At 41.6% G+C, this 72,089-nt stretch overlaps 1 pseudogene; it reads left to right on the forward strand.

Moving 5' to 3' along the window:
* Positions 1-3,595: 3,595 nt before the first annotated feature.
* Positions 3,596-55,181, forward strand: LOC123575682 (annotated as a pseudogene).
* Positions 55,182-72,089: the final 16,908 nt, after the last annotated feature.

Genomic DNA, 72,089 nt, shown 5'->3' on the forward strand with positions numbered 1-72,089 from the left:
AAAGAGCTGATCTTTCACATTTTTAATGATGTGTTGGTAAAATATCCTTTGAATTAGGTCCAAATTTCCTTCTTTGTTAAGTTGAAAACAATAGTTTTACAGAAAACGTTCTCATATATATTAATTTAGGATTTCTCTGAACATCCTGTTTTAGGCATATAATGTTTTAGTGCTAAACCAAGGAGTTTTTCCTTCTGTTGTTTTTCTTTATACTAATTTTTTCCCTCTTCCATAAAGGGCTCTTTTTTGAAATATTTTAAAGATTTTTTTTTTTTTTTACTTTCATCCTAGAGTGCTACCCTAACCCATATCTTTCACTATTGGTACATCAATAGGTAATTGACAAGGTATTGTATTTTGATTATGCAAAATGACATACAGTGTAATTTGCTCTTAGGTGACAAATAGAAAAGTCACCTATTCCACACACACACACACACCCCACCAACGGCACTGCTCACAGCGTCTCTTCGCAATGCTCACCAGGAATTTGACGACTGTGGTCTATTTTCAGGCTGCAGCTTCTGGGCTCACAGCTCACACAAGCTGTTCTGTTCTGAGCTACGCATGACAACCAGCAGCAACCGTTCAGGACTTCCCATTGAACACCTGCTGCAGACAGGGAGACAGATAGTTACGATGCAGCGGCCCATGGCTTTTCTTCCCCAACTACCCAGAATCATTGTTAGTAGTTTTCCGAGCACTTACATGGTTAAGGTAAATTATGCAGAGATGTGGAATTTCGAACAGTTCTTTTATGCCCATCCTATTTTCTTTGTTTTAGCTGTTAACTAAAAATTAAAAAGTGATGGTAATAACTATCTCATAACTGACCCAAGCTCCTTGGGTCTTGATTCTACCCCCTTCTTGTTCCTCTTTCCTCTCTTTTCCTATGATCTCAGTGCTCTTTTCTTTTTATGTTTATTTATTCTTGAGAGAGACAGAGAGGGAGAGAGAGAGAGAGAAAGCAGGGGAGGAGCAGAGAGAGAGGGAGACAGAATCCAAAGCAGGCTCCAGGCTCCGAGCTGTCAGCACAGAGCCTGATGTGGGGCTCGAACCCATGAACTGCGAGATCATGACCTGAGTCAATGTCGGACTGACAGACTGAGCCACCCAGGAACTCCTCGGTGCTCTTTTAGAGACTATTTTTCAGCCTATAAAAATGAATCTGGACCACTTTCTGACACCATACACAAAAATAAGCTCAAATGGATGAAAGACCTAAATGTAAGATAAGAAACCATCAAAATCCTGGAGGAGAAAACAGGCAACAACCTCTTTGACCTCGGCCTCAACAACTTCTTACTAGGAACGATTCTGGAGGCAAGAGAAACAAAAGCAAAAATGAACTATTGGGACCTCATCAAGACAAAAAGCTTCTGCACGACAAGGGAAACAATCAGCAAATCTAAAAGGCAACCAACTGAATGGGCGATGATATTTGCAAATGACATATCAGATAACGATTTTATATAGATACAAAATCTATAAGGAACTTATCAAACTCAACACCCAAAAACCAAATAATCCAGTGAAGAATCGGGCAAAAGACATGAATCGACAACTTTTCCAAAGAAGACATCCAGATGGCTAACAGACACATGAAAAGATGCTCAAAATCACTCCCCATCAGGGAAATGCAAATCAAAACCACAATGAGATACCACCTCACACTGGTCAGAGTGGCTAAAATTAACAACTCAGGAAACAACAAATGTTGGTGAGGATACGGAGAAAGAGGAACCCTTTTGCACTGTTGATGGGAATGCAAACTGGTGCAGCTACTCTGGAAAAAAAGTATGAAAGTTCCTCAAAAAATTAAAAATAGAACTACCTTATGACAGCAATTACACTACTAGGTATTTATCTAAAGGATACAAAAATGCTGATTCGAAGGGGCACATGCACCCCAATGTCTAGAGCAGTGCTTTCAACAATGACCAAATTTTGGAAAGAGCCCAAATGTCCATTGACTGATGAATGGATAAAGAAGATGTGATATATATAGACACACACACACACACACACACACACACACACACACAATGGAATACTACTTGGCGGTGAAGAAGAATGAAACTTTTGCAACAACGTGGATGGAATTAGAGTATATTATGCTAAATGAAATATGTCAGAGAAAGATAAATATATGATTTCACTCATATGTGAAATTTAAGAAGCAAAACAAATGAACATAGGGGAAAGGAAAGAAAAATAAGATAAAGCAGAAAGGGAGAGAAACCATAAGAGACTCTTCAATACAGAGAACAAACTGAGAGTTGCTGGAAGGGAGGTGGGTGGGAATATGGGCTAAATGGATGATGGGCACTAAGGAGGGTACCTCTTGGGAAGAGCACTGGGCATCATATGTAAGTGACGAATCACTAAATTCTATGCCTGAAATCATTATTACACTATATGTTAACTAACTTGGATTTAAATATAATTTAAAAATTAAAAAAAATAGAACTCAGAGCATACATTATTACTTTTCTCTCTATCTTCCAAAACGTGATGTCCCATATTTTCATTTTTAGCACCTTGACACAGGGCTTCCCTTATAGAGATTTCATGTGCCATCTAGGACTTTCATAGGTAGAGAGGAGTCTTGCTGTCTTCAAAGCCTCAAAGGACGGGCTGATTCTCTTGTTAGGGGCTAACACAGCGGTGACTAGGTAAAGCCAGTGCTCACTGGCCATTCCCAAAACCCTAGGGCCCGTAAGAATTATGTTCAATTACTCTGCCTGTGTTCAAAAAGAGGAGCAAGAAAGCCTGGATCACGGCACATCTGTTTACAGCAAGGTTTACTGAATATTTTAAACCCACTTTTGACACCTACCGCCAAGAAACAAAGGATTCCTTTCAAAATATGTTTGCTCATTGACAACGCACTTGGTCAGCCAGGAGCCCTGACGGAGATGAACAATGAAATTAATGTTGTTCTTATGCCTGCGGACACAACATCCGTTCTGCAGCCTGTGGGTCAAGGGGGCAATTTTAACTTTCAAGTCTTAGTTTTTAAGTAATGCATTCATATGGCCATACCTCTGATGGATCTGAGGAAAGTAAATTGAATTTCTTCTGGAAAGGATTCACCATTCGAAAAAAAATTTTTTTGAGTTTATTTACTTTGAGAGAGAGCAGACACAAGTGGGGGAGGAACAGAGAGAAGGAGAGACAGAATCCCAAGCAGGCTCCATGCCAGGAGCGCACAGCTCGATGCGGGTTCTAACGCACAAACCATGAGATCATGACCCGAGCTGAAACCAAGGGTCAGATGCTGAACCGACTGAGCCATCCACGCACCCAGGATTCACCATTCTAGAAGCCATTCAAAAATCTTTGATTCACAGGAAGAGGTCAAAATATCAACGCTCACATGAGTTTGGAAGATGTTGATTTCAAAAACTCACAGATGACTTTAAAGGGTTCGGGGCGTCAGTGGAGGCAGTCGCTGCGGATGTGGTGGGAACAGCGAGAGAACCAGGACTAGAAGTGGGGCCTGAAGGTGGACGGCGTTGCCGCGATCTCGTGATAGGACGCGATGGGGTGAGGACTGCTTCTCACGGCTGAGCAGAGAACGTGATTTCTCGAGATGGAATCTGCTCCTGCTGACGATGCTGTGAAGCTAGTTGAAGTGATAACGAAGGATTTAGAATATTACATACACTTAGTAGACAAATCAGTGGTAGGCTATGAAAGCATTGATTCCCATCTTGAAGAAGTTCTACTGTGGGTAAGATGTTATCAAATGGCACCGCAAGGTACAGAAAAATCATCCATAAAATGAACAGTCACTCGCAACAAACTTCACTGCTGTCTAGTTTTAAGAAATTGCTACAGCCACTCCAGCCTTCACCAACCACTACCCTGGCCAGTCAGCTGCCCTCCGCCAGCAAAAAAGAGGAAACTCACTGAAAGCTCAGATAATGGTTAGCACTTTTTAGCAATGAAGTATTTTTTTTTAATTTTTTAAAATTTATTTTGAAAGAGACAGAGACAGTGCAAGTGGGGGAGGGACAGAGAGAGAGAGAGAGAGAGAGAGAGAGAGAGAGAGAGAATCCCAAGCAGAGATCTGCCAGCCCAGAGCCTGATGTGGGGCTTGAACCCACAAAGCTGTGAGATCATGACCTGAGCTGAAACCAAGAGTCAGACGCTCAACTGACTGAGCCACCCAGGCACCCCTTCGATGAAGTATTTTTTAATTAAGGTATCCAGGTAATTTTCTTAGAAATAGTACTATTGCAACGTAATAGACTGCATCATGATATAAACACAACTTTAATATGCACTGGGAAATCAAAAACTTTATTTCACTCACTTGATTGTGATATTTGCTTTATTGCAGTGGTCTGGAACCAGACTGCCGGTATCTCCAAGGTATGCCTGAATATACATACAGTGGAATATTATTGGGTCACAAAAAAATTTAAATAATGATACATGCTCCCGTGTGGATGAGGTTTGGAAACAATTTGCTAAGTGAAAGAAGGCAATAGTAGAACACATGTTATATGGTTCAATCGATATGAAATTTCCAGAAAAGGAAAATATAGAGACAGAAAATCGTTGCCTAGGGCTGCAGTGGAGAAGGAGGATTGGGCTGGAAGCTGAAGGCTAACAAGTTTGTGTTTGTGAATGAAAACACTCAAAAGTTGGGTTGACGGTTGACACCTGGGATTGTACATTTTGAAAGCATTGGATTACATATTTGAAAGGGTAACTTGTATGGCATGTGAATATATTTCAATAAAGCTGTTGCCAAAAAAATCAGGTGGATGTCTAAAAATCTTGTTAATGGAAAATGTGTGTTTTCTTGAGTTTGACATTTTCTTTTTGTCTTTGTTTTTCTGGAGTTTTGTTATGATGTACCAAGACGTGACGCATTTTGTACTTAACACACTGTTTGTACACCTTTTTTAGTCCATGGCTGGTTGGCCTTCAGTTTTATACAATTCTCAGACATAATAGCTTCAAATATCATTTCTTTTTTTTAATTTTTTTAATGTTTATTTATTTTTGACAGAGAGAGAGACAGAGCATGAGCAGGAGAGGGGCAGAGAGAGAGGGCGACACAAAATCCGAAGCAGGCTCCAGGCTCTGAGCTGTGAGCACAGAGCTCGACGCAGGGCTCGAACTCACAGGCCGTGAGATCATGACCTGAGCCGAAGTCGGATGCTCAACTGACCGAGCCACCCAGGCGCCCCTATTGTCTCTATTCAATTATTTCTTTCACTTCTGGACATATTTTGAACTTCCTCACTGTATTCTACAGATCATTTACTCTGCCCTAGGTATTTCCCTATCTATCTATCTATCTATCATCTATATCACTTATCAACCTATCTACATTTCTCATCTATCTAAACTACTCTTAACTGTCAAATGAGTTCTTAATTTATTTTATCCTTCAAAGTTTACACTCTAATTCGTATTTTACTTTTTAGAATTTACAGTTCTCTGAGAGAATTGACCTGGGCCTCTTCCAGGGACTGGAGTTGTGGCGACGTAGGATCCCTTGTCAGACGTGGTGACCCACGTGAAGCAGGGGTGCAGCTCCCATGAGGACTGCTTTACCCTGTTACTTTTATTTGTAAGGTGCAATTCTCAGCATCTCCATTCAAAAGCCTGGAGGTTTCGGCAGGGTCCCCGGTCATCATATTGGCGGACTCGGGCCTCCAGTTTCAGCCTCCCACCCCAGCCCCGAGAAGCACTGGAGGTCTTTCATCTGTATATTTCCGTAATTGGCAATCAGCAAATAACCCCTGAGAGACAGGGACCCCTTTTCTGAACGTCTTTCTTCTCTCAAACTTTGGCAGGTAGTTTTTTGATATAGGTTAAGCTATCTTGTGCCTTCAAATAAGCTGCCCTCCACCCCTTCCACGCACACACAGCTTGTCTGCTTCTCTCAACAGACTCAGGTATTCTGAATCTCATTGTGTACCGTTATGGATTCCCTTTCTACTTACTAAAGAACAGGTTGTGCCCACAACTTCTAGATAAATTTTTGATATCTTTCTGGTATTTCCTTAATGTCGCTCTACCAGCATGATAGGATTTCCTCTTTCTGTGGCCTGACAATTGCCTCATCAAAGATTAAGTTCTTTCTAGGTGATTTGAGAGACCCTGAGTTGATTTTTAGCTAGAACTGGTGAATGAAAGTGTAGCCCACGTGGTTTCCCGCAACCAGTGCTCCCCGCCATGGTCATCCCCACCTAGTGTCCATTGTCCATCTCAGGACTCGTGATGCCGCTCTTTGCCTCGTTGGACACTTAAATGTGCTGCTTTCCTGGGAGTTGTCCTGCACGGATCCAGAGGACCGCTTGATGTTCCCAGTGCTATTGGACCCCCGCATCCCTTACCTGGTTCCATGGGTGTTTCTATGGGAAAAATAAATGCATCGAAGCCACCAAGCTAAAAGCACAATCTAAAATCCCGGTCTTCGGGACGCCTGGGTGGCTCAGTCGGTTAAGCGTCCGACTTCGGCTCAGGTCATGATCTCACGGCTCCTGAGTTTGAGTCCCGCGTCGGGCTCTGTGCTGACAGCTCAGAGCCGGGAGCCTGTTTCAGATTCTGTGTCTCCCTCTCTCTCTCTCTGACCCTCCCCCGTTCATCCTCTGTCTCTCTCTCTGTCTCAAAAATAAATAAACGTTAAAAAAAAAATTTACAAAAAATAAAAGCCCGGTCTTCGTTATTATAAATTTACTCTTCTATCTAACAAATATTGAATGTGGAAAAGCAAAGTTTGCTGTGGTATAATTAGAATATGTAATCGTATACCGGGGCAGCTGAAATAATTCGTTAGCCATCTGTTATTATGCATGTCTCACACTTACTGTCATGCAATAATTAAATATAAATATTGGTGGCCATGTAGACTCATTCGATCCAAACTCGGTGATTTAATAGGTTTGGATGGTGGTAGTTACACATGCATCTATCCACCTGGCTACTATTTTTTTTTTATTTTCAGTCCTCCCGTAGGCAGCAAATATACCAGATGTCATAATAATAGTTCAATGAATGCTTGCTGAATGAATAAGAGAAAAATTAAATCATTTAATTTATTAATCAATAAAATCAACCCATTTATGGCACTTTCTGATTATTGGTTCCTTTTCAGAAGTCAATTCAAATTAGGCCATGTGATTACCGCTTATCTACGCAGACACGAGGTCCAGAGGAAGGATATGCAGCAAGGTGTTTCAAAATGTTTAGAAGTTCTAGTAACACCGAACTTCTGGGGGAACCGATCTCAGTTTAAAGATCATAACGGGGGATCTCCTGGGTGGCTCAGTCAGTTAAGCACCTGACTCTTGATTTTGGCTCAGGTCGTCATCTCATGGTTTGTGGGTTCGAGGCCCAAGTCGGACTCAGAGCTGAGAGTGCAGAACCTGTTTGGGACTCTCTCTCTATCTCTCTCTCCCTCTTTCCCTGCCCCTTCCCCACTCACGCTTTTTCTTTCAGAATAAATAAATAAGCTTAAAAACATCAAAAAGGACACTCGAATGAAAATCATGCTATAAACCTTAATGAAATCGAATAAACCACACTACTCGTTAACTTTTGTTAGGTTTTTCCAATGCAAGGCAAAACAGTGACTTGTTACCTCCAAATTCCTTCATTTTCTTCATCTGTTGATAGTCAACGGTGGGAATTACTGGACAGTAAAACAGACATCGATAAACATCTCTGAGCTTTATATTTGCAAAACCGCAAAATCTTTCATTCACGTGTCAGCTATTACAAATAGACCGAAACAATAAAATTAAACTCAGTTACTTCCTAGCTTTTTTCTTGCAAAATGCTGTGTTAGGTAGGCATATCCCCTCTGACCAAGAATTCAGCGTGGGTGAGACTAAATGCATGAAGGATTATTCCTCAAAATACACGTCCTAGGATAATTAAAACAGGAAAGAATGACTTGTTTTTAATTTAGCATCCTTTGGGGGATAATTGGTCTATTTTAGGAACGAAGTTATTTAATGTAGCCAGGAGAAAGAGGTGAGGCAGGTTCCGGGATTCTGCAGCAGCCAGAGTTAACTATAATACTGTGTTTAATTAAGTTTTATTTCCTTTCAGTTACATGGACAGAAATGATGTGTACGAAATCCTCAGTCATTTGGAGATTATCTGTGTTGTCCAATTACATATTGTCTATGCAGCTGACCCCTTTCCGTCAGCTCCCCCTGCCCTCAAGTTGTGCAAAGACTTAAGATTAGGCCCAAATTCGAGGTGATGCTGAAACTCATTTGCTCCCGAGAAAAGTTCAGGAGAAATAAAGGATCAGTAAGAAGACAGAAGTCAGAGTTTGGAAACCAGATTGAGACCCAGAAGAACGTCTCAGCCAAAACCGGAGTAAAGAGGGTGCTCTACTCAGCCCAGTCACCAGATGGCAGCACTGGGCTTTCATCCCCACCCAGTCAGCCATAGCAAAGCTTCAGCTTGGAAGGACTTGGAGGCACTGAGCCGCTTCTTACAGGGACAGGCGTCTCGTCCCCATGGACAAATCAAGAGTAGGTCAGTGCTGGAAGGAGAAGTCCAGAAGACACTTACCCCGTAAGACATCAAGACTCATAAACTATGGTGGGGACCAGAAAAGATGGACCACAGACTGGAAAAGGACGTTTGCCAAACACAGAGCCAACATAGAAATATCATACAGAATACATGTATTTTATTAACCTCCTACAAATGAGGGCAAGAAAAGATAGCCCAAATTATATATATATTTTAGAAGGACACAACTGGTAATCCACAGAATATGAAAACCAAATTGTCAACAAATAGATGAAAAGATGTTCAACCCTGTTCTAATCAAAGACCAAAGAGATACTACCGTATAATCGTCTGATTGATAAAGCCAGTCTGAGAGTACCAAGTGTTGACAAGAATGGAACTGGGAACTGTCATACAATTCTGGTGAGACTATAACTTGGGACATCTAGTTCGGAAAGCAAGTGAGTAATACCCATAAAGTTAAAGATGTGACTACCTAATACTTCAGCAACTGCAGGTCTAGAAACAATCACACTTATTAAAATGCAGAAAGTATTAGGATGTTTGCTACAGAATCAACAGGAAGAGCAGGAAGAAAAGGAACAATCCAATCGTCCCTCAGTAGGGAACCCATAGGTCAATGTGGTTTTCCTGCAAGGGAGACCAGTGAAGCTCTTGAAATAAAAGGTCCTAATTAACTTGCAATAAAAAAAGCTGAGAAGTATACGTATGGAACTATCCGTATACATTTAAAAATCAATTTCTATTTTAAAAAATGTACACATAGGTTACATAAATTTTATATATTATTACATTGTGGTCTATGGTTAATATCACCCCTGGAGTACCATGACTTGGTGACCTACATAATAAGCGCCCTCTTCATATTCATATTAAGAAATGGAAGGAAAGGGATCTGATGGGAGCGCGGTGTTAAATGGCACACGTAGGGACACGTAGGTGGCTCAGGCGGCCAAGCATGGGACTCTTGATTTCTGCTCACAGTTCTTGGGATCAAGCCCCAAGTCGGGCTCTGCACTGACAACGCAGAGCCTGCTTGATATTCTCCCTCTCCCTCCCTCTCTGCCCCTCCCCCACTCGCACTCTCTCTGTCTCTCTCAAAATAAATAAAATCGATTTAAAAGAGAGAGAAGATGCAGAGGACACAAACACACAGGAAAGAATGCCAGAGGAAGACAGAGGCAGAGATCAGCATGATGCAGCTACAAGCCAAGGACAAGTCAAAGATAGCCGGGAGCCCCAGGAAGCTGGGAAGAGGCAAGGAAGGACCCATTCCTAGAGCCATCGGAGGGAGCACAGCCTGCCGATGCCTTGTTTAGTCCCCAGAACTGAGAGAAAGTGAAATTCCTGTTGTTTGAGCACCTCATCTTGTGGTACTTTGTTATAGCATCTTCAGGAAACTAACTGATGCAGGCATAAATCTAAGACACGGAATATGTGGAAATCAATTTTTATGCCATTTCTTTCTGGGAGTTTCATCTGTCTTCTGTTCAATTGAGAGATGAGCATAGTTACCTACCTTTTCTCATGGACAAGGGGAGGATGTGAATTACGTCTCCGGGAATCAAAAGTCTCTGCACTTTCTACTAGAAAATGGTCGCCCATGTTATGAGATAGGTGGAAACATAATTAGGAATTAGATAAGCATTCATTCATTCGAACATAAGACATTCATTCATTTTAATGATTCTTAACGAGTAAGAAAGATGACAGCTCTTAGTGATATCTGTAAAGGAAAGGTTTTATCTAAGCAGCTTATGCCTGTGCTCTGTAACAATTTTGTTTTGCAAAACCTAAGTGTCATAAATTTACTAAATTCATATTTAGTGCTACCAGTATAAAACAGAATCAATCTCATGTGACCGCGGTTTTGGCACCTAACGTATAAAAAAGTTTCTCTTTCTAAGATGTTCCTGTTTTATTTGTGGAAAATTTGGTGGATCATTCCAAATGGAATGGATGTTTTGCTTTCAAAACAAAGATCATAGATTGTTATGTGGCAAATGGCTTGCTTTCTCTTATAATCTTGACAGCTGCTATGTGTTAAGGCTTTGCTCAGATTTCAAAATTGACTTCTTCTTGTGGAGAACCAGCTATGCCCTGCTTTTCTGTCATGTCTTAGCAAGAAACATACATAGTTCATTATGAATTCGGGAAGGCTTGAGTTCCTCTGCTACAATTTAGATTGAATTGGTGCTAATTGATCAATAGTCCTTGACAGTAATGAGTTGAAACTAGCCTTCCTAGGGAATTATACAGATGCACTATCATTGACTGTGAAAATCCATTAGAGGTGTGATCAGATTGCAGGGCTTTTCACTGGTAATGTCCCAATGGCACTTCATTAAGGGATAGAGAAAAGCCAAGCCTTGCTTTTACTAAGCGACCCAGGATTGTCATCCAAAAGCACACGCAATAGCATATCTGTTAAGAACTTTGAAGTAAGCTATATCTGGTACAAATACCAATACTTTCCCTTACAATCTGTAAGACCTGGAAGTCAATATCCTGCGTAAGTCACAGTTACCCCATTTGTGTAACTGGGTGAGTAAAAGTACCTACCAACGACTTGCCAACAACAGGGAAGGGGGAATGGTCAGCCCCAGCAGGGATATCTTATTTTTGTCAACGAGTTTGTTTAGAAGTGCCGGTGTAAGTGACAACAAAAAGCAGAATGACTTTTGTCATTGGTTTCAAAATCTCTACGGCCGTGCACCCACCTCCTATACTGCCCTACCAGTCAACCCTAAGTAGGCAACTGGTCCATGAGGATTTCTGGGAAAGGCAAGACCAGATAGGCATGATTGTTTTCTGAGGAACAAGCAGGTGAACTGGGCAAAGTTTCCCAGGGTCTGCATGTGGCTGTGAGGGTCATGTGTGGGGAGTATCAACGTTGGAAGTCAGTGGAATGAGTGGGGTACAGTCAGCAAACCGATGAAAAGCTGGTATGACATTCCATAGCACCTATAAATCTCCGTTAAATGCCCCACAGAATGTTTCTTGTGGAATTTTTTCATAGAAATCAATAAGGGGATGTCATCTTAGGACCAGGTCCTCATACAGAAGGACCAAGATGGCGGAGGAAAGGAACCATGAAGAATTAAGGATGAATAATTGGTTCAAGTATTGCAAATACCAAGATACTTTCTGATAAAGATATTATGTGAAAAGTGATAATAACAGTGCAAACTTAAAATCCGGCAAAAACAAATAAAAAATGTAGGGGAGGAGAATGGATGCTGTCATGACAATTTCCTTTTTTTATATGGGGAATTGCAAACCTAATAGTGATGTGAAATAATACATATGTAGGTATAGATACAGAGATATGTGCATGCAAGTAAAGAGCTGAACATCACAAACTGCCATAATAGAAACCAAGACGGTTAACTTTTAAATCAATGGGGAAAAATGAGAAAGGAAATGTATTTGTGAAGAAATAGCAGAAGCATGAAAAACAAAGTGTAAAACAAGAGAAGATTAACTATTCGGTTGTAATTTGTAAGACGCAACTCAAGAATCATGTTCCCGAGGGGGAAAAGCATGTAAACACCATCTACCATCCTGTTTCTTGCTCATGAAACAGAGACTGGCCTCAACTGGTGCCCAGTGATTCCTGAATTGGATATAAATAAAAAGCCAAATCTGAACGACATTTCATAGAATGTTTTATCGCATGCGTTACAAGATTTGATTTACTGGTATTTTGCGAAGTTCAGGGCATCTATCAAGAGCTAAGCGTGGGCTGGAAGGTTCCTTCCTTGTATTATCATTTTCAGCTTTTGGTATCAAGGTTATAGCAGTCATATAAAATGATAGAAAGAGCTGCCTCCTCTTCTGTTCTCTGGAAAAGTTTGTTTAAGAGTGCAGTTATTAACAGACCCATAAGCAGAGAGAGCAAACTAACGGTTGCCAGAGGGGAAAGGGGTCGGGGAATGGGCCAAACGGGTGAAGGGTAGTGGGAGGTACAGGCTTCTAGTTATGAAAGGAGTAAGTCACGCGACCAAAGCTGCAGCAGAGCAAACACAGTCCATGCCATTGTTACGGCATTACGTGGTGACAGCCGGGGTGCATTTCTGCTGAGCGCAGCTTAACGTATACACCTGTCAAATCACGATGTTGTACACCTGAAACTAATGTGACGTTCTGTGTCAACTATACTTCAATTAAAAAATATAATTATTGGGGCGCCTGGCTCGGTCGGTTAAGCCTCCGACTTTGGCTCACATCATGATTTCACAGTTCGTGGGTTCGAGCCCCGCGTCGGGCTCTGTGCTGACAGCTCAGAGCCTGGAGCCTGCGTCGGATTCTGGGTCTCCCTCTCTCTCTGCCCCTCCCCCCTCTCAAAAATAAACATTAAAAAAATGCAATTATTTGTTCCTTGAAAGTTTAGAATTCTGTAGAAAAAACAATGGGGCTTGGTGTTGCTGTAAGGGTAGATTTTTAACTACTCAATTTATTTCATAGATATAGTTCATTCTTTTTTTTTTAATGTTTATTTATTTTTGAGTGGGAGACAGAGCACAAGCAGGGGAGGGGCAGAGAGAGAAGGAGACACAGAATCCAAAGCAGCTCCAGGCTCTGAGCTGTCAGCACAGAGCCTGACGCGGGGCTCGAACCCACGAACTGTGGGATCATGACCTGAACCAAAGTCAGATGCTCAACCGATTGAGCCACCCAGGTGCCCCTAGACATAGTTCTTTCTATTGAAGTTTTCTATCGTTTTTTCTTTTTTAAAAAAAAATTTATTTATTTTGAGAGAGAGAGAGAGATCAAACATGAGCCGGAGGACAGAGAGAGCGCGACAGAATCCCAAGCAGGCTCCTCGCCGTCAGCACAGAGCGGGACCCAGGACTCCATCTCACAAACCATGATGTCGTTACCTGAGCCCGAAGCAAGAGTTCGGTGCTTAAGTGCACTGAGCCACCCAGGCGCTCCTCTGCTGTTTTTTACATCAATTTTTTCTAAAAAATTTGCCTAGTTCATCTAACTTAGCCATGAATTTATTCATAGTGGTCTCTTACAGTTCTAATCTCTGCTACAGCTGCAACTGTCTCTTCTTTCACACTTTCACTGATATTTATTTTGTGTTTTTCCCATTCTTGCAAAATCACACCCTAGTTTGCATATCTTTTTTGCCCCCAAAAGAACCGATTTCTGGCTTTGCTCTTTCTTTGTACTTAATGATTTGAGTTCTATTCCATTAATGTCTGCTTTTACCTTTTTATGTTATTTCTTCTTCTTTATTTTTCCCCGGCTTCTTCAACTGTGTGCTTAGCTCCTTAATCATCAGGTATTTCCTCTTTTCTTTTTTTTTAATGTTTTTATTCATTTTCAGAGAGAGAGTGTGTGTGTGCACATGAGCAGGGGAGAGGCAGAGAGGGAGGGGGAGAGAGAATCCCAAACAGGCTCCACACTGTCAGCACAGAGCCTGGCATGGGGCTCAATCTCATGAACCATGAGATCATGACCTAAGTCGAAATCAAGAGTCAGCCACTCAACTGACCGAGCCATCCCGGTGCCCCAGTTATTTCCTCTTTTCTGATGTAAGTATTTAAAACTATAAATTTCCCTTGAACTGTTCTTCAGGAATATTCAAGATATGCTCTATGAGGTATTTTGTGAGGTATGCGAAAAATATTTCAATATAACAGATTCTCCTATTTCAATTTTTTTAAAGATTCCAAGATTTTGTTCTCTGGTTTGACTTACTAGCACTGTGGTCAGAGAACATGGCTGAAATGACACCACTTCTGAGAAACGTTTAGACTTGCTTTGTGGACAAAGTTGAAGTCTGTGGCCAATTTTCATAAATGTCTAAAGCATGTCTAAAAAAGAGTACATATTTCCTAATTATTAGATGAAGACTTCTGTATAATTTCATACATTTGGGCATTTTAGTTTGTCTGTTTAAATATTTTGTTCTAGTGCTAGATTAATTACTTAAAAAAACAAATTAGAGAGATATGTCAAAATCTCCCACTGTGACTGTGTATTTATAGATTTCTCCTTTCTACTCTGTCAATTTGCCATGTGCATTTGAAATAATATTATCAGACTACAAGTTTGGAATTATTATCACTTCTCTTGAATTACATATTTCTTTTAAAAAAATACTGCTATATTTTATTTTATAAAATTGCTTTGCTTTTACTATTTTAAAAAGTATTTTTGTAACAAATATATGTATTTTTAGTTAGAAGAAACTTTTGAGAGAAATAAAATAGAATTATAGCCTAACATCTGGGGTCTTGGCTTAGGCTGCTATAACAAAATAGCATAAACTGTATGGCTTATCAACAACAGAGATTCATTTCCTGTGGTTCTGGGGGCTGGAAGTCCAATATCATGGTACCAACGTGGTCCGGTTCGGGTGAGGGCTGTCCTGAGGGTTATAGATGAAGGACTTCTCCTCATGTCTTCACATGGCAGAAAGGGGTGAGAGTACCCCCTGGGGACCCTTTTATAAGAGCACTAATCCTATTTGTGAAGGCTCTATCTTCGTGATCCAATTACCTCCTTAAAGCCCCACCCCCTAATGCATCACATTGTGGGTTAAGGTTTCAACATATGAATTTAGGGGACACACAGACATTCAGTCCACTGTACCCAGAAATTAAACTTTAATATATATCTTTCCAGGTACTTTTCTATTCATATAGATTTATATTAAAAATATGTGCATATAGGGGCGCCTGGGTGGCGCAGTCGGTTAAGCGTCCGACTTCAGCCAGGTCACGACCTCGCGGTCCGTGAGTTCGAGCCCCGCATCAGGCTCTGGGCTGATGGCTCAGAGCCTGGAGCCTGCTTCCGATTCTGTGTCTCCCTCTCTCTCTGCCCCTCCCCGGTTCATGCTCTGTCTCTCTCTGTCCCAAAAATAAATAAACGTTGAAAAAAAAATTAAAAAAAAAAAAAAAAAAAATATGTGCATATATATATATATATATAGTACTATATATGAATATAGTGTATATATACTATATATACACATATATACACATATATATGAATGAATGTAGTGTATATATACTACATATACACATACACACACACATATACACATACACACATATATGTACTATATTCGTTTATAAAATGTATATATGTTGTATATAATTTTCATACATTTAATATATAATTTTCTTATAATGTACCATACAGTACTATATACAGGTATGTACATATATACAATTTTTTTTTAAGAGAGAGAGCACGCAAACAAGGGTGAAAGAGAAAAGGGAGCAGGGGAAAGGGGCAGGGGGAGAGAGAGAGAGTTCCAAGCAGGCCTCAAGCTCAGTGCAGAGCCTGATGTGGAGCTCAATCCCACAACCCGGGAATCATGAACTGAACCAAAATCAAGAGTCAGACTCTTAACTGACTGAGCCACACAGGAGCCTGCCTACATATATACCTACATAATTATATCTCATATACAATGAGATCATAGTATACAAAAAAAGTTTGCACCTGCCTTTTTTCACTTGAAAATTTCCAGGTTTGCTTCCATGATTTTTCTTGTTGAAAATCAGCAACTAATCCAGGCTCACATGTTGTATTCTGTATGTACCTTAGAAGAGAGACTGAATGAAACGAATAGTATAATAAATTCTCATGCATCTTTCACTCTACTTCAGAAAAGTATATTTGAAGAACATTTTACAGGTGTCCAGGGTAAGAGGAAAAACAAATCACAGAACAATATTTGGATTCCCAAACTTACTGGATGTTTATGAAGGAAAGTTGTTTAAATTCAGAAAAGTGAGTAAAGTTTCCCACATTGTCTGGTCACATCTAGTTTGGAGCTGTGAGGATGAATGGTTCGACAGCTTCCTGTTACTGACCTGGGTTTATTCACCATTCCCCGTGACATTTCTGAAATCCCCTCCCAGCACAGAGTGTATTGTCTAAGGTCACTTCAAGCTCATGTTCTTGTACAATACATTGTATTTGAGATAGAACACTCTTTGTGCTTACACTCTCCAATATACTTAGATGTTGCAAAAAAAATTTATTATTCAGAATTTTTGATTTACTTTTTAAGGTGTTATGAGGTCAGAAGCTGTTGCTACAGTACTGAGATATGCCCAAGAACCCGGACCCCAACATCCCTGTTTGAGGGAGATGACAAGTAAAGAGAATCTCAGAAAGGATGGACAGAAGGAAAACTGCTTCTTAACAAAATTCCTCTCTGGAAACCGCTTAACTATTTCCAGAAAATGATATTTTAATCTACTCTTAAATCCCAATGCTTTTCTTTTCAGCTTATGCCCACCTCTCTCTGACTCCGTCCCATCTGCTGGTACCCTTTTCTGAAACATTACTGACACCTTCTTCAGAGTCTGCATTTGGCAAGATTAGCCTCCCCTGGTCCTCTGTCTTTGCTTTACTGAAACCTGTTTTTAGAAAGGCCAAAAAAAAACCCACTTTCCTTCACTCAGCCTGAATCTGGAGCAAACAGGCAAGGCCCACAAACTTGTATTCTTCATGGATACATTCAAATAGCTGGGTCACTGGCTTTCTGTAGGTATTTCTCTGAGAGGAATTCAAGAAATCTGAATAAACTGAGAAGTAGAACATTGAGATTTATTGAAAATCTCAAGTTTATTAAGAGGACAGCCCTTCTCAAATTGACCTACAAGTTCAGTGTAATAGGTATCAAAATCCTAGCAAATTCTTTGTAGAGATTGATAAGCTGGCCCTACAATGTATATGGCAATGTGGAAGACCAAAAATATCCAAAACACTATTTTAAAAAATAACAATAAGGAGGGCACCTGTTGGGATGAGCACTGGGTGTTGTATGGAAACCAATTTGACAATCAATTTCATATTAAAAAAAAAATATCCATATTGGGGCACCTGAGTGGCTCACTCGGTTAAGCGTCAGACTTCAGCTCAGGTCATGATCTCACAATTCCTGAGTTCAAGCCCTGCATCAGGCTCTCTGTTGTCAACGCAGAACATCCTTTGAATCTTCTATCCCCCCTCTTTGTGTCCCTCCTCCACTCATCTTCTCTCTCCCTCTCTCTCTCTGTCTCAAAAATAAATAAACATAAAAAGTAACAATATTGAAGAATTTTTGTTACCTGATTTCCAAATTTACTACAAAACTGTAATAGCCCAAAGAGATGTAGCATGCATCTACAATGGAATATTACTCAGCCATGAAAAAAGAATGAAATATTGCCATTTGCAGTGACATGATGGAGCTAGAGAGTATAGTATTATGCTGAGCGAAACAAATCAGTCAGAGAAAGACAAATATCATATGATTTCACTCATAGGTAGAATTTAAGAAACAAAACAAGCAAAACATAGGTGGGGGGGACAAGTCAAAAACCAGACTCAACTATAGTTAAGATGATGGTTTCCAGAGAGAAAGTGTGGGGGGGGGGATGGGCAAAATAGATGATGGGAACTAAGGAGGGAACTTGTGATGAGCACAGGGTAATGTATGGAATTGTTGAATCACTATATTGTACACCTGAAACTCATATGACACAGTAGATTAACGATACTGGAATTAATTTTTTTAATTTAAATAAAAGTGCTTTAAAAAAGGGTGTGGAATTAGTATAAGGATAAACTTGTACATTAAGTGAAAAGAGAACTGTTAGGCCATGAATAGACCCTCACCTAGTCAAAAGAGGAAGACAGAATCTAATAGCATGATTTGATTCTATAGAACCAGCCATACATGAAATCAGTCTTGGACTTCCAGGTTTGTGAACCAGTTAATTCCCTTTTCGTGTAAACCATCTCAAATCTAAGTTCTGTCACTAGCAAACAAAAGAAACATATATCCCTGGACATTAGAAAGACTCCATACTGGGATAGCAAATCTAGATGATTTTCTAGACCTTACTACTGATAGATGCACTATGTCCCCAACGTGTGCTGTTCCTTGCTGTCTTTGTGCTTTTCACAGACATGCTGCCCACCCCACCCCCCAACCTGGACTTTTCTATCCTTGAGTATCACTCTTATATAAATGTTACAACTTTTTGGACATCACTGAGATTCCCTGTGCATCATGGAATCTTGATTGCATGGAATCATGGATTTCTCTAACTGGATGTTTTTGTTTATTTCCTTTTATGTTTTTTGTGTTGCAAAGGGATTATAGAAACTAGAAAGAAAATCCAGGGATATTCTCCACGATCTTTTTCAGAATGATGTTTTGAATGAAAAAGGGCATTGAAACCCCTCCTCAGCTGTCCAAGCCTTCTCACTCGCGTAGTGAAGGAGGTAAAGACCCCCAGAAGGAGGTAAAGACTCCCGGTAAAAGAAAATAGAGCTAGGATTCTAACTCACTCATACCTGACTCCAAATCCCATTTTTTTCTCCATGACACTTTCTCTTCTCTGGAAGAATTATGTTACTTTTTTCCTTATTCTTTTAGAGGACAATTATTTCACTCCATAGTTTATAACCTCCCCGCTAGCTCCGTGAAGTATCCCTCATTTAGTGTTAAAATGCAGTAACAATGAAAAGCTACTGGTGCTCTGTGGATTTTGGATGGGATATCACTGTCAACAACACCACAAGTCAATCGTAGGTGTTTTGTTTTATTTTGTTTGGGAGAGAGAGAGAGAAAGAGTACAAGTGGAGGAGGGGTAGAGGGAGAGAGGGGGGGGGGGAGAATCCCAAGCAGACTCCACACCCAGCACAGAACCCAACACAGGGCTCAGTCTCCTGACCTGAGCTGAGATCGAGAGTCAGACGCTTAACTGAGTCACCCAGGCACCCCATTTGCAGCTTAATCTCAGCCATTACTCCCTCATATATGGAGGCCTGACAGAATCTGGTTAATTTTGCATCCCTGCATCCCCCCGCCCCACATGTTCTTTATTCTGATGTTCTTACCCTGATATTCTTGGAAGAGGCTTTCTCACAGGGCACCTTCCCACAAGCAGGGAGGCGACTATTATGAGGTTAATGGCATTGCTGTTGAAGCCATCGTTCTGCCAAGAAAGACTTCGTGAAGGCAGCTGACAATCATTGCAGCAGATTTAGATGTTCCTCTGGCAAAGCTTCTGTTTATCTTGATCTGAAGCATGACGGTGTGTGAGCGTCCGATGGTAATTTTAATTAAATTTATTCACCTCCAGGGTCTTCCGTCAAATGAAATACAACCCAGATCTACTGGTTAGTACCAGAATCATGTGCTAAAGAGGAGGCACAGAATGAAGATAAAGGATTGAAGATGAAATCTGAACTGGGGAGACCTAAGAGGTGAATGACCGCAGGCTTGCTACTGTGTTTCGTTTTTCTCAGATTTTTCTCAAAACTCACATATCCTATTCTGAGTTGTAACTGGGAGACTGAGCAGTATGGCTTCAAGAGGGCCTGCTTATCAGCAACTGAGAAGTTGACAAGATGCTTCATGTGTTCCTTCTGTGTTCAACAATGCACTAAAACCCATGAGCCAGACAGACATCGTACATTCACGGTCACCCAAACCCGGCATGAGATGACTTTGTAGAAGGCAGGAGAGTGTCAGCACAGAAGTACTGAGGACCTAAACAGGAGGCAAGGACTTTAATAGAGAGAGAGCTCAGATAGACTTGGCCTACTAGGGTTAGTTAGCCAAGGACCAGCCTTGCAGCGACCTGCCCATTCCTCTCCCCTAAGCCTTCCAACAGCTGCTTATCTCTCCTCCCTCTGCCTTTGCTCTTCCTCTCATTGTGTACGTTCGTTTCTTAGTTGCATATGTATCATTTGACAATATGTGGCTATTGTCATTGAGCATGCACATAAGGAAAAAAATTACATATATATATTGCATGTATATACATAGGTACATACACGTATGTATATATACGGCACTAGGCCCACCAAGAATGTTTTTATTGGTAAAGAGTGGAGAGAAGCAATTGGTAATAAATCAGACCATAGGGTTTATTTCTGCTCCCACAAACTACCCACAAGCCCCCACAGTTCCAAGGATATGAGATGACATTTGACCATTAGGTAGTGTGCTTACGGTCTTCTTCACGGAAGTGAGCCGTGTGTATCTGGAGATGTGTCCCAAAAAGAAAACTTACTACTACTCTCTTCAAAAAGGTCGCAGAAGTGCTTTGACCATTGATTTAAAGTTGTCGCTTCATTTGGACATATATTCCTATCCTTGATGTTCTCTTATTCTTACAGTTTTCTGTGGTTATAGTTAATACGATGATAATTCATTCCCTACTACCCTAAGAGTTCAATAATCTCATGAAATTTAGAAGGAATATTTTCGACAGCTCTGGGCCATTGATTGAGTCTTGTCTGCACATGGGAACTATGCATAAACTGAGACGATTCATCCGAGCCTATTTAATCTGATCAGCCCCGTGTCTCTTCCTATTTTATTTTTATTTTTTAATAATCTGGTCTTGCCCTGAAAGGATCTACTTTTTTTTTTCAGCTTATGTATTTATTTTGAGAGGGAAAGAATGCATAAGCAGGGGAGGGACAGAGAGAGAGAGGGAGAGAGGGAGTCCCAAGCAGGCTTTGCACCGTCAAAGCTAGAGCTCTCTGCAGGGCTCCGACCCACAAACCGTGAGATCATGACCTGAGAGGAAGTTGGACCCTTGACAGACTGAGCCACTTGGGCATCTGTCCCTGAAAAGATCCACTTTTAAAACTTTGACTCTGACTCTTTTGCCTAGATTGTGTAACCTATTGTCCTGTCATTATGATAAAAGTGACTTCATCTGTTAACATTGTTAAAAACTCAGGGCTACCCTATCATTCTTATTATAAGTATTAAAGACACCTAAGATATTTCATTTTGTAGGTAATGAGAACAATTCTGTGTAATTAGCTGTGCTTCTTTAAGATATTTGGCTCAGGGGCGGCTGGGTGGCTCACTTAAGTGCCCGACTCTTGATTTTGGCTTGGATCATGATCTCAAGATTCATGGGTCGGGCTCTGAGCTTACTGGGCTGAGCCTGCTTGGGATTCTCTCTCTCCCTTTCTCTCTGCCTCTTCCCCCACGTGTGCATGCACATTCTCTCTCTCTCTCTCTCTCTCTCAAAAAATAAAGAAAGAAAAGGTATTTGGCTCATTTCATTATTTTAGAATATACTATTGAAATCTCTTTCTATTTGGTTACTTTGTACTGACGTCTAATGTTGTTTACTATGGAGCTTTGTTTCAATCTCATTGTAGGTATGATCACTAGCACTGGGTCGAGTATGTTCTCTAGAATTATTTACATGACTCAGGGTCACGTGTGAGGGATGCTATCCGAGCATGACCCCAGATCAGCAGCTCCAGCATCACTTAAGATGCGGTTCTGGGGCCCCACCCCAATCCTAAGAAATCAAATTCTGGGGTGGTGCTCAGCGATCTGTGTTGTAGCAAGCCTTTCTAAATCTAAAACTTGAGAGGCATTCTTTTAAAACACTTGTGTTTTATCTGCACTGAGCATGAAGCCTGCTTAATATTCTCTCTCTCTCTCTCTCTCTCTCTCTCTCTCTCTAAAAAATAAATAAACATTAAAAAATTAAAATTAAAATGATGGGTGTTGTGACCACCTGGGTGACTCAGTCGGTTAAGTGTCTGACTCTTGATTTTGGCTCAGGTCACAATCTCATAGTTTGTGAGTTCGAGCCCCACAATGGGCTCTTTGGAGCACGGAGTCTGCTTGGGATTCTGTCTCCTCTCTCTGCCCCTCCCCTGCTGGCCCTCTGTATCTTTCTCAAGATAAATAAAAGTAAACTTTAAAATTAATTAATTAAAAATGATGAGTGTTGTTTCTTTGCCCCCCTGACTTGTTTTATAGTTTAAGTTTGGGAAAAATATCTATTGCAGAGATTACAATGGGAAAGTTCCAGGTGTGGAAAGCAGGTTTGGCTACACAGAAGGAAGGGTCCATACACATAAGGAACGATCACATGTAAGAAGAAACTCTAAATGAAGGGAGCTGAATGTACAAAGCTGTACCAGAAAGCAAATCTGGGCTTAGGCTATGAAACCATAAACATGGCAGTCCAGTTCGATTACAAGGTTTATATGAGGGAAGACTTATAAAGTGCCACGGAATATCAGGACAACATTTGAAAAGAACCCTGAAGTAACGGCGGAAGAGTTTGCATACAATCCTTCAGGTATAAGGAAGCATCAACAATTTGGAAAGTGAAGATAGCCAACCTCTTCACATATCTTCATGTGGCAGAAGAGGGGTGAGAGAGAGCTCACTGGGGTTCCTTTCATAAGGGCATGAATCCCATCCATGAGGGGTCCAGCCTCATGACCTAATCGCCTCCAGGTCCCGCCTCCTCATACCATCAAATCAGGGGTTAGGATGTCAGTGTATGAATCTGGAGGGTGGGGCACAAACGTTCAGTCCACAACATTCTGAGACAATGGACAAAGCTCAAATTGTTTTGCAATATTTGGAAAGATCTGTTGAAGTAACTGATGACAGTAGCGGTGAATAAGGTAACAGAGGCTGAATTACAGAGCCTGCATTCTGCTGACGTCAATGCGGGTTCATACTCTAGAAGTGCTCACCTAGAATGGATTTTTAAGAGCTACTGTGTACATATTACATACATGACATACATTATATATATGTATTTATTTAAAGATTTATTACTTATTTAAATTATACATGTTTATATAATATAACATCATAATATCTGTTATATAATAATATAGTATATATATTAAGCACTTTCCCTATGCCTGGCTCTACATTAAATAATTTGCAGGGGTGCCTGGGTGGCTCAGTCAGTTAGGCATCCGACTTCAGGTCACGATCTCACGGTTTGTGGGTTCGAGCCCCGCATTGGGCTCTGTGCTGATGGCTCAGAGCCTGGAGCCTGCTTCAGATTCTGTGTCTCCCTCTTGCTCTGACCCTCAGGAGCTCTCTCTCTCTCTCTCTCTCTCTGTCCAAAATAAACATTTAAAAAATGAAAATAAAAAGAATTTTCAAATATGTCCTCTCTTAATCCTATAAACTGTGATTACTGAAGCTGTAGGTGACATCAAGGTGACACAGCAAATGGCAGGCCTAGAACTTGGACCCGTTCTGTTGGTCACCAAAGTGTATGACTTCAACCACTCTCCTGGCATAAAACAAACTCCTTTACTTCCTGATAAATTATATACATTCATTTATTTGAATTCCTCTATTGCACCTCAAAAAACAAGCGTATTACTCCGCTAAAGATAGTCTTTATATTTCAAACAATTTGTTCATGATATTAACTAAAGAAAATTGTTGTACAAGAAACGCACTTTCAATTCTAACACTTTCATATCGTCCCAGAACAGGCAGCGAAGTGTTGGGGAACACTGTCTTCATTCCAACCAAACATAAGCCTTACTTCTGGTCACAATCCAAATTGAAGACACTCCAGTCTAGAAATATCTGTTCCAACTGCTAACTAAGCTACTTACTAGGGATTCATAAATTAAAAGTGAAATGGATAAAAATATAAACACTGTGACAAAATTAGGAGGGCATTAAATTTATTTCGTATTTACTTGAAAAGGTTATCATAAATATCCCCAATCAAAAGAGTGGCAAACTGTAAATCAAACTTATTTTCTTTTCGAATTATCTTTACATTTAATTTATTTCAAAGTTCTTTACTTCATACACTTGTTATTCCTGCATTACATACATGTCTAAAATCGAGAGGCATGTTTTAACCTTTTAAAAGCTCGTCTATAACTCAATCATCTACATTCCCTGAATCAAAAGTTAATTATGTTTATTTCTTGACCCTTAGATACTGAGAAACTGTCATTTGCTTGGGGATAGATGTCTCTGATAGATATCACTTAATGACCCTAAAATAAATGTGTTAAATGTCATCATGATTAATAGTAATTTTCAATTGAATATAAATAAAAGTATTGTTTAAAGTGACAAAAGCTCCTCATAAACAAAGGAAATTCTGGGGAGGGGCGTATCTTCCTGGGATACTTTTGGAAGAAAAATTAAAATTTTGGAAGCATTTCTTCAAAAACTTTAATGCTAAAAATTACTTTTTGCATAGTCAAATAAACATACAAAGTATAAAATCTTTGCTTTTTCTCATCACTGAGTGTAGAATTCAAATTTCTGGAGTGTCCTGTGTCAGACTTCACTATACCTTTTTGAGAAAACTGTCAGATAAACTCAGCATATGATTTGGGTAAAAAATATTTAAATCCTTTTTATGTTGAGTGTTTCAGTTCTCTTGCTGAACTGACCTAATACATATTATCTTTGAAACAATGGTACATATAGGTAATCATATTTAATGTTTCCAACCTCATATAAGTTAGCCATTTAAAATTTAGGTACTTCTAAGGGAGAATAAATTTAACATGCTTGAAATAAAATAATAGAAGTAAAACTTACTTTGTCAAATACTATTAGGTACTTGCTATTGGGCAGATAACATGTCAGAATTGTATTTGCAACTCTAAAACTGTAGCCATTATTAGAGAAGTCACTGGACCTATTTTTACAAAATATTTTTTTTTCCAATTACGAAAGGAATCCATGTTACTCTTGGGTAATTTGAAAAATATGGATAAAATGTGAAAATGATGCTCCATATCGTTAGCCATTAGAGAAATGCAAATGAAACCCACAATAAGATACAAAATACATGGGGAAAAAGCTGACAGATTGACGAGAGAAATGGACAATTCAGCAATAATATGGGAGACTTTAACGTAGCACTTACAATAATGAATAGAGCAACTAGACTAAATACCAAATAGGAAGTAGGATACTTCAATCGACACTGTAAAGCAACTAGTCTCAAGGTAGAGCACGCCCCCAACAACAAGCACCGGAACACGAATTCTTCTCAAGGGCACATGGAACATTCTCCAGGATACACCATATGTTATGAAGCCTCCTCAGCCCCTCTGGCCAACCTAGTAGTGTACAAACTTTCCTTGGACCGCCTGATCAATGAACTAAACCTTTCTTTGCATAACTACAGACCATGCATTCTGTCCTAGAGAGACCAGAGCACTTTTGCACATCATCGGGCTTTCTTGCACAACCTCCCTTGGGCACCATGAAACCAGAACCTCTTGCACAACCTCCAAGCACTGAGATAACTCTGTAGCTGGCATCCTTGAGTCTGCACGAAATCAAGAAAGGGCGCAGACCACAGCACTTCCATAACTGATTAAGTGGCTCGAAAAGTCTCTGGGCCAGGGGCACCTGGGTGGCTCAGTCAACGAAGCACCCGACTCTTGGTTTCGGCTCAGGTCATGATCTCACCATCATGAGTTCAAGCCCTGCACTGGGCTCTGTGTTGACAGTGCAGAAACTGCTTAGGATTCTCTCCCTCTCCCTCTCTCTCTCTGCCTTCTCCCGCTCATGTACCCGAGTGCTCGCTCTCTCTCTCTCTCGCTCTGTCTCAAAATAAATAAATAAACATTAAAAAAAGAAAAAGTCCCTGGGCCAGACAGGAATGGTGGAGTTGACCTGGGAATAAGAGTCTGCCTTCTCAGATGGCTGGTCTCCTGAATCAAGCTCATGTTCCTTTCTCGTCAAAACTTGGCTCTTGAGAATTGGCCTTCAGAGTGAGCTGAACTTGGGTTTTGGTAACAAATTTGGCAAATGAGCCAGGAGAGCTACCACGCCACGCTTGGATGGGCAAAACCGCGGGACCTGCAGCGTGCCAGGGCTGACTCTTTGCTTCCAGGGCTAGTCATTCTGATGGTCAAGGGAGACCCGCTGCTCCATGCTGGTTGGCCCTGGAAGGGAGCCTGGGAGGACTGACCAGTCCTGCAGCTGCCAACACTGTTTTTGTCTCAGAGAATCTCCCTGATGATTCCTAAGCTACCTACACCAACTGCCAGTCTGGCATCTTGGTTTCGGTGACAAGGAAAGGAGGACTTGGGAAAGCCCATGAGCTTCCGGACGGGGTAAGTCCCTCAGAGTGCCCAACGCGCCCCTGCATGTTTCTCATTTGTAAAGTACTGGGTGCTTCCATTTTGTTGCTCTTACTTTTTCCCATTAGAAAGGCATGGCTTTGGGGAGAAACTAAAAGGGACCTGAATAATGGTCACTCTATTTGGAATCTGGAACAGATCTGTTTTGGTGGGGGTGGGTGGTGTTGTGTTAAATTTTTGTACAATGGGAGGTTCTACCTCTGTCTCACCAACAGCCCACTGGGTCATATTTTGAATAAATGCAAAGAATATAACCAGAAGCTCACAACTAAGAAAAGGATGGCGTTTTTATTGTAACACAGCCTGGCCTCTGTAGATCAATGAGCCCCTCAATTTGGAGGAAGAACAAATGGTAACAGATTCATCTTGTTATAATTTTGTTTCTCCTGGGTTCTTCCCGAACTTTCGCCTAGGAAGATGGGGACTACTCCTTCTGTTCCCAAAGAAAGCCCATTAGGACATATTTTAAATAGGGGCACCTGGGTGGCTCAGTCAGCTAAGCAGCCAACCCTTGATTTCAGCCCAGAATCATGGTCTTACAGTTCAGTTTGTAAGATTGAGCCCCATGTCGAGCTCTGTGCCGAAATCGAAGAGTCTGCCTGGGATTCTCCATCTCCCCATCTCCATCTCTCTCTGCCCCTCCCCCCACTCTCTCAATAAATAAACTTTTGAAAAAGGACACGTTTTGGGCGCCTGGGTGCCTCAGTCGGGTAAGCATCCACCTTCGGCTCAGGTCATGGTCTCGTGGTCCCTGAGTTCGAGCCCCACGTCAGGCTCCACTCTCGGTGCACAGCCCGCTACAGATCCTCTGTCTCCCTTTCTCTCTGCCCCTCCCCAGCCGGCACTCTCTCTTTCTCTGTCTCTGTCAAAATTACATGGTGCAAAGACCTAAAAAGAGTCGGAGAAAAAAACCTGTTCAGCAGGAGGGAGAGGCAGGAGACAGAGATAAGGGAAGGTTGTCGTTCGAACTTTTTAAATCCACCTCCACTCTTGCTGGCAACACCCTGCCAGCTCTGCCTCCCCTGCTGGAAGGCTCCACCTTCCTCTGCTGGAAGCAGAGGGGAATAGGAATGCCTTTTCTTTTGGGGGAACCGAAAACATCAGGATTAGAAAGTGGTTATGGTTGCACAACTCCAACCACTAAGAACAGATTGGCCGACAGCTGAACGCCACCAGGTGACTTCAACTTGTCCCTTGTAGAGGAGGATAATCACCTAAGCTCTCTCTGAATTTCTGACTCTCAAAATCATTAGATGTAGTAATGTGATTAATATCTTAATCCATTAAATTTTGGGGTAGTCTGTTACATAGTAGTAGATTCTGGGACAGAATTTGGTATCTAGAATTAGGGTGTTGCCATAAAACACCAAAGCTGTATGGTAATGTCTTAGGACCAAGCAGTAGACAAAAGCCCAAAGGATCTTAAGGGAATTGTGGGTGAGAAGGTGAAGGAAAGAGCTACAGAAAGCTTTACAACAGGGATCCAGGTTATATACTGGCAGAACACGAATATGCTGCATATCAATTTGGCTTTTTTTTTTTAATTTTTTTTTAACATTTATTTATTTTTGAGACAGAGAGAGAGAGAGTATGAACAGGGGAGGGTCAGAGAAAGAGGGAGACACAGAATCTGAAACAGTCTCCGGGCTCTGAGCTGTCAGCACAGAGCCCGACACGGGGCTCAAACTCAGGGACCACGAGATCATGACCTGAGTCGAAGTCGGCCGTTTAACCCACTGAGCCACCCAGGTGCCCCTCAGTTTGGCTTTTCAAGATGGCTCCTAAGAATCTTACATCTATTGTCCCAAATTAATATCACTTGTGGCTAAAGGTAAATAAGGTCTTCTTTCATAAGGAAATTTGGCTATGTCAGGGCACCTGGGTGGCTCAGTCGGTTAAGCATCAACTTCGGTTCAGGTCATGATCTCGTGGTTCGTGAGTTTGAGCCCCGCATCAGGCTCTGTGTTGACAGCTCAGAGCCTGGAGCCTGCTTCAGAGTCTGTGTCTCCCTCTCTCTCTGCCCCTCTCCCACTAGCACTCTGTCTCTCTCTCAAAAATAAATAATCCTTAAAAAAAATTTTTTAAAAGCAATTTGGCTACATATTTTGTCTAACGCAGTGTATTACAGTGACACATGGGAGGTCCCCGAAGTTTTTAAGGGAACTGTATCTTTAAAAAATGCAGAGACCGTAGCAAACTATTTACAATCGCCAAAAGGTGTAAAGAACCTAAATGTGCATGAATGGAGAAATGGATAAACAAATTACGATATACACTTACAAAGAAATATTATTCAGCCACAAAAAGGAATGAAGTATTGATATACATAATAATGTGGATAACTCTCAAAAACATTATGCTAAGTGGGAAGAAGCCAGACACCAAGAGTAAAATATTCTATAATTCCTATATTAAAATTTTGTAGATAAATCCCCAAAGACACAAAGCGAATGGGTGGAGGAGCTGGGTCAAGATGGTGACACAGGAAGATCCCAAACTCACCTCCTCCCGTGGACATATTAAGTCTACAGCTACATACGGAACAATTTCCTTTGAAGGAAGAAAACAAAACCAAACAAAACTAGAGGCCAGCTAAGCAATGACTATAACTTCAACAAACTAGAAGAAAACCACATCACTGGGACACAATCTCTCCACGTAGACCCCACTCCTGACATGGCAACCTACAATTGGGAAGGAATTCAAAACCTAGAGCTTCCCCTGATGAGTGAAGGGTTTGAACCCCACACTGGGCACCCAAACTTTTAAGATGTGCGCCTGAGAGATGAACCCCCTGAAACATCTAGCTTTGAAAACCAGTAGGGTATGTCTACTGAGATCCTCAACACTGTAGTCCTCTAAGAAATGGCTCTTATAAAGCTGTGGGCCCTCCTACTCTTGTGCCCCAGGCCCAGCTCAGAGACAGCTGATTCTATGCAGATTTTAAGTGGAAGAGGCTCATTTGAGTACAATGAAGCAATGGCCTGAGGGGCAGGCTTCTGGTTTGACACGCATGTAGTGGCCTAAGGAAGAGCCTTCAGGTAACAGAGGCCAGTGGACGAAATTTTTGTGCTCTCTCTGCCTCACTCACGCTTGCTGGTAAAAGGAGCTATTCTTGAAAGCCGGTGGAAGAGGGACCCGGTAGGTACTACAAGAATGATTTACTGAACAGTCATCCACAGCACAATGTGAAAGAAGGAAAGGGTACTGAATGAACCCATGGATCTGGGCTTCCAAAATCCCACTGCAATCAATTAAATATAAAAGTGAGACAAAACGTGGAGAAGCTCTGGAGGCACAACAATTTCCTATATACTAGAGACGTGGAAATTCGCCCCTGCCTCTCTGTCTTCACACCCACCGCTGCAGCCATGAAAAGTAGATAGACGGATTTTTCTCGAACAAGCCCAGGACAATCCTGACATTTGAAACTCAGTAACTGGATCCACTGGGAACAAAATCCACCCGCAATAGGAGAAACTGGTCGTGCCATGTGTATCCAAGCTTCACTTTGTAGCACTGTTAGAGGAATAAATAAAATACTGCGCCAAAGATGGCCGATGGGACTTAGACAAGCTCTAGTCTCTGGCTTGGAGACCCCTCTTCCGGGTTCTTCTTGCCCTGTTTGCCGCCTGCGCAAAACCGCCCCCCCAAACATGGAGGCTGACAACTATAAATCACCCTTCCCTCTTGCATTCTGTCCTCAGATCTTTGGAGAAACCATCTCCTCTGAGCCCACCGGTGTTAAATAAATCTCCGATCCACCAAAATCTCCGAGTGCTGCTTAGTGTTTCCACCAGCGTTCCAGCCTGGTTCCCTAACAGCACCAGGTTATTTTTAAAAATAGTACCAAAAGAAAATATACAAGTATTTTAGTATAGGGAAAAAAATAGGAAACTATAGGGGCACAGCCATCTTTGATTAAGAAAAATCTTTCTCAGCATGACACCAAGGTAAGACTCCACAAGGGAAGTGATTGATAGAACTAAGCACATAAAAATGTAAATTTCTGTTTGACAGACAATCCCATGAGAAAGCTGTAGGACAAATGGAACTCCAGAGAAATGTTTGCAAGACGTCTGACAGAGGGGCGGCACATTTGAGTCGCAAATACTTCTTACGAATCAATAAGAAAAGTATGAACGCCCTAAAGAAAAATAGGAAAGTAAGCATCGATTGTCAGTCATCATTAGACAAAGACATTCAAGTTGAAACAATAAGGAGATGTCATTTATACATCTAGGATTGCCAAATGTTTCGAGATTAATAATACCTTTAGTTGAGGTGCTTGTGGGACAATGGACTTAATTCGTATATGCTTACGGAAACGTAAATCCTTCTTAGGAGGAAAGAGGCAGTAAGAATCTGAACGTTGCATGTATACCTTTGCCCAGACTGGGGATTTTTCCTTAAGCAAAAATATACACAGAAGTGTATGTGGTGCCAAAGTGCTCATAATAGCATCAAACTGAAAAATCTCCACGGCTCTCTAAGTATATAGCCATGTGTGAGACAAAGATCCTAAAATGGTACTGATCTTGTAACTTTGGGAATCTGGAAGAGGCCATGGGGGAGAAAGAGGCCGGTGGCAGGGGGCAGAGGCAGGTAGTTAACACGAGGATTAAGATTACCTGTCACCTTCTGCTCTCTACGTCAGCATCCCTACAACAAGACCCTTTCCTCCTGGTCATGAAGATACCTTATGGGGATTCATTAAAAGAAGAACAAGTTGGGGCGCCTGGGTGGCGCAGTCGGTTAAGCGTCCGACTTCAGCCAGGTCACGATCTCGCGGTCCGTGAGTTCGAGCCCCGCGTCGGGCTCTGGGCTGATGGCTCAGAGCCTGGAGCCTGTTTCCGATTCTGTGTCTCCCTCTCTCTCTGCCCCTCCCCCGTTCGTGCTCTGTCTCTCTCTGTCCCAAAAATAAAATAAACGTTAAAAAAAAAAAAATTAAAAAAAAAAAAAAAAAAGAAGAACAAGTTGGGAACAGAGTTCTTCTTAGGCCGATTCTTCCTTTACGTAAAGTATCAATAAGGCTTGGTTTTATCACATTTCGAGGTCCTATAGAGTTGGTAAAGCAAAAGCCCAGATTGGAAAAACCAATATTTTCAATACACACTTGAAGAAAGGTACATCTCATCTCGACAGCATGATCACAAAGGAAACTGTAAAGATCATTTGCTCCAAAGGAAACCACGTATGTTAAATAATTCTAAATGGCGATTATGGGCTATCTTTGCATCTCTTATAGAGAGCTTAAAAATATCCAGCCTACTTTTTACTTACCTTGTATATCTTATCATGCCAAAAAAAATACAGAACATAAAATGTACCACCTTAGCCATTTCTACAGTACACAGCGCAATACTGTCATAGGTATTCACATTGCTGTACAACCCATCTCCGGAATGTTTTTATCTTAGGAAACCAAAACTCTAGAGCCAGTAAAAAAATAAATAAATAAAACCTCCCCATTCCTCCTCCCCAGAAGCCCCTGACAACTACCATTCTACTCTCTGATTCCGTGAATTTGACTCCTCCGGCTATCTTCCGTAACTGGAACCATAACGTATTTGTATTCTTGTGGCTGGTTTATTTCACTTCCATAATGTGCTCAAGGTTCATCCTTGTTGCGGCATGTGTGAGAGTTGCCTTCCTTTTTATTACCCTTCCGCTGAAAGGGTAAATAATATTCCACTGTATGTAGGTACTACATTACCAGATAATAAAAGGAATCAAACCTATGAACATGCAAAAGCTTTAATCAAAGATAGTATGATGTAGATATAAAAATATTGCACATACATTGAGCTACGGTGGCTTCAACTCCATAGCAGAGTTCGGTTTTTTGTCTTCAATATTCTGCCTACCAGTTGCATTGTACAATGACTTCTGCTTCTTTCAGTGCTCTACCCAAGCTCTTCTCAGACAAGTTCAATCAATCCTCCCCTGATTTTAAGGAAAGCTAATATTCATAAAGATTATTTAATAATACCAGTATGTAGAAATTACTAGTGCAAGTCAAACTTTAAATATAATCTGTCGCATCTCAAGTAAACACTCCCAGGAAAGACCATAAAATAAGAAGCTGAACCAGCAAGAATATAAACTTGAATATGAAAAGAGATGAAATTTATTCTCTCCAGATATTTTTGCGATAGCAATTGATATAGCAGATAAAACACAGGTTTATTGGGCAAATGTTATCTAATATTTAATATGGCTCTCTGTATTTTCCCATAAACAATTATTATTTTACATCTTTCAAGCATTTTAATTATACTTTTACATCTCTTCTCTCATTTTGTCTTTAGCCGCAAAGATTCTAGGATTCTAATGATCATTACCAGTTTGCCCAAGAAAATATTTATGCACACGTTGGCTAAGTTATGCTCGACCATTCACGTGTTCATCAATTCCTCCAAAAATATTTAATCTAGCATCCATTACTGTTCATTGTTATCGTGGTGGACACTAAGAAGGCAGAATCGAATGGGATAGTCTTACTTTAGCACATTCATGTTGAGGTTCACATTTATTTGGTATATTTGATCCTTACCTGCATCTAAATATTCAACGCTAATTAACACTGATATCAGACCAATATCTGATTAAACCACTCAAGACATATTTATATAGTCTGGTGCTGTAGCAGGCATGCAGAAATCAGTGACCACAAGATAGACATTGACCCTGCCCGAAATGAATCTTCAGTATCATGAAGAACACAATTATTAAACAAGCCTAATCATTATAATATATACCGTTATAGATTATTATATTGTTATGTATTATATATTGAAGGGGGAGTTATATATATATTATATATCATATGCATATATATGTATTATATATCATGAGAGGGGAGCATAAGTATTGTGTGAGCCTTTCAAAACAAGTGTAGATTTCAAAAAGGCCCCAGGAGTGAATAAAGAGCTAGCTGAGATGGGTCACATAAATAGGAGTTGGTCAAGTAAAGAGTAAAAAGGATTGAAGAATGTGGAATATTCTAGGAAGAGGGAGGAAAGAATTTGAAATAACTAAAAAATACAACATGGCTAGAGGGTAGGATGAGGGGAGGGGCGCCTTCGGGAGGCTGAAGAGGAAAACAGACATAGCTCAGTAAAAGGGCTGGGAATTTCAAGGGAAATGGGAAGCCTTTGAAGGGTAAGGTACCAGTGAAATCATAGGGTCATATTTTCATTGTTTTGCAAGATCACTCTGGACGATGAATGGAAGAGAGTCCAGACAACCAATATTTAAGCACGAGTGTTTTTAGAATGAGATGACTTTGGGTTCCACCTCCTCAATTAAGATTTTTCCCGAATCATTTGCCCTCCTTTGAACCCCAGTTTTCTCATCTGGAAACTACAGCTAGCAATAGGGCTCCCATGAATGAATACATGGAAAGGACCTACTCGCCCAGAATGTGCCACTCAGTATCACCTCCTATCATTTCTGAATTACTGGGCATCAAAAGTAAATGGTTATTATTTCAAATGCCCAACTCCTCTAATGCAGTCACTGGTTGCCTTAGAAATCTGTCCCTGTGAGTTCTCACAAATAATTTAACAAACTCTGTATGTTGGGGGGAACAAAACACATTGATTTTTTGAAATATATTTTACCTTGAAACAATACAGCCTTTGTCTGAACCCTCCAACTTTAAGTTAGTGACTGAATTAATGGTGCTTTAAAAACTCTGCCAAAGTAGTGTTGCCCCCGTCGTGGGATCGGGGGTTGACATCTGAACTGGGGAAAGTTACTGAATCACCCCCAGTCACATTGTCCCATCGGCCTGAGGATAAAGCCTGAGGAGATGCAAGACAGGGTGTGTTTGGGATTAAAGAGTTATAATTCGGGGGGTGCGGGTGCAGGAAGCTACCCAGGTAGGGCTCCCACTTGTAGGGTAAAAGTAAGCGGTTTTAATGAGGCAAAGGAAGGGGCAGTTCTAGGAGTCAAAGAAAAGAGGAGGGGAAAAGTTCTTTCTATGGGTGTTAACAAGCTAAACTATGTGGGGCTGTGCATTGATTGCCTGCTTATTTCATCTTCAGAAATTCCAGAACTTTGAGTCTTGTGATCACGATGTCCATACCCTGATGACCTCTCAGGTAGCTGCTTAAAACAATTGCTGTTTTGCCCAATCTAAAGATCTGGTTCAGGGGCACCTGCATGGCTCAGTCGGTTAAGCGGCTGACTCTTGATTTCAGCTCAGGTCACGATCTCACAGTTCGTGAGATTGAGCCCCGCATCAGGCTCTGCCCTGACAGCACGGAGCCTGGAGCCTGCTTCGGATTCTGTGTCTCCCTCTCTCTCTGTCCCTCTCCCGCTCACGCTGTCTCTGTCTCTCAAAAATAAATAAACATTAAAAAAGTAAATTCGAGAGGGAGGGAGCCAAACCATAAGAGACTCTTAAAAACTGCGAACAAACTGAGGGTTGATGGGGGGTGGGAGGGAGCGGAGGGTGGGTGATGGGTATTGAGGAGGGCACCTGTTGGGATGAGCCCCGGGTGCTGTATGGAAACCGATTTGGCAATAAATTTCATATTTAAAAAAAAAGTAAAGTGGAAATAATTAAGTGGTTTTCCTGATTCTCTTCCTAAACTTTCATCATCTGTAGGTACAGTATCATTAGAGATTTGCATATGCAGAGTTTGTGAAAAGCCAGGAGTGTTGGTTGGAAAACACGCTGTCGCTCCACTCTCATCCATGCACTAGACATGAGTTCCACCCGATCCCCGGGTACGGATGCCAAGTTTAGCTTCAAAAAGGAAGACTCCGAATGATGCATTTGAGCCTTGACTTTGATGCCAGATGTGATTCACACAATCAACCCTGTTGTCCTCATCTTTCGAGGAGAGCCTCCACAACCCCACGTCGTCTCTTCGCATTGGAGATGATGCAACAGTGGCCGAACCTTCGCTTCTTCTGGATGAATCAGCGGCCAACACAAAGCCATTCACTAGGACAGGTAGCCAGCAATCTCTCACCACAGTGCTTAGCTGACTCACATTTTAACAGTTTTTCCTGGAAACCGGGACCTCTCTGAACACTTGGACAAAAATGATGGCGATCCCAGACACTGTGACAGGGTAAAAAGGGACCTACGGGTGCACAGACGATTTAAGTAGCCGCAGCAGGACGGAGAGTGTCCACAGCGCCCCTCGACTACACCTGCCACGGAGATAATTGCACCGTTTTTTCTACACGTTTCCAAGTGCTGGCGAAGCTCACTGTCCTTTGAAATAAAGTGTTTCGGGGCTTCGGGAAAGAGCAGATACCGGCTTCTATATCCAGGAGGTCATTTTTCAGCTTTAACTGTCAAATTAGATCTTTGCTTGAGTTGTCAGCAGGGCAACTGAGTTGCAAACCAGGCTTTGTCAAAAGGAGTTTTTAAATTACTTGACCATTTAAAGAATGCATGCCTAGAGCAACCTGGCTAGAGAGTTTCTCCCAATATACAAAAAAGATAGTTCTTTCTTCTCTGAAGTCTAGACCCTGGGGTTGCTGCCCTCGGGCTAAGGAAAGATAGGGTTTCCGGGAGAAAAAAAAAAATGTGCAGTCTGATGACTTTCAATCCTAAGGGATGGTGGAGAGGAGGAGAAAAAGAGACAGAAATGGAGGGAGGGAGGGAGGCATCAAGAATACCACCCTCCCCACGCTGGATTCCCAGCTCTGTGGTAGGAAGGAAGCAAGTAGAAAAGCATAAAAAGATCAAAATTAGTGGCCTGTTTCCCTTGTCCAACTGAGGGAGGGGCTAATCGCCCTTAGAAGGATCTCAGCACACAGCCACTCCCAGCCCCATGAGCAAGCCTTAGGTCTCAGGTAAAGGCTCAGGGAAACAGAGCAACAGTACTCCTGAGTAAGTGCTCTTTGTCCCCTGTCCCCGGAGCCCACATGCCACATGCCAGAGACCCTGCGGGGAACTTTGCAGGAATTTCACAGAGGCGATGTTATTAAGATTTCAGGGGGACCCTCAGAGGCAAAGGTTCAGAGGAATAAAGTCAATTTTCCACTTAGCTTGCAGGACAAAACCCAAGTGTATGCTGTAGACAAGGGAGGACCTAAGACAAAGAGATTCCAAATGGTAAATATAGACGCACAAAGGTATCCCAGGCATATAGAAACAATAAGAAGATAGAAGCAGCAACCCAGATATCACATAAAGTAGAATGCAAGCCTAAAAGCACTACATGTGATGAAGAAAGGCACTTTTTAATGCTAAAAGCTGTAATTCACAAGGGTGATTATGCACTGAGAAATATTCGTATCCTAAATAATATAGCAAGCACCCTACGATGCGAAAAGTACAAGAGATTCAAAGAGTCATAGACCCATGACACGCTGATAAGAGGAGATATTCAAAGACCACTCTTGGCCAAGACAGATTGTAATGCCCGACGTTCCAAAACCTCCCACAAAAGACCACCAGAGTCGTGAGTCAAAGCCAAGCGGCAAGGGTCGTTTATTGCAGGTTCGAACCTGGACCTCTGCGCACTCGTTGCCGGTGACGCTAAGAGGCCCCGATCAGAGTTAGTATAGGGTTTTTATAGACAGGGACAAACAGCATAGGTGAGGTTTCAAATTATGAGGGGCCTGATTAGTCGATTTTAAAGTACGGACATTTGTGGTTTTCTGATTGGGCGTCCTTTGTCTGTCCTTTGGCGGGAAGGCTTTGTCCGTTACTTGTGGTGGGAGAAAAAAAAGGGGAAGGGGATAGGTGAGGAATGTGCTAAGCAAGCAGGTTTACAGAAGCGAGAAACGCCGGTTAGTTTATGTACAACCACTCATTCCATTACATATCAGACTACATTTAGGAAGGTTTGCAACCCATTCTACTACACAGCGGGTTACATTCAGGAAAGGTCTCACAATGCTCATAGCAAACAGCAAGCAAAACAGACTTCTCAGCAATTGTATTTCTTATCAAAGATCCATAATAAGCAGAAAAGAGAACCTAGCTTTAAACTAAGGTAGGGCTGTCATTTGGATTGTTCCTTTCAAGATAAAATGAACAAAAAGATATAAGCAGACAGAATACTTAAACAATGTAATCAACAAGGAGACCTTATAGATATATACTCAACTTTAAGAGAAAGTTCCATACTCTTGAAACATTCACAACAATGGATCGTCTGCTAGGATACAAGGAAAACATTAGTTAAGTTGAATAATGTAGAAATATTACAGGAAACAGTTCTCACCACAATGTAATAAATTTGGAAAGTATTAATAAAAACTAAAATGAAAATGAGACTTTACCCTGGGTATTTAAAATCTATTAAACAACTCATGGGGCGCCTGGGTGGCGCAGTCGGTTAAGCGTCCGACTTCACCCAGGTCACGATCTCGCGGTCCGTGAGTTCGAGCCCCGCGTCGGGCTCTGGGCTGATGGCTCAGAGCCTGGAGCCTGTTTCCGATTCTGTGTCTCCCTCTCTCTCTGCCCCTCCCCCATTCATGCTCTGTCTCTCTCTGTCCCAAAAATAAATAAACGTTGAAAAAAAAATAAAATAAAATAAAATAAAATAAAATAAAATAAAATCTATTAAACAACTCTTGGGCGACAGAAGAAATACAAACCGAAATAACAAAATATCTGTTAAAAATAATCATAACACAGCATTGTATTTCCAAATCTACGGGACACATTTAAAGCAACAAGGTGAGATGCCATAGCACTGAACACTTACCAGAAAAAATGAAAGAATGAAAACAAACATATTAAATGCTCATCTCAAAAAAATGGGAAAACAAAGCCAACAAAGGAATCCTCAAGAAAACACAAGGGAGGGGGCGCCTGGGTGGTGCAGTCGGTTAAGCGTCCGACTTCAGCCAGGTCACGATCTCGCGGTCCATGAGTTCGAGCCCCGCGTCGGGCTCTGGGCTGATGGCTCAGAGCCTGGAGCCTGTTTCCGATTCTGTGTCTCCCTCTCTCTCTGCCCCTCCCCCGTTCATGCTCTGTCTCTCTCTGTCCCAAAAATAAATAAATGTTGAAAAAAAAAAAAAAAGAAAACACAAGGGAGGACATCATGAAAATAAATGAAGGGATAAATTAATGAGGTAGAATAGATAAAAATAGCATAATTAATAAACTAAATTCCTGGCTTGGGAGGAAAAAAAAAAAGACCTCACGAGAATGAGCAAAACACTTGCCTGTGGAAGCCTTGCTACGCCCACCTGTTTCCCACCTCTGCTTTCTTGATACCATTTTTCCCATCCCTGAATACAAGACACATGCCCCTAGACATCACGACCAAAGAAAGGGCTGTGGAAGAATGGGGCGGTGGGAGTAACTCGATTACCAAAATTAACAAATGCCACAGGAATTACTTAAGAAATACGATCTCCCTTTCCTCAAGGGACAGCCTCGGCCTCAAAGCATGACACAGAGTGAGGATCTGAGGTCTGGAAAAGACGGAGAGAAAGACACACATTACAGGAGAGGGCCATGCTCTCTCGTGCACACTCGCGAAGCATACAGATTCCCTGAAAGTAAAGATCAGGGATGAAAAGCTGGCACAGCCACTGGCGTTTGACTGGAGTGACTGCATCCAGCGCGTGGGGGGTCACGGGAGCAACCTTTGCACAAAATAGGATCCTACCGTGGGGCCGCCAAAAGAGAAGCCAGCTGACACCCTGTGGGTGTTAGGGTTACAGCACAGAACGTACCCACTGTAAAGGTGTCATCAGTTGTACAAAAGTAATAAAAATAGGAATTCGGGAGAAAGAGAAACAGAAGGATATACAAAAGGGGTGATTATTACCTTCATAGGTTGGAGCCAATCGATATAGTAAATTGAAATCTATAACAAAAGAAAATACAGTTGACCCTCGAACAGTACAGGGGGGAGGGGTGCTGACCCCCAAGCAGTCAAAGATCTGCATAAGACTTTGGACTCCCCAAACCTGAACTACTAATAGTCTACCGTTGATCGGAAGCCTCAGTAATAACATACACAGTCGATTAACACATTTTGTATGTCACATGTTTTCAATTTTTTTAAACGCTTTATTTATTTTTGAGAGTCAGAGAGACAGAGCGTGAGCAGGGGAGGGGCAGAGAGAGAGGGAGACACAGAATCGGAAGCAGGGTCCAGGCTCTGAGCTGTCAGCACAGAGCCCGACGCGGGGCTCAAACCCACAAACCCTGAGATCACGACCTGAGCCGAAGTCGGACGCTTAACCGATTGAGCCATCCGGGTGCCCCTGAATATTATATGTTTTATATACTGTATTCCTACAATAAAGTAAGCTAGGGAAAAGCGAATGTTATTAAGAAAATCATAAGAAAGAGGGGCACCTGGTTGGCTCAGTCGGTTAAGCTTCCAACTCTTAATTTCCGCTCAGCTCACGAGCTCACAGTTTGTGAGATCAAGCCCTGGGTCCCACTCTGCCCTGACAGCACAGAGCCTGCTTTGGATTGTCTCTCTCCCTCCCTCTCTGCCCCTCTCCTGCTTGCACTCTCTCTTTCTCTCTCTCTCAAAAAGAAACAAACATTAAAAAAAAAAGAAAATCATAAGGAAGAGAAAATACATTTACAGTGGTGCACTATAAAAAAATGCATGTGTAAGTGGACCCACAGTCAAACCCATGTGGTTCAAGGGTCATGACCTTTTTCTTATTTGTAAAGGGGTCACTTAGGATCCTTTACACTCAAATTCCCTAATGCAAATGAAAATTTATCTAAAGCTCAACCTATCTCATATTTTCACTTCGGTTGCCTGTCTTTTGAATTTGAATAAAAATGAACTTAATGTTTTTTTAAAGTTAAAAAAGTCATTTAAAGTTAAAAAAGTTAAAAAAGTCATTCTTATAAATTACTTCTCTGTTTCACATGGATATGAATATATGCAGAGAGATTGAGTCTATTCCCAAAAATGCTAATGATGGCTAATTTGAATAGAATTTATAGGGTTTTAAAAATTGTGCTTTTTAAAATGCTTTATAATAAGGAAAAGTAACTTTTGGCAAAATCAAAAGGGTACATTATACCAAGTGAACTTTTTAAAAGTAATAATGTTGCAATTAAAATACAATTTGATTGGAAATCACCAAAATTTAAAACTTTTGCTCTGCCAAACGCTCTGTAAAGAGGATAAGAGGATGAGTCGTAAAACGGGTAGAAATAATATTTACAAACTATACATCTGACAAAACTTGCACCTAAAGTGTCAAGTCTATAAAGTACTCTCAAAACTCAACACTGAAAAAAACCGAATCCAATTAGAAACCGAGCAAAACATAGAGGTCACCAGAGAAGATGGCAATCATGTACAAGAAAAGATTTTCAGCATCATTAGCCATTAGGGAAACAGGAAACCAAAATAAGATATCGTGACACACTATCAGAATGGTTAAAATAAAAAATAGAGGTAACAGCTAATGCTGCTGAGGATGCAGAGAAGTTAGATCACTCACTGGTTGCTGGTGGAAATAACATGGCACAGCCACTCGGGAAAACAGTTTGGAAACTTCTTAAAACCATAAACTATCCTACGAGCCCACAGTTACACTCTGGGCATTAATCACAGATAAATGAAGAGTTACGTTCACACGAAAACCTGCGTGGGAGTGTTTATATAAGCTTTCTTATTTGTTTTTTTTTTTTAACGTTTATTTATTTTTGAGAGACAGAGAGAGCACAAGTGGGGAGGGGCAGAGAGAGAGAGAGAGAGACAGAATCAGAAGCAGGCTCCAGGTTCTGAGCTGTCAGCACAGAGCCGACTCTGGGCTCAAATCACTAGATCGTGACCTGAGCTGAAGTCGACCACTCCACAAACTGAGCCACCCAGGTGCCCCTATATAAGCTTTATTCTTGAAAGACCGAGCTAGAAGGGTGCCCGGGTGGCTCAGTTGGTTGAGCATCTGACTTCGGCTTAGGTCATGATCTTGAACCCTTTAGTGGGTTCAAGCCCCAGATCAAGCTCTCTGCTCTCAGCACAGAGACTGCTTCAGATGCTCGTACCCACCCCCCAACCCCCCCACCGCTTGTGCACATGCACGTACTCTGTCTCAAAAACTAAATAAACATTAAAAAATTAAAAACAAAAGGCCAAACTAGAAATAATCCAAATGTCCTTCAAAAAATCATCAGATAAGCCATGGTGCATCCACACCGTGGAATACTACTCAACCGTAGAAACTAATGAGCGTTAATGTGTTGATACCCATGTTGTGGATGGATTTCAGGGGGATTGTGCTGAGTGAAAAAAGCCAATCTCAGAAGGTTCCATACTGTATGGTTGCATTTATGTAAAATTCTCAAAATATCCAATTGTAGAAATGGACAACAGTAGTTGGCGGTGATTAGGAAGAAAACGGGGGGAGGGGGTGGACCTGGCTATGAGGGGTAGCAAAGAGTGCGTTGCGAAGGTAGAACAACTCTTTATCTTGATTGTGGTGAATCCACATAGGGATAACATTGCACAGACTTGTACACACACACACACACATGAGAGTACTTAGAACCAGTAAAATTTGAACAAGCTCTGTGCAGTATACTAATACCGATTTTCTTATCTTGTTACTATACGGTAGGTGTGCAAGATGTTAGCACTGGGGAAACTGGGTGTAGACATCCTTGTAGGGTTTTTTTGCAACTTCCTGTGAACCCATAATTACTTCAAGGTCAGTTGTTTAAAAATATATAATTCAAGGGGCGCCTGGGTGGCGCAGTCGGTTGAGCATCCGACTTCAGCCAGGTCACGATCTCGCGGTCCGTGAGTTCGAGCCCCGCGTCGGGCTCTGGGCTGATGGCTCAGAGCCTGGAGCCTGCTTCCGATTCTGTGTCTCCCTCTCTCTCTGCCCCTCCCCCGTTCATGCTCTGTCTCTCTCTGTCCCAAAAATAAATAAACGTTGATTTGGTTTAAAAAAAAAAAAAAAAAAAATATATATATATATATATATATATATATATATAATTCAAGACACAAACAATCAAGTAAAGTAGTATATTTTCAATACATAAATGGTACAATATTTGATGAAGTCAAATAGTCTATATTCTGCAGCAGATAGAATGATTTCAAATTAATGCAAAGCAAGGCTTGTTAGAAATACCAGAAGAAACAATCATTAATGAAAATTGCAGTATAAAAAAATTGTCAGAATTCAAAGCATTTGTGTCATGTAATTACTAAGCTTGATTTCACAGACACACATTTTCCCAGTTGGTGTTCCTTTGAAGAGTGTTATGAGAAATGTAAATAGTTGCATGGTCAGGTAAGTGTGGAAAATTCTATATACTCCATCTTCCTCTTGTAGTTTCAGAATTCACTGTTTAAAATTGTTTAACAAGCATCTTCTAAAGCAGTGTACCTATGTCTACTTTAAGCTAACCTAAGGGTTCCCAGAATATTCTGTTTTGATGTAGGACTTCCTAAAACCATTCTTTTCACGTGAAACACCAGAAGTTTGTCAGAGTTGGAAGTGTTACCAACAGGTTTTTTTAGTGAATTTCAGAAAGGAAGAAAGGGAGACAGAAAGAAATACAAATACCAAAAGAAGGATAAGCTAGCAGGATGGATAGATGATAGATAGATAGATAGATAGATAGATAGATGATAGATAGATGATAGATAAATGATAGATAGATGATAGATGATAGATAGATAGATAGATAGATAGATAATAGATAGGTAGATGATAGATAAATGATTGATAGATGATAGATAGATAGATAGATAGATAGATAATAGATATATGATAGATAAATGATAGATAGATGATAGATGATAGATAGATAATAGGTAGATAATAGAATAGATAGATAGATAGATAGATAGATAGACAATAGATCGATCATAGATAGATGATCGATTGATTAACAGAAGGAAGAGGAAGAGAAGGAGGGGAAGAAATAGAAGTTAGTTTTTCTGCTACATCACTCTTCTTCATCAACTAGCAACCGCATTTGTTTTGTTCTAGCACGAAGCTCAAGGAAGGCCATGCTGAGTTCACCCAAAGTGATAAATGCATTTATATACTTATCTCACTTTTGGAGAGGAAAACCTTGCTTGCGTTACCCTATGTAAATACCCTAAAATAGTCTACTAAACGTTTTGCTAATCAACCATTTTGAACACTGTTGATCTCTGTAAGAAATAAAATAATAGGAAAATGGAATTACATTTTGTTTTAAAAAGTATAAAGATGGTTCGAATAATTCAAAACGCTCACATTGTTTTTACAAAGAAAAATTCAATTCAACATGTAGTACATCTCTGTGAGACAGCAGTTAGTTCATAGAGAGTACATAAGTAATACTAACATCGCCATCAAAACTTTATTCCTGGTGTTAATTATTGGGATGCCTTTGGGGTGCCTGGGTGACTCCGTCGGTTAAATGCTCAACTTCAGCTCAGATCATGATCTCACAATTCGTGAGTTCGGGCCCCACATCAGGCTCTGCACTGACAGCTCGGGGCCTGGAGCCTGCTTCGGATTCTGTGTCTCCCTCTCTCTCTGCCCTTCACCCACTCACGCTCTGTCTCTCTGTCTTAAAAATAAATAAACATAAGAAATGTTTTTAACTGAAAAAAAAATATTGGGAGGCCTTTGAGATGTATCAAGCAGAGAGGTCCTGGAACAAGCCACAGGTTGCACATCAAAGTTCAGTGTCACTGAGTGTTGTATCACTAAACTGTATGCCTGAAACAAATACTACCCTCTATGTTAACTCACTGGAATTTAAATAACGACTAAAAAAAAAAATCAGTGTCACACAGCTATCTCCCATCAGTGACACTTAAGACCACCGGAAGAATTATTTCAAGATCTTCTGGTGTGTTTGAAAGCATGAGGTTAAGAGGTTTCGGTCCATATCCCGACGCATCGTAAATTCATTGCCCAACTTTGAGCAAGGCACTCAACCCGCGCAAACAATTCACCTTCCTCAGTCTTACTGTAAAGAATGAATCAGACCTATAAATGACAGACAACAGACCCATGGCTGCCAGAGGGGAGGGGGTGGGGGGGGATGGGCAAAATGGGCAAAGGAGACCAGGAGGTACACGTACGAAATGAATACGTCGCCGGGCCGAAAGGCACCGCACAGAGAACATGGTCAGCGGTGTTTTCAGTGTTGTATGGTGACAAACGGTCACGATATTTGTGGTGAGCATGGCCTGATACAGACCCTGTGGACTCACCATACTGTGCTGTGTGCCTGGAACTCTCTTTCGCTGGTGCCAAGAACTGTGTAAAGGGTGGTGAAGGGGTTTATTAGATACTGCCAACAGATAGATAATAATAGCAAGGTAACAATAGATAATAACAGACAGTAATAGACAATAATAGTACGTAGGTCACACTTAACCACAAAGATATTGCCTATGCATCTCTTATTTATTTATTTATTTTGACAAACACACCTTGATCACCATCCTCTCTAACCTTGGTACTGAGTTCCGGGAAAACAATTCACAACTGAGATGGGAAGCCTACTGCATTCATCAACACAATTACAATCGACAAGTAAATGACAAGTGGGGCATCTGTAATGACAAATACCAAACACGTCCCTGGGAGAAGCTACAAAAGATAACAGTAGCCAAACGCATAAATAGTAACTAAGAAATGAGGCAAGTATCTTTTTGAAGTGTAAGATTTTTTAAGAGCTAGGACTCTTGGGGCGCCTGGGTGGCTCCGTCGGTTAAATGCTCAACTTCAGCTCAGGTCATGATCTCACGGTTCGTGAGTTCGGGCCCCGCGTCGGGCTCTGTGTCGACGGCTCGGAGCCTGGAGCCTGCTTCGGATTCTGGGTCTCCCTCTCTCTCTGCTCCTCCCCCACTCACGCTCTGCCTCTCTCTCTATGTTTGAACTAGCCTTGACCTTCCCGGGGGGCTCCTCCCAGTTTGCTGGCTACTTCCTGCAGCACCTGTGAGCAGTAAACCTCTCCATCTCATTTTCTCCTGTGGTTTGTGTCGAACCACATCTCACCCTTTCCCCAAGGGCCAGGCGGGACTCTGCTGCACAGGTGTTAATCTGATACATTCGTACCATGCATGCTGACTAATTAAAACTCTTTGCAACAGTCAACTTTGGAGATTAATTACAGACTTTTAGTAGAATATGTACAAGAAAAATACTTTGGTGTATACCGACTTCAGGAAAACAAGAAAGATGTGGCTTTATCATGGTTTCGTATATCCGGTCGCCTCCCTTGAAGGATCAAATTATCACTCAGGGACGGACATCAATTCACGGTCATCCTTTCAAAGGCGCTCTGAGAGATTTGTGCCTTCCCTTCATTTTCCTCACCATCTCTGGAATTCTTCCCAGTCGCCGTTAGCTCCAGACCCCGAGAACGTTTTCACAACCGGAATCCCTGGGTTCCTTTGCGTTTTTTCTCAAGCCTGTTAAGCATGATGGAATTCAGCTCTTCTCAAGGCCGCCAGCCTACCGATTGCAAGAGAGAAACCCCAGGGTAGAACAGATTCTGAGCTGCAGTTACTTACGATGCAATTCCAGCTCCTCCCTTGGCCAAACGTTTTCTGACTCTGTCCTCAAGGTGAAATGGAGACAATATTACCATGTAACTTTCAGGGTTGCTGCAGTATTACCAACTCCACCGAATTAATAAGAACACCCTTAGTCCCCTCGTTAATAATTAATCAAATCATTATTAATTAATACTCTTAATTAAGTGCACCTTTGTGGTACCCGGGTATCCTGTAAATTCTCAACAAATGTGAGATACAGGACGAGATTTAAGATCAACTTCCTCTCTATTACTTCACTGATCATTTAATTCCAGTGTTCTTATCGATTACTAGTCCACTAGAAAATTCAGCCTATGTGTCAAAATACCACCCAACAGAGTCAAAATATCATAGATATTTAAAATATTAGCAGATGCTCACGTTTGTAAGGGTAGAAGACAAAACTACAGAATTTTTCAACCAGAATGAGACCATTTTTCTTGTCTTCCCATGATTCCACACTGGCTCTAAGCTTTAACCTAGTCCAATTAAGCGTTTCTTGAGGATGCCCGATGCGTATCCTTTAATTCACTCCCTTAATTATACTGGGAATCATCAGGGGCCATACTGGGGTTGCAAGCTGAGGGGGGGAAAGATCGTCTGGGGACCGCTGCATGCATGTCACCAAAGTCCTGGCCTGTGAAATAGCAGACTTACATTTGAACGAAACGCAAATAAAACTTTCCACGTGCTTTACTGCCCATGGCAACGTGAATGCGAGACGTGGACATGGGGCGGACACCATATTCGAGGTCGGTCTTGCTCCCCTAACACCTTTTTGCCACGAAACCCGAGACTGCACGCTTCGCAGCATCCTTCTCTCGGGTCTGTGTTTCAAGCCCACGGTCCTCACTTGTCCACCGACGACCAAGCCCATGGCTCATGGGGAGTGCGGGTAGGGGCACGTGGCTGCCAGCCTGCCCTGCCATGGCCGCAAGCCCGAACGCTCCCCAGCGGTATTGACACCCAGCGACCAGTGTCCCAGCTCCTTCCTGACATGGGTATGGCTACGTTCGCAGGACGCGTGACTATGGCCAAGATAGCAGTAGCCACCAAAACCAAGCAAATACTTGTATTGATTCATTCAAAAATTACATCTACCATCACTAAGCCCTTGGGATGCAGCAGTGAAAAACCAGATGGGTGTCTTTTTTGTTGTGCAGCTCACATTCCAGGAGGAGGAAATCAACAACCATGTACCTACCGAGTCGGGGGGTGCCACAGAGGGTAAGGAAATCAACGCGGGCAGAGAGACACGGGCACACTGTGTTGGGATAGGATTCTCAGGAAAGGTGACATTCCAGCAGCGGTTAGGACCGGGCGAGAGAGCAAGCCGTGTGGCTCTCGGGCCGGAAGACTACGCGCCGGGCAGAGGGCGAGCAAGTGCAGAATCATGTTGGTTGCAGTCTGCTCGGGTTGCTTAAGGCAAATCAGGGAGGCCAGCATAGCCGGGGCGGGCTGTGGAAGGAGCGGAGGGAGATGAGAACACGTTGTGTTGGGCACCACGGGACAAGGTCAAAATACCATCCTATAGCGTCAAAACGTCAGAGGTATTTAAGATATTAACAGACGCTCAAGTGTGTAAGTGTAGATGACAAAATTACAGAATTTGTGAAACGGAATCAGACCATTGTTACTGTCTTCCCATGATTCCACGCTGGTTCTAAGCTTTAATTTAGTTCAGTTAAGCATTCCTTAGGGATGCACTGGCTTTCGCCTGGAGTGAGATAGGGAGTCCCTGAAACCAGATGTTGGACAGAGAGGTGATAAGATCAGACTTAAGTTTTAGAAGAATCTTTCTGGTCGTTATGTGAAGAACAGATTTGAGAGGCTGAGGGCAGGAGCAAGGACGCCTGGTTCATTATATTTACATCTCCCGCGGCCTTCTATGTTGGGTGCTTACGAACGCATTCGTCTATCTACACGTGCCTCACCTGTCCCATTTATTGAGTGCCTGTGTGCCGGGCATCACGCTACTCGTAAAGGACCAGAAAGGTGGTTCGGCCCGGTTCCCGCGACTGAGGACTTCGAATTTAATGGATGACACTGTTCAAAAATAATGCACAGACTATGGGCGCTAGAATAGAGGGTTGTATGAAACATTACTGGAGGAATAATCATTTCTATTATTATCCCTTTCTAGTCAAATAATTCCATTACTCCTTTGAGGTAAGAGAAGAAAACCGGGGCTGTGCACCAGGAGGTGCCAACAAGAAACAGAAGGAAAGAGAAGGTTCCGGCAAGCCGCCCAAGGGCCCGTGGAATGTAGCCGTGCAGGCTTCGCCTGAACAGACCTGTCCACATTTGGAAGTTAATACCTAGCAAAACATAATATAGGCAGGGTGGAAAAAACAAAGAGGAGAAAAGGGAAAGAAAACACAACGTTGGTGGCCTTGAGGGATTGCAGATCTATGCCCCTGCTTTCCCCGCAGGAGCCTGAGAAAGGTTTTAGAAAAGGATTTATGTCCTAACAGGTTCTGGAAGGCCTCTGGGAGATAAAGCCCCACTGAAAATCCAGGCTGAGAGGAGCAGTCAACAGGCAGGCTTTCCTAAAAATGAATATTTGACAAAATTGAAGAAAGGTCACATATTGAGCGTGAAGAGGACAAGTGTTTTATATTGATAAAAGGTACACTTCATCAAGACGTCAAAAAAACATGAAGGACTAAACATAGCATTGAAATATAGACAGCAAATATTTTTAAACATACAAAGAGAGGCTGGCAAACTAGATCCGAGGAGGGAGAAGGAAAAATCCCTCTCAGAAAATGGCAAATAACCTGGGGAAAAAAATGACAGTGTTAAGAATTCGAATATCACGAATATTCAGCTTGCTGCGATAGATATGTAGAGAGAATCGTGTAACAAACAAATAGAAAATACATTCTTTTCAAACACCACAGGACACTTGCAATAATTAGCCAGATGTTAGGTTACTAAAAAATTCTAAAGGAAAAAGTGCTCAAGGCAGAAATTACACAGCCAAGTTCTGATTACAATGTTACAAAACCAGACAGCACACAACCAAAGGCTAGCCCCAAAGAGACTTTCCATGGAAAAAAAATGTCAAACCATTCTTCTAAATAACTCAAGATAGAGGAAAACTCAAAATTAAAATTAACAACTATTCAGCAGTGAGTGGACATAAAATACCATACATTGAAACACAGAATTTGGGCAAAGCATTAATCAAGGCAAATTTGACTGTGAAGGCATGTATTAGATACAGTATTTAGAAAAATGGCAAATAAGTGAGCGGAGGAGTCAATTCAATAGAGAAGAAAAAAAGCAACAGTCTAAGCCAAAGCAAGGTGCATCAGCCAGCGATGAGGGGTGTAGGCTCTGATTCCAGGAAACCTGCCTCCTCCGCTCCCCAGCTCTGTCCTGCGTGGAGTTTTCTGGCCTCTCTGTGCCTCGGCCTCCTCATCAGCAAACCACAGGCTCTTTTAGTTTTGTTAAGGGATTAAGTGAGATAGTAGAGGCAAGATTCTTAGAGGGCCTGACTTAAAGTAAGCATCCAATGAATTTACGCTTCTTTTGAGAGGAAGACAACAATATAACTCAATTAGCCAAGTATCCGTTTTCTAGTGGCACAGGTGATGATGAACTTCCAAGTATGCCGGGGTAGAGTGCCCATCGATGTCAGAGCAGCCCAGAACGCTTCAGCAATGATGCACATTTAGGGAGACATTAGGGCCAATTCTGTACAGATCCTTTCAGAGGATAGGCAGGGAACATACACATTCTAGCTCGTTTTATGAAAGCTGCAAAACCTTGGCTGCAAAACTGGAACAGGACACTACAATATTAAAAACTCGGCTGATCTCCTATAGGAACACACATGCCAAACTCTTAAAGCATCTGCAAACCGAACCCATTTATACATAAAGGGTAATATGAGTGACCAAGCTGAACTTACTTTAGAAACACAAAGTTGGCTTCTCCTTGGGGGAAAAAAAAATCAAACAATGCAATTTATAAAGAAGAAAATTAAATGGAATAAAATAGAATAAGATAAAGGATAAAATTCATAGGCTCTCAATCTATGCAGAAAAACATTTGAAAAAAATTCAACATTGATCGTTAAAAGCTCTTAGCAACTAGAAATAGAAGGAGGTTTCTTTCGTCTGAAAGAACATAACTATGAAAACGTTATACGCAATGGTGGAATGCTTTATACTTCTATTTGAGTTTGGGAAACAAACTGGGATGCCCATTTTCTCCCCTTCCATTCACCATTGTATTGGAGATCTTAGCCAATGCAGTAAAGCAAGAAAAAGAAATCAGATACAGTGACTGGAAATGCAGGAGTGTGCCTGGGTGGCTCAGTCAGTTAAGCATCTGACTCTTGATTTCAGTTCAGGTCATGATCTTGCAGTTCACGGGATCCTGCCCCATGTCAGGCTCTACACTGATAGCTCAGAGACTGCTTGGGATCCTCTCCCTCCCTGTCTGCACCATCCCCCTTTCTCTCTCAAAATAAATAAAAAGACTTAAAAAAAAAAAAAAAGAAATGCATGAATATAATCATCTTATGTAGGTAATATGATTATGCACACAAAAATCCAAAACTATCCATGAATAGTTATTAAAAGGAATATTTGAGTTCAGTAAGTTTATTTTATGTAAGACCAATATTAAAAACTAATTTTTTGGGGCGCCTGGGTGGCGCAGTCGGTTAAGCGTCCGACTTCAGCCAGGTCACGATCTCGCGGTCCGTGAGTTCGAGCCCCGCGTCGGGCTCGGGGCTGATGGCTCGGAGCCTGGAGCCTGTTTCCGATTCTGTGTCTCCCTCTCTCTCTGCCCCTCCCCCGTTCATGCTCTGTCTCTCTCTGTCCCAAAAATAAATAAACGTTGAAAAAAAAAGTTTAAAAAAAAAAAAAACTAATTTTTTTCTAAATATCCAAAACAAAAGAATTTTTTAAAACTTTTAAAAATAATTTGAAATAGGGGCACCTGGGTGGCTCAGTGGGTTAAGCATCCGATTTCGGCTCAGGTCATCATCTCACGGTTCGTGGGTTCGAGCCCCATGTCAGGCTCTGTGCTGACAGCTCAGAGCCTGGAGCCTGCTTCTGATTCTGTGTCTCCCTCTCTCTGTGCCCCTTCCCTGCTCATACTCTGTCTCTCTCTGTCTCTCAAAAATAAATAAATGTTAAAAAATATTTTAAATAATGTGAAATAAATCTCATTAAACATGGAAAGTTTCTACACAGAAAATTATAAAACATCAAGGGAAAAAACTGATGTAGAAGAATAAAAGATATATCATGGTCATAAATGGAAGAGACAATATTGTAAAGATGTGAATTCTCTCCATATTGATTTATAGATTCAATGAACTATCGTTCGAAATCCCTTTAGGTTCTTTTATGAAATTGGCAGCTGGTTCGAAAACTTATGTGGGAATGTGAAGGACCGAGAGTAGCCAAAAGAGAAGAAAAGAGATGTGCCCTAACAGACATCAAGATTTATTTTTAAACTATGGTAAATAAGGAGTCTGGGACTGGGTGCAGAGATAGGCAGACCAATGAGACAGAAGTGAGAGACCCCAGATAAACCCACACACAGACACTTGATTTGTGACACAGATGGTTCTGTAAAGTCCTGCATGTGGCCTTCTTGATAAACAGAACTGGGAAAGTCTATGTGTATCTATTGGAAGACAGGAAATAATATCTAATCACATCTAATCACTCAATCTAACAATGTAGAAGTTGCTCATCCCTTTATTAAAAGCAGTTTTCACTTAGCATCACACTCTCCAGTTCCATCCACATCGCTACAAAAGGCCATATTTCATTCTTTCTCACTGCCAAATAGTATTCCATTGTATATATAAGCCACATCTTCTTTATCCATTTGTCAGTTGATGGACATTTAGGCTCTTTCCATAATTTGGCTATTGTTGAAAGTGCTGCTAGAAACATTGGGGTACAAGTGCCCCTATGCATCAGCACTCCTGTATCCCCTGGGTCAATTCCTAGCAGTGCTATTGGTGGGTCATAGGGTACTTGTATTTTCAACTTGTTGAAGAACCTCCACATTGTTTTCCAGAGCAGCTGCACCAGTTTGCATTCCCACCAACAGTGCAAGAGGGTTCCCGTTTCTCCACATCCTCGCCAACATCTATAGTCTTCTGAGTTGTTCATTTTAGCCACTCTGACCGGCGTGAGGTGGTATCTCAGTGTGGTTTTGATTTGTATTTCCCTGATGATGAGTGATGTTGAGCATCGTTTCATGTGCCTGTTGGCCATCTGGATGTCTTCTTTAGAGAAGTGTCTATTCATGTTTTCTACCCATTTCTTCACTGGATTATTTGTCTTTCGGGTGTGGAGTTTGGTGAGTTCTTTATAGATTTTGGGTACTAGCCCTTTGCCCGATATGTCATTTGCAAATATCTTTTCCCATTCCGTCGGTTGCCTTTACTTTTGTTGACTGTTTCCATTGCAGTGCAGAAGCTTTTTATCTTCATGAGGTCCCGATAGTTCATTTTTGCTTTTAATTCCCTTGCCTTTGGAGATGTGTCCAGTAAGAAATTGCTGCGGCTGAGGTCAGAGAGGTTTTTTCCTGCTTTCTCCTCTAGGGTTTTGATGGTTTCCTGTCTCACATCCAGGTCCTTTATCCATTTTGAGTTTATTTTTGTGAATGGTGTGAGAAAGTGGTCTAGTTTCAACCTTCTGCATGTTGCCGTCCAGCTCTCCCAGCACCATTTGTTAAAGAGGCTGTCTTTTTTCCATTGGATGTTCTTTCCTGCTTTGTCAAAGATGAGTTGGCCATACTTTTGTGGGTCCAATTCTGGAGTCTCTATTCTATTCCATTGGTCTATGTGTCTGTTTTTATGCCAATACCATGCTGTCTTGATGATTACAGCTTTGTAGTAGAAGCTAAAGTCTGGGATTGTGATGCCTCCTGCTTTGGTTTTCTTCTTCAATATTACTTTGGCTATTTGGGGTCTTTTGTGGTACCATTCAAATTTTAGGATTGCTTGTTCTGGCTTTAAGAAAAAATGCTGGTGCAATTTTGATTGGGATCGCATTGAATGTGTAGACTGCTTTGGGTAGTATTGACATTTTAACAATATTTATTCTTCCAATCCATGAGCAAGGAATGTTTTTCCATTTCTTTGTGTCTTCTTCAGTTTCCTTCATAAGCTTTCTATAGTTTTCAGCATAGAGATCTTTTACATCTTTGGTTAGGTTTTTTTCCTAGGTATTATATGCTTCTTGGTGCAATTGTGAACAGGATCAGTTTCTTTATTTGTCTTTCTGTTGCTTCATTATTAGTGTATAAGAATGCAACTGATTTCTGTACATTGATTTTGTATCCTGCGACTGTGCTGAATTCATGTATCAGTTCTGGCAGACTCTTGGTGGGGTCTATCAGGTTTTCCATGTATAATATCATGTCATCTGCAAAAAGTGAAAGCTTGACTTCATCTTTGCCAATTTTGATGCCTTTGATTTCCTTTTGTTGTCTGATTGCTGATGCTAGCACTTCCAACACTATGTTAAACAACAGCAGGGAGAGTGGACATCCCTGTCGTGTTCCTGATCTCAGGGAGAAAGCTCTCAGTTTTTCCCCATTGAGGATGATATTAGCTGTGGGCTTTTCGTAAATGGCTTTTATGATGTTTAAGTATGTTCCTTCTATCCCGACTTTCTCGAGGGTTTTCATTAAGAAAGGATGTTGAAATACATCATACAGAGAAAGACAGATACCATATGTTTTCAGTCTTATGCGCATCCTGAGAAACTTAACAGAAGACCAGGGGGGAGGGGAAGGAAAAAAAATTTAGAGAGGGAGAGAGCCAAACCATAAGAGACTCTTAAAAACAGAATAAACTGAGGGTTGATGGGGGGTGGGAGGGAGGGGAAAGTGGGTGATGGGCATGGAGGAGGGCACCTGTTGGGATGAGCACTGGGTGTTGTATGGAAACCAATTTGACAATCAATTTCATATTTTAAAAAAAAGGCAGTTTTCACTACAGAGTGCCCAGGGAACAGTGATCAGCAGCAGCCCCCAAATGAGAGAGATGGTGGCACTAATGGCCAGCGACCACAGCTGCCACCAGCAAGCCTTCCTTCCTTGGCACTCACAGTGCCAAGTGTCCCCACAAGCATCACCATCATCAAAACCATGGCTCTGACACCTGGCACCTGGCCCCGCCACTCTCTGGGCTACTGAAGTGGCCTCTTCACCAGTCATGGTGAGCAACCCAGCCACTCAAACACCTGCAGCTGCCCAGGTGAGGATGTCCATCTCTTCTGCTGTCCACACGTCCACCCATCCTGTCATTTAGCTGCACACATCAGGGACTATGATAATGGCCCGGCAAAGCCAGGTAGCGACCACGCTGGTGGGTGGGGTCATCAAGGCCACCGCCCTGGTGAAAAGCCCCATCTCTATCCCAGGAGGCGGCGCTCTGACTTGCAATCTGGGCAAAGGACGTTGGTAGCCCGGGTCAAAGGGTCCCTGTCAGCTGGGACCGTCCTAAAGCTGGGGACCTCGGCAGATGGCAAGCCCACCCCAGTCATCCGTGCCATGCAAGCTGGTGGGACTGGGACTAAGCCCATCATCCTGGCCATTCTGGCAGGCCAAGCCCAACACAGCACCATCATCGAGACCATCCCCATACCAGCCACAGGCAGGACCAGCAGTCTTGACATCAAGTCTTTTCACCACCATCATCACCAAGGTGATGACTTCAGGAACGGGAGCACCCACCGAAATCACTGCTGCTGTTCAAAATGCCACTGGCCATGAGAAGCACGGAGTGAGCCAGGTGGTGCTAAAGAGGGTCCCCGGACAGCCAGGCAGGCACTGTCCTCTGCTCCGTGCCCGTTGAGGGGTGTTCACCTGGTCATGACTGTCACCGTCTCCACCATCAAGCCAGCCGTCACCGTGTTGATCACGAAAAGCGTCCCAGATGTCACAACCCTCGGCAGAGGGACAGGCAGCATTCCCCCCAGCCTTGCAGAGCTGCGGGCCACCGCACCGGAGCCTCCCTGGCCCATCACTACCTTGGGCACCATTGCCATCCCTTCAAGCCAGATGATTAGCCCCCACTGCTGTCACCTTGCTGGTTGCACAGACCACGGTGATGAGGCTTGGTGGGCGCACCATTGCCACCATCACCATGCAGCCTATCTCCCAGCCTACCCATGTGCCTCCAATCACAGTGCCCAGGGAGGTCAAGTGCAGCCTGTGCATGACCTTCCTGTGTCCGTCCTAGCCTCACCTACGACACAACAGCCCATGGCCGGTCACCACGGCTGACTTGGTGCAGGGTAACATGTAGCCCGGGACGGTGTCACGTAGCCTGGCACTGAGATGCCGGTGGGCTACAACCCACCCTGTGAGACCCATGAGACAGGCACCACCTACACCCCCTCCCCACCACTGGGGGTTGTGGCCAAGCCTGAGGGTAGGTAGCAGCTAGCTTCCTGCCCACCACCCCTGTGAGATGCACCAGACCACTTCCATTGGTACCACCATATCAGTCAGCCCTGGTGCCCTGCTCCCTGACACTGTCCTCTCCCACAGGACCCTCGAGTCCAGCTTGAAGGTGGCAGCACGACTTATTGTCACCCCCAGGCCAGTGCTTCACTGCCAGCTCCTTTCTGGACACAGAGGGTATGTCTCAACCATCCTGTGAGACACACAAGACAAGCAGCATGCCCATGGCCATGATTGTCACCTCCAACATAAGCTCAAAAAAAGATCCCCCACCATCTGTGACCAAGGACGGGTGGACAGCATCCAGGGCAACGGTGTGAACATCACCGGCTCCAGTGCCATCACATCAACTGTGTCCTTTACACGGACGTGGGCTATGACCCTCGTGATAATTTCCAGAAGGTACCCACTTCTGTTTATGTTCAATTAATACTAGCTGCCATAATGAACTCCAAAATCTGAGCGAGTTAAACCTATGGCATGGCTTCTCGCTTAGGTAACAATACTGAGTTTTTCTGGTTGACGTGCACTGCAAGGAAATCCATACGTGCAGACTCCTTTCAGGGAGGGGCTCTGGCATCTATAATTTGAGGGTTCATGAGGTCATGCTTAGGATAGTCGCCACTTCCTTCCATTCCAGCAAGGAACGCAATTTATCCAATTAGAACAAGAGTTCCAACAGAACATTCTTTGCTCAAGGAGAAAAATTCTAAAATGCCACTGTAGAATTCTACAATTATATTTTTTGTCACTTTTTTTTCAACGTTTATTTATTTTTGGGACAGAGAGAGACAGAGCATGAACAGGGGAGGGGCAGAGAGGGAGGGAGACCAGAACCGGAAACAGGCTCCAGGCTCTGAGCCATCAGCCCAGAGCCTGACGCGGGGCTCGAACTCACGGACCGCGAGATCGTGACCTGGCTGAAGTCGGACACTTAACCGACTGCGCCACCCAGGTGCCCCTGTCACTTTTAAAGACGCTTCATTTAATTTATTCATTTGCCTTCTTTCTTTTTTTATGTATAAAATGCAACGTGTGAGCTTTGGTTTTAGTAAGCACAACGGGCTTACACATGCACGGTGGTTCAGTATTATGAATAAATATTCGCAGTTGATTTTGAATAAAATGCAACTAGCGTCTTGACATCACACTTTCCCAGTTTGCTCTTAAGGCTTGCCCAGACAAGGAACAAACATTCTTCCCATAGGCGAATCTACTCTTCTTTTCACTCCACCCAGGGGTCCCTTGACCATCCTTCCCACTCACGGCAGTGTGTGGAAAGCAGGGGTGCGACCAACCACAAAGAGGTCACATTCCAGAAATGGAGTGATAATTGCCTAAAGTGTTCAAAAGGAGACATAGTTGGAAGATGTGTCGTTCCACGTGCAGACTCTAAAACTCCCAATAGTAAATTTAAGTGACAAGGAAATGCATTATCAATTACAGTTTCCTTGATACTCTGAGACAGTTTGTGTTAGCATGCTGAAGCACAGAACACCTTTGAGAGGCTGGCTGGAGTTCAAAGTTCATGGAGGCAGCACCACGGATGGTGCAGATCATGATAAAGATGCGACCAGCATTAAATGAATGGACTTAGGGAACTGTAGTATTGTCTCACCAGAGACAGGTTTCAAAGGGTTTGGAAGGGAAGTCTTTTCCAGTTAGAGCCTTTAAATGAGACTGCAGTCACAGCCGCCATCTTTTGTTTGTTTGTTTGTTTAAGTGTTGAGAGAGTGCAAGCAGGGGAGAGACAGAGAGGGGAGACAGAGGATCCCAAGCGGGCTCTGTGCTGACAACTGTAAGCTCGACATGGGGCTCCAACCCAAGAACCGCAAGATCATGACCCGAACAGAAGTCTGACGCTCAACCGACGGAGCCACCCAGGTGCCCCCCAACTGCCAACTTGATCTCAGCCTTGGGAGACTCTGAGCAGAGGACCCAGCTAAGCTCTGATGACTCCTGATTCAGAAACTGTGAGATAATACATAGATGTTATTTCAAGTTGCCATTTATGTTAATTTCTCATGCAATCATAGGAAACTAGAAGACTGGGAGATATCCCGCACTGCTCTCTCTCTTTGCCCCTAAACTCCACCTATATTGCACCAACATCTAATATTGCAGATTTCATTAATCCACTTCTCTATCTCTGTTGTTATTACCTTGGCCCACACCATCACCACCTCTCAGCTGGATCGCTCTGAGGTTATTCTAATTGATCTCGCCACTTTTAATCTGTTCTCTAGAAATCCATTTGTATCCTGAAGAATAACTGATTTTGAAACTCTGATCATGTCATTCTTCACTTAAAAGCTTTCAATTTCTTCACATCAAAGCTACTCTTTAGTGAAACCGTACGTGCAAGGCCCTGGGATGAAAACCTTTCCGAATAGAATTCCAATTAATCCCGACAGTTTCAGGATATAGGCACTATTAGTATCTTAAATTTTCTTAAGGTGTCTTTTGTTTTTAAAAGTAGGCTCCATGCTCATGGTGGGGCTCAAATTCACAAACTGAGCTCAACGATCAAGAGTCACTTGCTTTAAGGACTGAGCCAGCCGGGCACTGCTATCATTATGCTAATTTGTACATGGAAGGCCCTGAGGCTTACTGAAGCTAAATAATTTCCCCAGGGCTACACAGTTGTGGAGGATTAGCCGACCCTGACGTCTTTCCGTTTCTCGAACAAACACGCCTTCTCTCGCACCTGCCAGAATATTCACCTTGCCCAGGAAACCTCAGCCATCTGCTCTCACCCCCGCTCCTGTCTTATCCTGCAGGACTCAGGTTACAGTTTATTTCTCCAAAATGCCTTCCCTGAACTTCTGGAGGATATTAGGTCCCCCTGCTGTGTACTTGTAATTTCCTTTCTAAACTATCTCTGTGTAGGCTTATGATCAAGTGATCTCAATGTCCCTGCAAACTCTAAAAATGACTATGATTTCCCCAAGTTTAGAGCAGTTTCTCATAAGAAGTTGGAAATAGATTGCTTTGTATCTTTAAAAACTTTTTTCCCATAAACTCTGATAATTCACTGGAGCTTATCATTTTATTTATTCTTGAGGATGCTGCCTATGTAATTGTATTCTAAAATAGTCCATCATTATGATGATATGATTAGACATCTGGAAATACAAATAAAAGCATCTTTTGGGTATTCTGCTCAGAGAAGAATAATAAACTGCCTGTCTGGCAACAACAACATGTCACTTCCTCCAGCTGAAATGTTGTCTCATTTTTCCGGACCCAAATAGACTCGACTAATGTTCTCGTAAGAAAGTGACACAGCCAAAGAGCCCTTGCCTCAGCGCTATTAGGACCACCATTATTCCACCATAATAGATGTGTTGTCTCACATATTCTAGAACCATTTGGGAACCATCAAAGAGACAAAATGATAAAGATTAAAAGTTATTATGGTTACTTTCGGAGCTGAAGTTAGACTAATGCATCTTCAGTAAGGACAGCTTACCCATCAAGAACAGTTTTAAAATGATCTGTTAACTTTTTCATAGAGAAAATTACTAAGGAGGAAAAGAAAGGATTGTAGGCACGATCCTTGTAAACATTGATATTTATCTGGCAAAAATACAGGTTGAGAGGAAGACAGAAGAACATGAAGGGTGTGAAATTATAGACACAACGCCATAGACTGTTTCTTTGCTGTGTTTGTACAATCCTATCAAATAGCTATTTTAACAACACAGCCCCAGGCAACCTCTTGATGGCATGTTATAGAATGGTTAGAATGGTTTAATGTTTACAGTGGATTAGAGTAAACACAAACAAACAAAAGCATTAAATGTTTTATTCGACTGTACTTCTTTTAAGAAGAGAAGAAAATAAACAATGTAGATGAAGACCACATAGCAATGCAATATAATAGTTAAAAACATGAGGTTCAAGTTGCTATTGGGGTATGGGATATTTTTTAAGTTCAGTGAAAATTGCACTAGTTAAGCCTCTTTGGGATGCAAGTAAAAGCCCGGATTTAACTAATTTGACTATGAAACTTTTGAACACCAGGAGTAAAAATGCATATGGGGCACAGATAAATAGCTCAAGGGGCACCAAGCACCATTAAGACTGGGTTTGGAGGTACCTGGGTGACTCAGTCGGTTAAACACTGGACTTCAGCTCAGGTCACGATGTCACAGTTCATGAGTTCAAGCCCCACATCAGGCTCTCCGCTGTCAGTGCGGAGCCTACTTTGGATCCTCTGTCCCCTTCTCTCTCTGCACCTCCCCTACTCGCACTCTCTCTCTCTCAAAAACAAACAAACAAACAAACTGTGTTTGTGTCCCTCATGTCTGCTTCCCTCAGTGGGTTGACTTCATTGTTTTCTTCCTTGAGGATGGTTTTTTACACATGATGAAAACACAAACTCTAATAACTACAAAGTTTTGTCTTAGGACCTCAGTCACCTGAGAGACATTTCCTTCACACCGGCTCTGGTCTCAGGTAGGAAAGTTGGCCAGGAAATTGGCTCAGTGATGCATTTTGGAGTGACAGCCACATCTGGCTCAACCAATTGTGATCATATTAAAAAAATGGAAGCTCCTGAGAACAAAAGATGGGTAGAGACAGGTCATGTTCATAGAAGCCTGATTTGGGTCCATTCGAATCATGGATAGCTACTCTACTGACACAGGTGAGAGGTATAACAGTTTATGACACTAATAGAAGAATTTCCTAGCAATGAAATAACTTAACAATAGACATTGGGGTCATCACGATGGAATAGGAAGTCCCAGCCCTAGTTTCCCCACAAAAACAATGATTTAACTAGACATGTGGACCCAACTGTTGGCGTTTAGATAATCCCCAAATCCAGGTAAGCAGTTGCAGTAAACCAAGGGAGCCCAAAGCTGAGAAGAGCTGCATTGAAATGCATCAGAAGATCAATTTCCCTTTTCCTGTTTCAGCTCCTCTCCCAAGCTAGCAGAGGACAGCACTGGGAGAGGACAACCCTACTAGCTACTTCTCCCTCGGGGAGCAGGAGAAGAGTAGGGCATTCATGCACCCAACATTCTGGTTCTCCAGAGGGCTACCCGAGGGTCTGATTTGTCTTATTTCATTCGGAGCCCCGATGGAACTAGCTCAGTTTCTATGCCTACGAGGGGCCGCTGTAAACAAGGAAGGATGCGGAGTGGCTGGCTGTAGCTGGCACAGCTTGGCGTGAGTGGGAAAAGAGGCACGACTCAAATCTTCTCCCCCAGGAAGGGGGACAAGAAGTGGGACGTGTGTTCAGTGTTCCACTTTTTCTGGTGGCTGCCTGAAGGACTGGCACCTGTTTGCCTGTGTTAGGGCACTGATGGGAAGTCAGCACACGTTCAATGCCTGGCAGCTGGTGAGAACAAGAGAGAATTAGGCCTGACTGCTGTAGAACCAGAAACTTTCAGGGTCACCCAGAGACACCAGGTAGAGCTAGAGATCATAGGCTCCTGAGGAAGAAGCTGGCTGTGCCTCTCTACTTGATAAATTCCTCGTACAGGCCTAGAGAAGTCACATCTTCCCCCAAAAGTTTTTAGGTGCCCCTAAAATCTCTAGTGGGGCTGTTTAATGAGCATCTTCCCCTGTATGCAATCAATCCCTAAGGACTGGGAGAGCTGGATGGTTTTACAAATGGGCATATTCCGGGGCGCCTGGGTGACGCAGTCGGTTAAGCGTCCGACTTCAGCCAGGTCACGATCTCGCGGTCCGTGAGTTCGAGCCCCGCGTCGGGCTCTGGGCTGATGTCTCAGAGCCTGGAGCCTGTTTCTGATTCTGTGTCTCCCTCTCTCTCTGCCCCTCCCCTGTTCATGCTCTGCTGTCTCTCTCTCTCTCTCTCTCAAGAATAAAAATAAACATTAAAAAAAAACTAATAAAATAAAATGTCCATACCATCTAAAGTAATCTACAGAGTCAATGCAATTTTTATCAAATTCACAATAGAAATTTTTACAGAAATAGAAAAATAATTCTACGAATTATATGGGAGTACAGAGGACTCTGAATATACCAAAACCAATATTGAATAAGAAAAAGCTGGGGGCTTCATACTTCCTGGCTTTAAAATATATTACAAAGCTACAGTACTCAAAACATTAGGATACTGACATAAAAACAGACATACAAAACAATTAAACAGAATAGAGAATGAAGAAAACTTATGCATGTATGGTCAAATTATCTTTGACAAGGATGCCAAGGCTACACAATGACAAAAACAAATGATGTTGGGAAAACTAGATACCCACATGCAAAAGAATAAAATGAAACATATTTCTTATACTGTACACGAAAATGAACTCAAAATGGATTAGAGACCTGAAAATATAAAACTCCCAGAAGAAATCATAGGGGAAAATCTTCATAATATTGGTCTGGTAGTGATTTCTTGGCTGTGATACCAAAAGCAAGGGCAATAAAAGCAACAATAGACAAATGGGACGACATCAAACTAAAAAGCTTCTGCACGGCAAAGAAAACAATCAACAATGTGAAAGGGCAACCTATGAAATGAGGGGAAATATTCGTAAACCACATATCTGAAAAGGGAATTCATGTCCTAATATGTATTTTTAAAACTCCTACAATTTAATAGCAAATTTTTGATTTGCATGTCCCTGATGATTGGTGATGTTGAGCATCTTTTCATATACTGGTGAGCCATTCATATGTCTTCTTTGGACAAATGTTTAATCAACTCCTTTACCTATTTTATTTTATTTTATTTTTAAATTTTTATTTATTTTACAGAGAGAGAGGCAGAGAGAGAGGGAGACAGAGGATCTCAAGCAAGCTCTGCACTGACAGCTTTCTGCCTGATGCAGGGCTCAGTTGGTTAAGTGCCAGCTCAGGTCCTGATATCACAGTTCGTGAGTTCGAGCCCACCCCATGAGGGACTCCAAATCACAAACCGTGAGATCATGACCTGAGCCAGAGCCAGAGCCAGATGCTTAACCGACTGAGCCACCTGGTCACCCATCACCTCAAACCTTTTAAGATGCCTATTATCAAAAAGACAAGAGATAACAAGTTTTAGTGTGGATATGAAGAAATCGGAACACTTATATGCTGTTAGCGGGAATATGAAATGGTATAGATAGTTTAGAAAACAGTATGGACGTTCCTCAAAAAAATTAAAACAGAACTACCATGTAATCCAGCTTTTCCATTTCTGGGTATACACTCCAAAGAATTAAAAGTTTGATCTTGAAGAGCAATTTGCACTCTGGTGTTCACCTCTCTCCGCAGTCAAGAGGTGGAAAAAACCTAAATGTCCATTGATGGATGAATGGATAAAGAAAATGTGATATATGCTTACGGTGGAATAGTATTGAGCCACAAAAGAAAAAATGAGGAAATCCTGTCATATGCCACAACATGGATGAACCTTGAGGACATTATGTTAAGTGAAATAAGGCAATCACCAAAAGAGAAATGCTGTATGATTTCACCCATGTTTGGCCTCTAAAGTGGTCAAACTCATAGAAACAGAAAATAGAATGGCTGTTGCCAGGAGCTGGGAGGAGAGGGAGAAATAGGGAATTCGTGTTCAATGGGTAAAGAGTTTCCATTGCACAAGATGAAAAAATTCTAGAGATCTGTACAACACGGTGCTTACGGTTAACAATACTGTACATTTGAATTTTTGCTACGAGGGTAGATCTTGTGTGTCTTTTACCACAATAAGAAAAACTTGAAAATATTAGGTGTACCTTACCGCTAAAAATATAAAATAATTAAACTATGTATATCGAATTGCCCTTATCAATACCCTGTGCTGAGAAAGTAAAAATACAGCTGCTACAATTCCTTTCATTTTTATATATTAGTTTTCTACCTTTTACTAAAGGACTTTCCATCTCGCTTAAAAAATACAAGAAACTCTATTGGACATTTAGAAAAGATTTCACTAAGTTATATTTTAATAATATGGAAACTGAGACTTATATGAGTGACACAAATTTCCCAAGAATGTGCCACCCACTGGGGCGCCTGGGTGGCTCAGTCGGTTAAATGTCCGATTTTGGCTCAGGTCATGATCTTGTGGTTTGTGAGTTCGAGCCCCGCATTGGGCTCTGCGCTGACAGCTCAGAGCCTGGAGCCGGCTTCAGATTCTGTGTCTCCCTCTCTCTCTCTGCCCCTCCCCCACTCATTCTCTCTCTCTCTCTCTCTCTCTCTCTCTCTCTCAATAATAAATAAACGTTAAAAAATTAAAAAAAAAAAAGAATGTGCAACCCATTATGGGCAGAGCACAGACTAAACCACAATCTTCTTGATTCCAAATCCTGAAAACTCATAATCAAAGCACAACATGTTGTGGATCCAGATCTTTAAAGAAATACACTTGTAAAAGAAGCTGCCATGTACGAATCATTCTTTAGCACGATAGAAGCTAGGGACAATTCTCCTCTTCAAGATGGTATCTCCCCTGATTTAGTTTGATTGATGTTCTCTCAGAACAAACTCCTCTCCCCCTTCCATTGTGCTGTGATACATTACTCCAACCCACCTTTGCGTAAACACATCAAGAGCCATTTTGGCTGGTGTGGGAAATTGTTAGGGCTGATAGGAACAGAAACATTTGCTGCGGTTCTCTCTAATGGGCCCTAAATTAAGACTGTGGGAATCTTGCTACAGGTGAAATCAGACAGGAGAAAATGTTCCAACGAATCCAATCGGGAAGACTGTCAACTGGTAATAGGTGAAAATAGTACCTTACATCTGGACGAGTCGGACATCTTAATGAAGGTACTTTCCCAAATCTGCCGCGACGGCATCATCGTGCCCCCTCAACATATGGTTGACATCCTATAGCTTCACAGGCCTGTGGTTAATGTAGTGAATAATGTAAATGTTTCTATCAAGAAAGGGTTCGATTTTATTCCAGACTTCGAGTATTGAAAGCTTCTCGAGTGAAATAAGTCAGTGACGCTGTTCTCCTGATTTTAAAAATAATATCAGCATTGCCAATTTAGTAAAGGAGATAACCAGATGGCAAATTATTTTCCTGAGCATTTTATTTCAAGACAGTTAATACATCAGCGTAACTCTTCCTTGTGTTCCGCCCATAGATTTGAATCCAAGAAACACACAAAAATTCTTTTTTAATGTATTAATCTAAATAATTGCCCGGTGATTTGATAGTTAGGGTGATCTTAAAAATATTTGTTAATAACCTAAAATTCAAGAAATACGGCTTTACAGGTGCTTAAAAGGTCACACTCTTAGAACCTTTTCGGGAAAGGTTCGTCAACATTCGGATGGACAGCGGACAAGGCGCAAAACCAACACCAAGTGGCTAAGATGGTATGAAAAGAGACAAGAATTAAATGACAGGAGAAATCCGAATCCACATAAGAACATGAAGGTAAATTTAAATTCAGGTAATCTCTTCTTCCCTTGGCACAGTAGTTTTACATAATAATTTTACATAATAATTTTGTTTTCAATGCATGCTATGCTTGGATCCATATATAATGCCTAAGGTATTATAAAATGCAATGAAATCAAATTATTATCTTGCTAAATGTTAGGGACAATTAAACAAAACCTGTTCTTCTAAGATTTAAGAGGAAAATTTTCATTTTTGTTGGGACTGTCTGGGAAAATGGGAACATGGTACTCATTTGCTTTATCTTCCACCTGAACAAACCACTAAACCACTTTTTGATTCAAAAAGGAGTCGAGGGGCACCTGGGTGGCTCAGTCGGTTAAGCGTCTGACCTCAGCTCAGGTCATGATCTTGCGATCTGTGAGTTCGAGCCCTGTGTCAGGCTCTGTGCTGACGGCTTGGAGCCTGGAGCCTGCTTCAGATTCTGTGTCCTCCTCTCTCTCTGCCCCTCCCTTGCTCGCACTCTGTGGGTCTCTCTCTCTCTCTCTCTCTCTCAAAAATAATAAACATAAAAAAAATTACAAAGGAGTCAAAATGGGGAAGAAAACACCATCCATACTGAAAATAGGATACGATCGTAACTCCACGATGCAAAATCAGAGAACATTTGCCAAATTCTGCAGTTTGGATGAAAACAAAAGGGGAAATTTAGGGTCAACCTATATGTGAGCACAGAACAGTGGGCAGAAGACTGGAATGTTCTAAAACACTGTCAAATAGGGGTGCCTGGGTGGCTCAGTCGGTTGGGTGTCCGACTTTGGCTCAGGTCATGATCTCACGGTTCTTGAGTTCAAGCCCCGTATCGGGCTCTGTGCTGAACACTTGCCCAGAGCCTGGGACCTGCTTCGGGTTCTGTGTCTCCTTCTCTCTCTGCCCCTTCTCTGCTAGTGCTCTGTCTCACTCTGTCTCTCAAAAATAAATAAATGTAAAAAAAAAAAAAATTAAAGCACTGTCAAGTAGAACTAATTGGGAAGGTAAAAGAGAGAGAGGGAGATTTGTGGGGCTTTTTTCTTGTAGCCATTTAGATTTTCTTTTGTTTTAATAAACTTTATTAACTATGATACGTATATATATACATATATATATAACTGACCCATTTCAAGTGAACAATTTGATGAGATTAGACAAATGTATGCATCTATGTAACCACGAACACACTCAAGATACACAACATTTCCATCACCCCCAAAAAGCTTCTTCAGACAAATTAGCATTAGTTTCCTTCCCCCCTTATCCTTGGCCCCAGGAACCACTGATCTTTCTAGAATCTCATATGAATGAAATGCTGCGATATGCACCCTATCGTGGCCACTTTCGCTCAGCCTAATGTCGTGATTCCTCCTTCACTCACTTTGCTCCTTTTATCACAGTTCTTTTTCTTTGCCCAGATGAACCACATTTTTCAAAATCCATTTACTATCTGATAGACAGTTTGACTTGTTTCTAGATTTTGACTGTTATGAATAAAGTTTCTACAAATATTCATATGCCAGCCTTTGTATGCCATCCATTTTTATTTTTATTTAGTAAATACCTAAGAGTGGAATTGTTGGGTCACATGGTAAGTGTATGTTTAACTTTATAAGAAACTTCTAATACATTTTCCAAATCAGTTATACCTTATACTTTTCTCAGCAATTTACAAGTATCCCAGTTGTCCCATGTGCAATTCAAAACGTGTTAGTGCCTGCATTTTAAATTGTACCCATCCTAGTAGATGTGTGGCGGCATTTTAGATATTTCATTGGTGACTAATGATGTTGAACATCTTTCATATGTCTCCTTCGTGTAAGGTCTGCTCAAATCTTTTGGCAATTTTTCAATTAGCTTGTTTTCTTATAATTGAGCTGTGAAACTACTTTTTATATTCTGAATATAAGTGTTTGTCAGATTAAATATAATATTTACAATTGCTGCTGTAACAAATTACCAAAAACCCAGAGGCAACACAAAGTCCCGAAAGTCAGAATTCCGAAATTTCTTACAAGGCTGAAACCAAGGTGTCGGCAAGGCTACGTTCCTTTCCGGAGGCTCTAGGAGGGACGCCATCTCCTTGCCTTTTTCCATTATCTAGAGACCACCTGTACGTGCACCCCTGGCCATGGACCCTCCTTCCGTCTTCACAGCCAGCAGCGTAGCATCTTTAAATCTCTCCTGGCATCTCATCACCTACCCTCACATAAGGACTTTCGCGTTCACATCAAGTTTACTCAGTCTGAGATAACTTCCCCATCTCAAGATCTTTAACTTAGTTACCTCACGAAGCCCTCTTAACCACTGAAGGGAACACAGGTTCTGGGGATTAGGACACGGACATCCTTTGGGGCCAAGATTCAGCCTACCATATTATATAACAAATATTTTCTCCCAGCAATGGCTTTCCTTTTCCTTGTAATTTTTAAAAAAATTTTATAGTGCTTGCTTCGGCAGCACATATACTAAAAATTTTTATATCTACTTGTTTTTTGAGAAAGAGAGCATGAGCTCAAGTGGGGGAGGAGCAGAGAGAGAGAATCCCAAGCAGGCCCATCCTAGTCCCAGTGGTGTCAGCGCAGAGCCCAACATGGGGCTCGAACTCACGAACTAGGAGATCATGACATGAGCCAAAACAAGAGTTGGATGCCTAACCTACTGAGCTACCCACGCACCCCCTTCCCTTTTTATTTACTTAAGTGTACATTTAGAAGAAGAAACATTTTGATTACTTTTGATAATTTTGATAAAGTCTGATTTATTAGTTTTCTTTTATGGTTTGTGCATTAGAGTCATATTGTAAAATATTCGCCTCCAAGTTTAAAGCTATAAATTGCTTTCAAAGTAAAGCTTTACATGAATCACACAAATTGGAATTTATTGTTTTCCCCAATTATCTTTTTTCATTATCATTCAGTTCAAAATATTTTATCATTTCCCTTTTGATATCTGCTTTGACCCACATGTTATTTTAAATTGTGCTGTTTAATTTTCAAACATTTGGACATTTTAAATATCCTGTACTTTTCTATTTTTAATATAATTCCATTGTGGTCAGAGATTATACTCTATAATTTCAATTTCTTTTAACTATTGAGACTCGCTTCATGGCCTCTTGTCTATGACCATGTGCATTTATAAAAAATGTATGTTATGGTTCTCTTGAATACAGTGATCCATAAATGTCAATTTGATCAACTTGGTTGATAGCTTTGTTCAATTAATTTATGGTTTATTAATTATATGTGTTCTTGTTTTATTAATTTCTGAGATAGAAGTATTTATTCCTCTCTATAGTTACATATGTTTGCTCTTCAAGTATTTTTTTACTTCTATATTAATTATATACACATTTTAAATAGTTATGTCTTCTTTTTGGATTGACCTTTTTGTCTTTTTCAAATGTTTTTCTTTATGCCTGGCAGTCTTCCTTGCTGTGAATTGTACTTTTTCAAATTTTAATATAGCCACTCCAGTTTTCTTATGATTTGTCTTTGCATGATATACATTAATCAGTGTTCTTGGCTTTCACCCATCAGTTTCTTTAGAAAAACAAGGTTTTTAAAAACATAGATATGTTGGAATATTTAAATACACACACGCAAACACTTGGGTTTAAATCTGCCTTATTTTTTGTTTTCCATTTGCCTTATCTTTTTTGTTGTTGTTCCTTTTTTCTTGACTTATTTTACTAATTTTTTTTAAGGTTTATTTGAGTGAAAGAGAGAGAGAGTTGGGGGAGGCGCAGAGAAAGGGGGGAGACACAGAATCTGAAACAGGCTCATGTCTGAGTTGTCAGGACAGAGCCCGACGGGGGGTCGAACCCATGACCGGAGAGATTAGACCTGAGCGGAAGTTGGACACTTCAACGACTGGGCCACCCAGGTGCCTCTTTTCTTGCCCTTTATTTATTTATTTTTTTTTGGATTGAATATTTTTATAATTTCACTTGATTTCTACTATTGGCTTAGTATACCTCTTATTTTTATTTTCCATTGGTTGCTGTAAAGATAACAGTATGGATCTCTAACTTATCACCGTCTATCAATAGTATTGTATCACGGCGTAACGTAAGAACCAGACCGCAGTATGCTTCTTCCCACATCCTGTCCTTTGTGCTGTTCTCACCCTTTTCATTTCCACACGTTATAAACGCCACTACATAGTGTTATCATTTTTATTAACAGTCAGCTACCTTGAGACTTGAGGGTGGCTCCGTCGGTTAAGTGTCAGACTCTCGGTTTCCGCTCGGGTCGTGAACTCACAGTTCGTGTGTTCGAGCCCCACATCAGGCTCTGGGGTGACAGTGCAGAGCCTGTGTAGGGTTGTCTCTCTCCCCCTCTCTCTTTGCCCCGGCTCGTGCTCTCTCTCTCTCTCTCTCTCAAAACTAATAAATAAACTTAAAAAGAGATCAACTATGTTCTGAAGACATTTTTAATGAGAGAAAAATGTCTTTTACATTTCCCTACATACTTAGTCATTTCCTGTACTCTTCCATTTCTTTGTGTACATCCAGGTTACCATACCGTATTATTTCCTTTAAAACGAAAGAAGTTTCTTTCACATTTCTTGCAATACAGATCGGCAGCTAATAATTCTGTTTTTGATTGTCTGAGAAAATCCTTATGTTGCCTTCATTCTTTTTGTGTTCAGTTTTTTTTTTTTAATTCCAGTTAGTTAACATACAATGTAGTGTTAGTTTCAGGTGTACAATATCGCGATTCAACACTTCCGTACATCACCGGGTGCTCAGCAGAGCGAGGGACTCCTTAATCCCCATCACCTGTGTAACCCATCCCCCCACCCACCTCCCCTCTGGAAACCATCAGTTTGTTCCCCACAGTTCATCTGTTTCGTGGTTTGCCTCTTTCTATTTTTACCCCTTGTCCATTTGTTGTGTTTCTTAAATTCCACTTATGAGTGAGACCATATGGTAGTTGTCTTTCTCTCACTGCCACGTTTTGTTTACCTTAACACCCTCTAGCTCTATCCACGTTGCTGTAAGTGGCAAGATTTCCTTCTTTTGTATTGTTGCCTTCGTGCTTAGAAAAATATGTTCACGGGGTATAAACTCAGAATGGGGCTTTCTTCTTCCTTTCAGCACGTTACAGACACTGTATTATCTCCTGCCGGGCGTGGTGTCTGACTGGAGTTTCCCGTCACTCTTAGCTTCACGCCTCTGTGTGGGGTATGGTGTTTACTGTGACTCTGAAAATTTTTCCCTTCGTGCCCTATTTTACAACAACCTACTTGTGCTAATGGCGGTGTGGCCTTCTTTCTGCTTGGTGCGTATTAAGGTTCCTGGGTCTACAGACTTCTGGTATTTTACAAATTTGGAAAATACTTTGGCCATCATTTCTTCCATTTCTTTCTTTGGCCACTCCTCTCTTGAGTCTCTAAGTAAATGCACGTTAGATTGCTTTGCGTCGTCCCACAGGTCACTGGTCACTAAGGTTCTAGTTTTGCCTGTTTATTTTGTTTCATTTTCCTGTCTCTTTTCATTGTTTCAGTTTGGACAGTTCCTATCATTTTTGAGTTTATGAGTTTTTCTTCCATAGCAATCTAATCTGGCGTTTATATCATCCAGTGAATTTTTTTTATTTCAGATTGTTTCTTAGTTCTAGAATTTCCATTTGGTTCTTTTTATATATTTTATTTCTCTGGGTATTATATTCGTATTTTCATTTAATCTAAAGCATATTTTAAGAACTAATTTAAAGACCTTGTAGCCAACATAGTTACATGTTTTATTTCTGGATTTGTTTCTACTGACTATTTCTTTCCTGTTTATAGGTGACATGTTCCTGTTCTTGCAATGTCTAAATCTTTTTGGAAAGTAGACATTTTATCTATTGCTTAACAAATGCTACATTCTTTATTTCTTTACAGAATGTTGGACTTCATTGTGGCAAGCAATGATATTATTTACACCAGTTAATCGCTTGACATTGATCAAGCTTTTATTTTTTTAAATTTTTTTTTTCAACGTTTATTTATTTTTGGGACAGAGAGAGACAGAGCATGAACGGGGGAGGGGCAGAGAGAGAGGGAGACACAGAATCGGAAACAGGCTCCAGGCTCTGAGCCATCAGCCCAGAGCCCGACGTGGGGCTCGAACTCACGGACCGCGAGATCGTGACCTGGCTGAAGTCGGACGCTTAACCGACTGCGCCACCCAGGCGCCCCTGATCAAGCTTTTAAAGGCAGGTTTAGAAGGCTCTTGGGTGGCTCCATTGGTTGAGCGTCTAACTCTTGACTTCAGCTCAGGTCATGATCCCAGGGTAATGGAACCAAGCCCTGCATCAGATTCTGTGCTGAGCACAGAGCCTGCTTAAGATTCTGTCTCTCTCCACCCCCTCCCCCACTCCTGCTTTCTCTCTTTATCTCTAAAATTAAAAAAATACAGGCAGGTGTAGAATATTACTCTAATATCTCCCCTGAGTATCCCAGGTGTTCAGTCTGACCTTTTAGAAATTAAAGGTATTCCCACCTTATGTTAACTCTGGTAATTATTCAGCGTACAACTCCCCAGTCGTTCTTGGAACTTCGCCCTACATGTACATGGCTTAGTATTCAGTAACAGGATGCAATATACAGGCTACGTGGTTGAAGACTCCATTTTTGGTTTGTCAAGAAGAGAACTTATTTGTAGATATAAGTGGCCCATGGAGCTATCCAGAGGACTGTAGAAAAAGACTCTAGGGTGAGTTTCCAGGAACAAGTCCTTAAAATACCCTTTGGCCTCCCTCCCTGTCAGAAGGACAACTCCTCAAGGCTGACATGCTCAATCTGAACATGCATTTGTAATGGTGTGACATCATCTTCAAAGAGGCAAAAATTGGTTCTTGTAGGGATGGAGTAAAACAAACCTTCCTTAGACTTTATCATGTTTGTGGTTCTGCAAAGCTCAAACCTACCCAACAAATCTTATCCCTTAGTATTTAATTTGTCTTAGCTGAATTTTTCTCCATAAAAAGTCATAGAAAGGACTTAGAAAAACTGACTTAGAGTGAATGCTGTAAGTGCCGTGGCGTTATGTAGTGTCTCATTAGATGATGAGTCAGGGGTGGCCACAAGAAGGTGCACAGGAGAGGCACAGGGAAACAAAAGTGTCCTATACGTAAAGGTCCCAAGCAATATGATGTAATGTGTAGCTAAAGTAACAAACTGTTTGCAAAACAAGAAGTATGGTTAGAAACATGGTATTCAGCAGATATAAACGGACTTGAGTGCAAACTCTAGGATTGGCTTTGGGAGTCACGGAATAATAAATTAAATAGAACAACACATAAAAATAGGACAAAAGTCTGCCAAATACCTTACACTTTAGATAGGTTTTCAAAATAATTTTTTTAAGTTTATTTATTTGTTTT

The sequence above is a fragment of the Leopardus geoffroyi genome, chromosome A1, assembly GCF_018350155.1.
Source record: "Leopardus geoffroyi isolate Oge1 chromosome A1, O.geoffroyi_Oge1_pat1.0, whole genome shotgun sequence".
Taxonomy (NCBI): Eukaryota; Metazoa; Chordata; class Mammalia; order Carnivora; family Felidae; genus Leopardus; species Leopardus geoffroyi.